The sequence below is a fragment of the Cordyceps fumosorosea genome (assembly GCF_001636725.1).
Source record: "Cordyceps fumosorosea ARSEF 2679 chromosome Unknown scaffold_9, whole genome shotgun sequence".
Classification (NCBI taxonomy): Eukaryota; Fungi; Ascomycota; class Sordariomycetes; order Hypocreales; family Cordycipitaceae; genus Cordyceps; species Cordyceps fumosorosea.
In genome coordinates this window covers 45,604-108,037 of record NW_017387309.1, presented here as the reverse complement: position 1 = coordinate 108,037, position 62,434 = coordinate 45,604, and the positions used below count along the sequence as shown (strand labels likewise).

Genomic DNA, 62,434 nt, shown 5'->3' with positions numbered 1-62,434 from the left:
CCCCCCCCCCCCCAAAAAAAGACATCATAGTCAACATCACTCGGGTTGTTATCGTCATCACCATCATCATCGTTGTCATTATCGTAATCAACCGTTTCATTCGAAAGTAAAACCTATATAAGCTAGAGACTACACTCCTTACCCAATCTTACCTTACATACCAAGTACCTACCGAGTGAGATGTTGCTACCAGATTGATATACTCAGTCGTCTTGCTGCCTTTGAACCCCCATTGAGCCGCGCAGTGCTTTTGCTCCCTGCTCCATGGATCATCGGACTGGCCCGGTGGCCTAGATAGCTCTTAAGATCTTAGTTGCGGTGCCGTCAACGTTTTGGAAACCTAAACGGCCTCATTACGGTGGTGTCCAGCTCCAGTAGCTATAGCTCCAGCTTGCGCAGTACTAGGTAGTCTGCTTTCCTTTTCACAATACCAAGGTTGCCTAGTCTTGCCCTCGCCGTCAAAACACACTTGACAAGAGCGCCCCTTCTGAAGATGTACGAGCGGAAGCAGAACACTAGACATGCACGCATAGCAGGTGTTCGTCATATACATAGGTAAATTCGTCCATTTTGACACCCTTGTAAACTAAACGTCATCTATCTGACATGCCACATTGACGCCAGCCGAATTCCAAATGCAATCCTCGCTACTCCATCTAAGCCGTGAAGGCATCGGGGAAGCGACGCATGTTATCGGCCAGAGAGCCGTGGTTGCTGAGGAACTGGACGTAAGCACCGTCGTCCTTGACGCGGCCGGAAGCCTTGCGCTCGAGGTACTCCTCACGGCGCAGGGGAGTGAAGCCCCAGTTCTTGGAGACGATGATCTTCTGGCGACCGGGGAACTTGTACTGAGAACGGCGGAGAGCCTCGAGGGCAAGGGCGCGGTCTGTGGGTGATGGTTAGTAATTGGCACAGAGAATGGGTTTGCCAGACACTCCTAGGCTTCATGAAGGGCGACGTACTAGAGTCACGAGTGCGGACGCTCATGATGATCTGACCAATGTTGACACGGGCGACGGAGCCGTTGGGCTTGCCCCAGGCACCACGCATACCGGTCTGCAGTCTATCGGCACCGGCGCAAGACAACATCTTGTTGATACGGACGACGTGGAAGGGGTGGGCGCGGACACGCAGGTGGAAACCTTCCTTGCCGCTGTTCTTGACGAGGTACTTGTTGGCGCAGATACGGGCGGCCTCGAGGGCCTCGGAGCTCAGCTGCTCATACTCGTTGGAGACGAGGTGGATGCACAGAGGGAAGTCGTCGACGGCGGCACGCTTGCGGCCAAGGTCGAAGATGCGAATCTTGGGGTCGGGGACACCACGGTTGAAGCGCGACTTGGGATACGGCTAGCGGAAGAGGTGTTAGTATTTTGTCTTGCGCATTGCGATTCTCCATGTCGACGTGATCCTGCGTTCCGACTCCTCGCCCAGTGTGTTGCGCCGTGCGTCATCCATTCCCTGCAAATGGACCCTCATATCTCAAGTCTTGGGCGGTCGGTTCGGAGTCGGTTCGCAGGCGACGAAAATTTATTTTCAATTCTCACCTTGTTCTTGCAGTAGCGGTAGCAACGAGCGGGACGGCGAGCCATCTTGTCGGATTTTTTGCTGGGCTTTCCGTAAAGTGGTTGTTGGTGACAGGGGAAAGATGACTCCAACAGAGAGGAAGCCGAAACACTTTCTTTCGCAGTGCCACCAGGATTGATTTCAAAGCTTGCTTGGTAATCTGGATCGGTGGTGTTATCGCTTAAACGTCGGGCGTTTAGGGCTAACACTTAGTCGCTGTTGAGTCCTGATTGGCTCGCGTGGGTGCATGCAAATGCAGCCCTCGCCCCACTACGAAATTTTGGGCTACCCAAAAATCATGGCCCGAGAACAGCCATCCAATCTTTTGAGATTTTGTTCTGCATCAAAGACACGGTCAATTTCACAACACCGAAAACAACACCGTCGAGATGGCTCCCGTTAAGAAGAACAAGAAGGACTCTAACACCATCAACTCCAAGTTGGCGCTTGTTATGAAGTCTGGCAAGGGTTCGTTGTTGCCGCCGCCTGCCACATTGTCTCGGCCGGTATGCTAACATTCGCTCAGTCACTCTTGGATACAAGTCGACCCTCAAGAGCCTGCGATCTGGCAAGGCTAAGCTGATCATCATTGCTGGCAACACTCCCCCTCTTCGCAAGTCGGAGCTCGAGTACTACAGCATGTTGTCCAAGGCCCCCATCCACCACTTCTCCGGCAACAACGTAAGTGCCTTCCCCTGCGCAAATCCTTGCGGACTTCTTCGCCCAGACCAAACGTGATGCAACCTGTTTCGATTCGTAACAAGCAATCCGATCGTTTCTACGACGTCGCTTGACCGAGTGAGAGACCTGAGATTCCTCCAATGGAGGTCAGGTCTCCGTCGGGGTCTGCCCAGCGAAGAAGTCTTGCCTTGACTTTGGAGGGTTCACATTGGCTTACATGTATTCTTCTTCTCCCTACAGATTGAGCTCGGTACCGCCTGCGGTAAGCTCTTCCGCTGCTCCACCCTCGCCATCCTCGACGCTGGTGACTCCGACATCCTCAGCGACCAGGCTGCTTAAGAGATGGTCGATCGCCAAACAGTTCAAAAACCAAAAAGCGTTTCTTTCTGGCGTTGGGGGTATATCGGGTCACCGGCACGTACCAGTCGATGTAATGCGACATGAGGCAACGGGCTCCAGAGTTGAGGTGATGAAACCTTGTCGTTGAAATTTGCCCTGTGCACAAGTGTAATTACACTACCTTCTATGTATAGAAGTGCTGAAATAGACAACTCAATGAAGAAGCAAAGCTCAATACTGGTCTACTCCATTTGACGTGAATGTTGGTAGTTGGCGCTGGCGGCGTCCTTGATGTGGAGCCTCTCGCAACGATGTAATATCATGGATAGCCACACCTGCCGTTCTACATATGGGTAAATTCGTGGTAAGGTGGCGGTTCTCGTGTTCCAGATCTACAGAGTACAGTTCCCTAACCTGCGGTATCGTTTTCTATTTCTGCCTAATAATTCTGCTCTTTTGAGGGATTGCCCCCTGCTCTCTCCGTTGCCGTCCTGCATCTTGGCGGATCATCAGGCCTTGATCAACATGCCAAGATTAGTTGCGCAGAAGCATGGGACAGCGAGGTGCTCGAGCCTTTATGCCTCGCCATCATGCGGTGGATTTCCAGCAAAGGATAAAGGACCGGCTCTATCAATAACATAAGAAATGATATAGAGTTTCCCCGTAAATTATAGAAACCTGCGCGGGGCTCGTCCAGGAGCCCGGTCGTCACTAAATAGTCGCCTGTGCTACTTTCATTAGACACAATGCGTCATGTACATATGTACATAGGCCACGTTGCTGGCAGTGAGAGGTTTGCACTCCCTACGTCGTCTAGCCGATCTTTGCGAATATTATTGGCGCTTTATGCTGTTGCCTTTAGCCCCGGGAAGGGAACACGTCCGACTGTAGGCACCCGTCTCGGACACTAGTAGAGACGAATGGTAATTTGGACTGGGCCATGTCAGATCATGGCATGTGAGGACTGTCTATGCATCCAGCGGGCAGGATATAGAATCCCGTCTTTTTGCACGTGTAGAACAGTTTTTGCCAATGCTGCGAATCTGCCACGTCCGAGACATGGAGTCGTGTTTCGGTGTTCCTCTCTATGTGCCCATGGCAACACAAAGCCGCATTCCTAAGCTTGCTGGCGTAAAACTAGCACGACGTTTAGGCAGGGCGCGGAGGTACTAGCTACCGGCGGTGACTTGGGGGGTCCAGCGACAGAAAGCCTGAAACTGCTTGCTTTGCAGCGTACAAGGTACAAACCTTTCAACTATTGGGCGCAACCTACCTAATAATAAATCTGCTGCGAAACGCCAGGCTGAGCAGGGCCACTAACCCAGGCTGGTTGTCCCTGAATCACAGGCCAGTTGATTATATGTGGGGACATGGCACAGGGCGCTGTCAGTCGGAACCCCATGTTTTGTTGTGCACCTTCACTGTCTCCGTACTACTTACGTTGTCCTCCTATTTCATCCTTGACATTTCAACAACCCATCCTCAAGATATACGCTTCACAACTCCCGTGACTGCCTCTGCTGTCGCCTCAGAATTTTTACCGTGCGTCTAGTGCATTACTTCGCCGAGGCTCTCCTCGCCTACCGCTGCATTTAGCGACATCTTATACAACACCGCTAGTCGCTTCCTGTTCAGAGTTTCAAAAGTCGGCGCCATCATGTCTACTGTCGCCAAAAAACCACCTGGCGGTGTTGGCCGCATCTCCCACACCGAGACCACAACATCACCCAGTGCCTCGCCCTCGCGAACCGCCTCGCAACGTAACTCGACGTCGTCTCCCGTCGGCCACGCACGCACACGCTCAACTCGAATGGGAACACCAGTGTCCGCCCGGGCTGCTGCCGCCGCTCGCAAGAATAGCACCGCTGCAGAGGCAGACGCCCACGCCGAGGCTGCTGCCGCCGTTGAGGATCTCCAGCAGCGTCTAGAGAAGGAGGAGAAGCAATCAGAGTCCTATAGCAAGCAGATCGATGTCCTCCAGACCAAGTTCGACGATGCAGTCAAGGAGTCTGCCAAGCTCGAGGAAAAGGCCCACGAGTACGAAGAGCAGCTTGAAGCCCTCACCAACGACAAACGAGAGGCCACCCGCCAAATCCGCGAGATGGAAACCATTTACGAGGCGGAACGCAGTTCCATGCTCAAGGAAAAGGATGACATGGCCAACAAGGAAGAGGAGATGCAAACCATCATCCAAAGACTCAAAGACACCCTTGCCCAACGTAATCTTGGTGATGATGACTCGCGCCCCTCTCGGACAGGCAAGTACCCCAGCACATCTTCTAACACGCCGTTCCATCACATAATCACATAACCACTAACCTCGTTGCAGCCAACGCTTCGCCTTCGATCGACGGTAGCAGCTTTGCCCCACCATCCTCGCTTCAGAGAAGCGACTCCCGCAGCAGCTCAAAGCTCATCCTACAAAAGGATAAGCTCATCGAATCACTCCGACTAGAACTCGCCGAGGCTCAGATCAAGCTGGTCGAATCAGAAAACCAGGGCGGTGGCCGCCTCCAAGAAGTCGAGCGCCTGCTGATGGAGGCTCGCATGGCCAACGCCCGATTGATGGAAGACAACGAAAGCTACCAGCTTCTTCTTAAGGACAAGACACTTAAGGGTGACTTTGGCCAGAGTGACTTTAGCTACATGAGCTCCAACCAAGACGCCCTGGCTGCTCTTGAAGGCAAAGTCCCCACCGCCTCTTCGCTTGCCGACGAGCTCTCCGATGCCACCGAGGCTGAAGGAGACGCTGACCGTCGCCTCGAAGCCGAGCTCAAGTCCATGAAAGAGCAGAACAAGGCTCTGACTCTATATATTAACAAAATCATCGAGCGCCTTTTGCAGCATCAGGATTTCGAGTCCATCCTCGACCAGTCAAGCGATAGCAAGGGCAATGTCAACAAGGAGTTACCTGCCCCTCCTAACGGCGCGTCCCTTTTGCAGCGTGCCAAAAATATGGCCATGGGCCCCCCCAACGGCAACATCAAGTCGAAGCCGCGCCCAATGTCTGTGGTACAGAACAGCACTGCCAACTCTGCGCATACGGATCCGGAGCGGGCGCCCAGCATTCCTATTGGAAATCTTGGTCGCTCCACTAGTGTTCGACGATCCCGGCCGCAGAGCGAGCAGTTTGCCGGTGCCGCCAGCCTGGTGAGCCAGATGTACAAGGGCCCCGATGGTCCCCTCTCGCCTCCCCTCGGTAACCCTCGAAACTCGGCAGGCTTCTATTCGGGGACCAGTGCTACTGGCAGTGGCGCACCACGCATACCCAGCGGCAGCAGCCAGGCGCCATCTTCGTCGGGCAACTTTCCGGGCATGCGCAGCGAGACATCAAGCATAAGCGGCGAGTCCGCTGATCTCACCACACCGCCGTCCCAGTCGCCTCCGCGCTCTTTGCACGACAAGAAAACCACCTTTGTGGGCGGCACGCCTCGCCCTCTGCGCCTCGTGCAGGAGAATGCCGAGGCTGTCAAGGACAAGGAGAACAAACGCGCGAGCTGGTACACCGGCTGGGGAGGCTGGGCCAAGAAGGATGACACGGCCGCGGTACAGCCAGCGGCTAGCCAACCTATCCCTGAGTAGTAACGTGGAATGACCCGGATTGTCGTCGCATGGCCTTCCTTTCTATAACCCACCTCTCGTCTTTCTCATATTATTCCCCCTCAATTTTGACGACGGAAACATGCAAACAGGTTTTGCTTCCTTACGCTTGGTTTAGTTTCCTGCTGTGCCGGTCTCGGCAACATGCATGATTTTCTTACTTTATTCTCTTTTTCCTTCTCTCTGAGACGAGGTGATCTGGGCATTTGGCGTCTGTTGGTTTTTACATTTTACGCGAAGAAATGTTATTTTTTAACGGGGTTACGTGAATGGGATTATACTGCATGTATCATACGCAAAGAGAGGAGTTGCCAGGCCCGGCCGGCCTGCTCTCTCTGGTGGTCAAGTCATTACCTGCTTATGGAATTTTACGTTTTGTTATGGCATCAACAAGGAGGATGTTGGATAAAGCAAACCCTTGTATAAACAAAAACCAAGAAGAAAGAGGTGGCGCGAATTGGGAGGATACTATTGATTGGATTTTCTTGCTTTTGTGTTGTGTTGTGTTTGTTGTTGTGTCCTTTTTTCAACCCTTGTGCATAATGACAAACAAAGATACCACGCCCGACACTGCTTTTCACCTGGCGTGTGCTTGACACGGCAAGCTGCGCTTCTCTTACGATGATTATTGGCGGCATATCGAAGCCTTTTATATATACATAGATGTAGAGTAGACGAAAGACACCACATGCGGTTCCGTCACGATTCGTGTGCAAAAGAGTTGTGAAACTGTGACCTGCGAGAAAATTCTACAAACTCACCCGCAGCTTACGCAGCGAGCTTCTCGACCTCGAGCGAAGCCAGCACAAACGCGGCCGACCCGAGCAGCCCGTTGGGCACCAGCGGCCGCGACGTGTAATACTCAAACGTCGCCGTCGAGTTGAGGCTGCACACGGCGACGGTCCCGTTGAACCCGACCGTGCCGTTGCCCGCATCCGTAACGAAGTTGGCCCGCGCGTAGTCGTACGCCCGCAGCGCCGCCCGCCGGATGCGGTCGGCACCACCGCAGCCCTCACCGCAGCAGCCGCTGACAGCCTCAAGAAGGCCGAGCCGGCGCGCCTTGAGCAGCGCGAAGACGAACAGGGCCGTGCTGGAGCTCTCGAGGAAGTTGCCGGGCCGGCCGCCGAGGGTGGGCAGCTGCCACCAGGCGCCGGTCTCCGCGTCCGCGAGGGCGACGAGGCGCGGGGCGGCGTCGACGACAGCCTCCCTCATCTCGGCGCAGGGCGCGTCCCCCTCGCCGCGGCGGTCGTGGCAGTCGAGGCGCTCCCAGGCCTGCACCAGCCCCGCGAGAAACCACCCGAGCGAGCGGCCCCAGACGAGCGGGCTCGCGCCGGTGACGGGGTCGGCCCAGACGGCGGTGCGCGACCAGTCGTAGCCGTGGACGTACAGCCCGGAGTCGGCGTGGCGGCAGCGCCGCGCGAGCAGGCGCACCTGCAGCGCCATGTCCGCGTAGTCGACGGCGGGCCTGGCAGCTGCCATGAAGGGGAGCAGCGAGTACATGCCGTCGAGGTAGCTCCAGTCCGGGTAGACGTAGTACCAGAAGCCGCCGTCCGGGTTGCGCGGCTGCAGGGCCAGGGAGGCGTTGACTGCGAGGTACGCGGCGTCCACGGCCGCGACGGCAGGGATCGGGGCGGCGGCGGCGGCGCGGGCGGCGTCGATGCCGGTGGCAATGGAGAAGCGGTCGAGCGGCACGGCGGCGGCGTCGTGCGCGGCGTCCCCGAGCGCGGGGCTGGCGACGGAGATGACTTGCCCGAGGTAGTCGGCGTATCGGGGGAAGGAGGGGGAGGAGGGGTACTGTGTGATGGCGGCGGCGAGGGCGGCGGCGAGGAGCCCGCTCTCGAGGGTGCTGGTGACGGCGCCGGAGGAGGAGACGGTGCCCTGGCCGCGCGACATGATGCTGTCGAGCATGTGCAGCGAGCTCGGGATGGTGGCGGCGGCGACGCCGGACAATGCGACCAAGGGAGGTGGAAGTCGCATTGTGGAAATGTCTTGACAAATTTTATCTGAGAGAATGGGTGAAGGAGGGCAGGACGCCGGGCTTTAGCTACATAGAGATCGGCAAAATGAGGTCAATGCAAGGGTTGATACATTATTAGTCAAGTCGCAACGCTACCTCGTGTATGTCGGCTAAATTGCCGCCAGACATGGCTCAATGTACCGAATCACCATGTACTGCGAATGCTGCAATTCTATCAGACATACATCGTAATTGTTTTGGTGACTGTCTGTTGAACAAGTTCGGTGCAACTTCGACGCCGGGCAACGTGTCTCTGCTTCAGAATACTCGTCAACATGACGCCGTCGATTCATCTCGGGTTGGCAGACTGGCGATAATGTACATTTCAGGTACGTTCTGACGCCTCTTGATAGTAACAAGTCAATAAATACAAATTGATATGCCACATCAGTCATTCTTTGGGTGTTTTGCTTCATTGTTCGGCTGATGTATCAAGTTACTATGCAATTCTGGTCGACTGCTCCCCATCACGATGGGTGCCTGATAATCATCAAATCAGACAGACTTCTTAAGTGATTGCGTCTTTGAATCAGCTCCTTCCCAAACCTGACAGCTTGTCTCCGTCGCTGCCACACTTACTTTGTGTGACCAAAGCAAAGGCAGCTGCAGCGCACTACTTGTTGCCCGGCCTCCTCAGACGCTGGGCGACCAGGTTTGCCTTTTCTCGTTTCTCATCGCCTTACATTCATTCTTTGTTTATTATGCAGCAAAAGTGATTCCACGCGATGGTTCCAACGCCTCCCCCGTACACCTTGGCTAACCGGTTGATAGTTACTCTAACCAAGCGCACATCAACAATGCGACCCTTCGTCCGATTCCGCCGCAGCCGCCGCCACCTCAGCCGCTTGAGCCGAGGGTGAGGACGCAGCAACAGCTGCCGTATCGTTCTATTTATCAGCAAATGCAATACCAACAGCGTCTGCAACAGCAGCAGCAGCAACTACCATGCCGCATGAGCCTGCGGCCGCCACAGATACCTCCGCAACCACCGGCGGCCGTGATGCGGCACGATGTTCTCAGGCGGCGCCCTGCGCCCGGGGGCGGGTCCTTTCCACCGGTCTCTGCCCCGTCCCTGTCGTTTCTGCTCTCATCGGCGTGCAACTCCTGCCGGGACCTGGGCATAGTGTGGCGGGAGTGGCAGGCGAAGCGCACCAAGACGTGCGCGCTCTGCGCCGGCGTCGGGGTGATCAGGGAGACGTGGGCGAACGCGGAGGGGCCCTGCTGGCACTGCTACGGTGAGGGGGAGACGCACTACATGGACTTGAAGGGTGACTATTTCCCGTGTTACTGTAAACTGCGACAACAGCAGCAGCGGCCGCCGCCACCATCGCTACCAGCTATAGGCCCAAGATTATTGTAGCGTATTGCGCAGAAGGCTGCGTCACTGGTACGCCCGTAGCTCTTTGTTGTACTTTTGTCTGTTAGTGTTATGTATTCAGCTTTGTTTTACCAAGAATTCCGGATATGTGAATGCGAATGCTCGATGCTCGCTCAGTGAATCGTGGTAGCGCGCGCATGAAGGTACTACTTAGCCACGTTGCACAGTCTCTTTCAAGATGAATCACGTTGACGGCCGTCATGCAAGCAGCCTTGTGTACTCCTTCTAAGAATTCTTTGATGCCTCTGCGATGATTCATCCGCCGCTGTGCCAAGCCTCTTCCTACACCAAACACCATAAACGTGAGCTTCGTCAACGTTGGCTGGCTTGTTTTCGGTATCCTTTCGTGGTCAAAGTCATCTACTATTCAGGAGGATATGCCTCGTCCATCTTTCTACGGCAAAAATGTCTGTCAGTAGTGGCGACGATACCAGCGTGGAGAAGGATGTCAGTTGGGAGGGTGAAGAAATTGGCCGTCGAGAGAAACTGAGCTTCGAGCAGTATCTGTCAACCTTCGTCCAAGACATTGAGCCGCGGCAAAGTTTTGCTTCGAATGTATGCCAAGCAGTCAGATCTGGAAGGCCGCTGTCCTTGATGTAAGTTGACAGTTATGCGACGACATGGTCGGTGCAGGCTCTAACCGTGCAAACCAGTACCGATCGCATATCGCCGTTCGACAAGCCGAATGCCTGGGTCAACAAGAAGATAGAGGACGCGTCTCCGGCCATCCGCAAGATCAAGGAAGAAGGTCGAGCGCGCGCGTTGGCGAGGGCTGAGAGCAGGCAGGAAGAAGTGCATCGCAGGGTGGACGAGGCAGCCGGAAGGATCTTGATTGCGCTGGACAAGGGGCACTCGCCTGTGTCTGTGGACGACATGGCGTATATGCGAATGCAGCCACGTGCATTCGGGTTCGTCCGATACGTTGTGAAGGACGAAGCAAAGTGGGCGAGGTTCGTAAGGCAGGCTAATGCATGCAGGGGTGTTCTTGACAAGAAACTAGACGAGGAGACTCAGCATTGGAAGCTGTGGTCGATCTCGGACTTACCCTATACTTGGATACAATATGGCATTTACTCCATGTTTGGTGGGCTTTTATGAGATTTGGTAACTGGGTACGTAGGGTAATTTCATAGGCTCCGGTTTATTTGCAAGTCTTTTTTTAGACGTGTATACTTCCTTGGTGGGAGTGATTGTCAGGTCATTGAATGCATAGCCGACAAGGTGATCACAACGAGTAGCCGCGCGTTCTTATACGCACCTACAGCAGGACTGTAAACACGGACTTGGTATCCGTACTTGTCAGTCATTCACTGATTTCGTTTCATTGACAAGCGCAGCTAGCCCGCAACAGACTTTTTTGTTTTGACAATAATAAATAAACACAAGCGAGTTTTACACGGCTCAACACATGTTGCAATCGACCAGTCTCACTGTGAGTAATATACGCGACACTGTCCTGTCTTCGATCAAGACATGCGACCTGAATGCATATGGTTCGCAAAAAGACTGCCTGCCCTATCAGGCTGCGTGGGTTTGAGTCGAGGAGCTGGTTCCTTATTAGCGCGCTGAGAGGCTGACGAACTAGCCAAAGCATGTGGCCTAGAACGGAAGCACGGAGAGCGACATGTCTCCGAGAACTGGGTAAACGAACTACGAATCGACAAGTAGGTATGTATGTACATGTACATCCCACATGCATAGGGCGCGCTTGATCGCTGTCATCTGCCGGCAGGAAAGATTGCAGAGGCAGCCTTTATGGTACGCGCAATAAACTGACGAGTCGTCGATGCTGGTTTCATGACGACCGTCGTGGAAGTTGACGAGTTGGACACGTGTGTGTCTCTTCGCTCTCCTTGCGTGTCCTGCCGTCGGAGGAATTCGAATTCGTAAGCAGGCTTGCAGCAGCCTTTCCTACTGGGCGGGTTTGAAACCCCCGTCCCGCGTCGGCCACACCTGGGTGATGTGGGGTTGGTAGTCGAAACGAAAAACTCATTTACGAGTGCCTCGTGAAAAAAAGGCCAAATTGCTGCACGGGCGGGCGGGTAAAGTCGCGCAGCACTTATGCTTTGGTGAGCGGATCGGCAGATGGCTACTAGTCGTAGACTCGGGTGTACAAAGGTAGTAGAGGAGGCAGAGCCTAAGCGCATTGGCTCGTTAAAGAGGCAACAAAAGCAGCACTCGTACGTGGTCAGTCTTGAGGCCATCGACGATGTAGCCGGTCGGGAATCAAAGACGATGCCTCGAGATGCGCCTTGCGGATATTCGTGCTGCATGCAATCCCATGCCATGCCATGCCATGCCATGCCATGCTATGCTGGTGCAGCAGCCAGGAGGGAGGGCATTGGCGTTCTCATGGGCCGGGCTGGGGCTGTGCCGCTGCCGGTCCCAGGGCAAGGGCGCGGCGGGCGCAGGCTGAGGTTACGGCCAGGCCTAAACGGGACTGGCTCCATTTCCGTGTGACTCATTCTTCGACTCCACCCTCGGCCCTGGAGGAGGTACATACACCTAAAGTAGTTCCTTAGCAGTATTTGCTATGAACCCTATACTATCTCGTTACTGCCCTATCGTGCTCCTTCTCAGCCACAGGTACCTCCCGCCGGAGTGGCCTCGTCTCCGAGAGTTGGTGCCTGAGAGATACATAACCTCCCCATGATTTTCTTCACCCACATTTTCTCTTTTTCTCTTCTCCTTACCCCCAAACGCACCTTATACCTACACATTACAAGATACACAGCGCCTCAGGCCGCCTTCAAGATGCGATAAATTACCTCTTTTCCGAGAGCTCCCCTTCTGAACCCGTCAAAATTCAGTCTCACGACATCAACAACATTTACTCCACTCAATCTTCCTCTCCCCGTTCAGCTCACCTTTTGGTCGACCTGAACTTTAGCCCTGCTCTGAATAGCATCAGCTCCAGTTCCCTTACAACCGCAAACATTTCATCCCAAGACTTCCCAGTCTTCACCACGGATTCCCAACCACCATGGCTTCCCCAATCAGCTTCCGCCCTGCCGGCACCACCCGAGCATACACCACATCTGAGCCCAGCACAGAGCCCCCAGCAGGACTTCGTCTTGTTCGACAATCCTCCGCCTCGCAACGCTAATCGGTCTTCGGTTTCGCTGTCCAGTCAGCGTCGTCACTCATCCTACAATAATCGTTTAGAGAAGTCTCCCGCTACCGGACTTCAAAATCCGCGTGTCGTACAGCTCCTCCAATCGTTTGGAAATCCTTCATATCCTGTCAACGCCAATCGTGTCTCCAACAACAATCAGTTTTACGCCTCCTCGGCCCCGTCCTCAACTGTTTCCCTGAAGCAACGGTCTTCAAGCGCCCGTCCCCCCGTTCCCCTCTTCAACCAGAACGTCGGTGACGTAGAGCAACCCGGCACGATGATGAACGCTGCAGATGTCGTCCTGGACGACCTTCCCATCTTCGATGGCGAAGTCGTCAACTCTGCATTCTCTTCGCCCGCGATCCCCTCGTCCTTTGATTTCAGTGGCAGCATCTCTAGCTCCACCTCAAACTTGGGAACTGTCTCGCCCCATGACCTCTTGGTCCAGGAGCCTTTCATGTCTGCCCCCAACTCGGCTGCCCTTACTGCATTGACCTCGCCGTCAATATACAATGAGTCCCCCGACTTTGATGGCTACGACGTCTCTCCCAACTTTGAGACTGCCGACTTTGGTAACCCAAGCGACTCTTGGTACCCCCTGTTCCCTCAGGAGTCTAGCGCTCCCGAGGCGGGCAACCCTGAGGACTCCCCCAACCAGGCATCCGATTCTGATTCTGCTGGCCAGGCTTCTGGCAACAGCAGACGCAAGCCTAGCGGCTCGCCCACAAGCGGTGGCCGCCATGCTGCGGCTGCTGGCGTCAACGCGCGCAAGCGTGACAAGCCTCTGCCTCCCATCGTTGTCGATGACCCGAATGACGTTGTCGCCATGAAGCGAGCTCGCAATACCCTCGCTGCTCGAAAGTCGCGTGAGCGCAAGGCTCTGCGCTTCGACGAGCTCGAGGATAAGATTGCGAAGCTCGAAGCTGAGCGCGACCACTGGAAGAAGATTGCTCTGTCTCAATCTGGTGCCCGATAAAAAGGGTGCTCTTCCTGGTGTCAAAAGTTTTTGTTTCGATCTTTTCTTTTTTTGATTTCGATGGTCAACCTATGTTATTACTACTTCTCCTACGGTCTCTTACTTGCTCTTTCTTTCTTGTTCTACGCTGGTTAGCCATGGTGGCTGGGAGACCCGATGGATGCTTCCGCCCTTTTCAGTTCTTAGTAGGCTACTCAGCCTGTTTTTAGTGTGCAATAATTGAGTTGTCTCTTGTACCAAACTGTCTTGACTACCTCGCATGGTCGTGTGGAACATTACAAGTGAAGCTTCTGTAAACGTTTATCGTTAACGGGATGAATCCGGTGTGGTGGAAGCATATCGTTTTACAACATGCATGGATATACTATGTATGTGTGTGTACATAAATAAATATTTGGAACATGTACTGTGAATTTGACCTTGTATGTACGGTTGATTGTTCCAGTTCCTCGCTATATACGTCCCGGCAGACGTTCGCGTGCTGACGGTATCATAATCTTTTTGTGAACAGAAACAACACCAAAACCAGCGATAAATCCTGCCTAGAATTCCCCCAGCCCGGGTCCAAAGTATTCGCCCGGGGCCAGCTTCATGAGAGGACACGAGACGCCATCGTCACAGCCAGAGCCGACGACGCTGTTCCCCCACCAGTTAAACTCGATGTTGTTGTACGCCAGCCCAAAGAACTGAATTAGGCCGGAGATGGCGATACCGGCAGAAAAGGCAGCTGAAAGCACAAAGTTGTACTACGGATTTCAACGTTAGCAATGGATTTCTCGTTACGATTGATAGGGAATCGAGAGAGACATACCTTAGACCAGAAGCCGAGGAAGCGCTTACGGACATAGAGCCAAGAAAAGGCAGCGACTGGAACGGCTGGCCACATGTAGGAGAGGTTGTAGGGCGCCCAGTGCAGACCACCTGTCATTATCACAACAGGGTGGATGTTGCGGATGAAGGCACTCTTAGGCCACTTCCTGCCGGCCACCCAGAATGCCAGCACAATAGCAACGCCAAGAGGGAAGCCGAGCAGGGTGACAGTGTAAGTGCCACCAACACCCCAGAGACGCTTGGGACCAACAGTACCCCACATCACAGCGGCGGTAAAGAAGGTGTTGATGCCAGGACAGGTGAAGCGGAAGGGAGCGTTGGCGGTGCAGACGTCTTTGAGGTTGACTTGGAATTGAACAATGCCAACGTAGACAAAAGTGGTGATGAGGCTAGGCACCATTTGCGCGAAGAAAGTGAAGCGAGGGGGGATCTTGACGTAATGAGCCATCTTCAAGTCATTGCTGAAAGCCAAGGCGTGGGCGCAGGTGACGTAGCCGTACGTCTTGAAGAAGCACATGGCTAGAGCGTTGCCCTCGACGAAGGAGCCACCGATAAACTGAGCGAGGACGTTGAGGGTGACTTCGACGCCTGTCATAGCGTAGACAATGCCGACAGGGACGACAAAGATGAGGCACAGGAGGACGCCGTAGAACACGACGCCAACCGAGGTATGCGTAGGATACACAGCGATGGCAGTGCAACCAATGGCCACGGCAAAGACGAGAGTGCAAAAGTACCACCATTCAGGAACCTCCTTGTATGCCTTCATTAGGCGGTTATGGACATCAAGCACTCGACCCTCCTCGATCTCCTGCTTCTTCGAGGGGCGGAAGCTGTTGATGAGGTCGCGGAAGCCCATCATGATCTCGATGCGGTGGAAGAGGATGGCGTAGGTGACGACGGCGCTATAGGCGCCAAAGAACATCATGTAGATGAGCGTGTTGGCAGATGAGAGATACGGCGGCGAGTAAGCCTTGTACTTTTCGATATCCATAATACCACGGTCGTCAAGGATACGAGTAACATTGTAGCGCTTGGCGAAGCGATCGTAGGGTTTGTTTGAGTTGATGGGCAGATACGCGCCGCCCCAGGCATTACCATAATACATGGCGGCGACGACAGGCAATGTGATGGCCATGCCCGCGAAGTTGTTGGCGGCGCTGAAAAAGGGTAGCATGAGCGGATCCGTCATGAATGTGACGATGTTCCAGTCAAAGGTTGGCAGAGGGTTGAGGCCTAGGCCACTGGCGCCGGTGATGACGGCCAACTTGGCGTTATTGGGCGCGATCCAGGCCATCCAGGTAAAGAGCGCGAGACCCTGGAAGATGTAATTGGGGAACCAAAACCACACGAACATGGCGGCGAAGGCAAACACGAAGAACTTGAGGCGGCTCATGCGCCAAAATGTCCCGAACGGTCCCGGCACGGCCGGGTTCGTGTCCGCGTGGAAGGCCGAGTTAAGCGCGATGGTGACGAGGGACTGCGGCCAGACGCAATAAGAAGGATACACAAGGAACCGCCGGCAGATGCCCGCTAGACTATAGCCGATGAAGTTGGTGGATAGAGCGATGAGGATCTGGTAGCCAAAGCTAAGGGCCCAGCTCTGGTTGAAGAAGTTTGGTAGGTACTGAATAAAGATGACGTAGTTTGTGTAGGGCGAGGACTTGGAGATGGCGGCCATGATGGTAATGAGCATATGCTCCTTGCGATTGAACGGGCCAGGGTTCAGGCTGTGTCGGACGCCAAAAAGTGTGAAGCCGACGTCTGGGAGGACCTTCTCCCACAGCTTGCCTACTGGGTATGCGAGAAGCTGGGGCACGTTGGCAGTGACGTAAATGGCCGGTTGGCGAATCTCAAAGAAGCCGTTGATGAAGGCAATGGCGATGGAGAAGAAGATTCCAATGACCCAGGCGCGAATCGTCGAGCATGGCATGGTAGGGTCGTCGCGGTTGCTTACGACAGCGCGCACCTCGGCATACGGCGAGTTATTAGTAATGAGTGCCGCCTCAATCTTCATCTCGGCAATCAGCTGCTCGTGCTTCTCAGGGTTGTCAAACACGTTGTCATTTTCTAGGCGCGCAGGACGCAGACACGGTTAGCTGGGGGAGGAGGAGGAGGAGGAGGAGGGAAAAGAGTGAGAGGAGGAATAATCAAGGACAAAGACGAGGAAGAAAAAGAAGCAGGAAGTGGCTTACGCAGAAACTCTTCGATTCGCTCCAGGATAGTTTGAGGAAAGTTGGGGTCACGGCGGTGGAGCTTGTACACCTGGGTCATGAGCTGTGCAGTAAAGTTAGATGAGAGTCATGATAATCATGGTCGTTTTGATTGCCCTCACATCGCGGGTGCCCTCAAGAGAAAACGTGGCAGCGAGCTCCTTGGCCTCGAGCAAGTCGTCCTCGGTGACATTGAGGTCATGCTCGGCACGCTCATCATCAGCTGCAGCAACGGCAGCATCGACCTGAATAGAATCTCTCAGACCCTTTCAAGGGCTGGTCAGCTTTATGCTTTGCAAAGTGCTTCAAAACATCACCGCATACCTCTTTCTCACCGATGATGCCGCCGCGAGGCTCCTCATGGACATTCGCGATGTCGCTGCGCTTCTCACCGTGTTCGGCCATGGTCAACGACAAGTCAACACGGGGCGGTGGTAACTCGCACAAGTTTGTTACCAAACTTTACCGGAGGCGAAGTATAGACGGGCCAAGAGTCAGTATTGTTCAGTGAAGCGGGAGCTTGGACTCTTTATATGTTCGGCTGCGTGGCTCTGTGACGCCTACTCATCATCCCTTCTAAGCTGGCGGAGAAGTCGCTGATGTAAAAGGGCAATGTTCGAAAGAGACCAGAACGCAATGGACCGCCAGTAACGGGAAACAACCACCACTGTGGCGCTTCCTGGGCATACCAGCCTCGTTGGCCGACCTTCTATAAAGGGACAAGGCTGCGCTGCGGCAATCATGGCCATTGCCTCCTCCAACTCTCTCCGCGTAGCTGATCGAGGGGGTTTGGTGCCCAATGCTGACTGGCCTCTCCGTGTTGAGGGTGAGCACTGGGGGCGACAAGCAAATTAGCGTCGCAACGGTACCCGGTCAAATTAAGCTTGGCAGATAAGGTTGTGTGTTAGTATGCGCCAATCACTCTTCTCCTCTCTTCTCTGGAGGTGGCGTCTGGTGAGCGGTTCCAGTGGCGTACTACTCAGGGACTTTGCTGGGTACGAGGAGCAAGCTATTCTGTTGACTCGGGATTGCTGCGCGCCCTTCTGCGGGCTAGAGGAATCGAATCCCACGCCCGTCGTTTCCCTCCCACACCATTTCCTACCAGGAGGAGGCAACCGACGAGCGATGAATGAAAAGGCCGTCAGCTGAGGCGCATCGGCTAATTGCCCTTCTCATTCGTTGACGTTGACCAAAGTACCACGGCGAACAGAGCTTTCGAAGAGGCTGTGTGGCCGCCCTGACCCGCAAAGAAGCTAATCGACGACGCATCCGTCTCGTTTCAAGGCACCTAATTTGCCCAAGTTCGTTCTCGCCATCGATGCTTGCCATCCGAGACTCGATATTCAATCGCCCTAGCCAAGCGGTGCAACCGGGCTCAACATCCCAACATCGCATGCCGGATGTGTCCGGCTTGCATTGTGCCGGCTTGTCTATTGCATGGCGATTCGGCGTATTGGTAGTGTCCTTGGCTCGAGCCGTGGCCGCTGCCCAAGCTGCCCCTCACGAGGAACTTCCTGGTTGCCCGCGGCGGCGATGCCTGCACCGAGGACGGGGCTGCAGTCCTGCCAAGCTCAAGGACAAGATAACAGCACGCCCCGCACAAGCGCCTAATAAACAACTATGTATGTAGCCGGTCTCGTTTTTCGCGGAAAGACTGCCAATTGTGCGGGCTGTGCTGGTCATATCTGGGCGCCAAGAGCGGTGGCCTCCGCCAAGAAGAAAAATGACACACAGAAAAGGGTGAAGCTGGCTGCGTATGTTGTAAGGACCGAGGTTATCAAGAGATTGAGAGTAAAGTTCACCAAGGAACAAGTAAGTACGGATAAACTTTCGTGGTTTGGTACAGTGCAATTGTGTTGGTGATGCATGAGGCTAGGAAGGTCAGCTTGACGTGAAAGAGGCAAAGAGGCGAGGAGGCGAGGGAGGCAGGGTGCAGGTTGCCACACGTGATTCGACATTGTGACCACGAAACATTTGAACATTGACTACTCCGTAATCCGAACCCGTTTTGCATTGCAAATGCAATGTTGTAACAATTATCTCACGCCACGTCCGTCTGAAGGTATGAGGGAGGGACGAGTTACTAAACTTCCCCGGGCACCACCACCGACTGCCAAGCGCCATGCTGTTCGGGCTTGTAAGACGAGCCCAGGACATTCGGTCTCGTTTCCCGCGATATTTAAACCAGATGCGGAAATCAGCCGCAAGCCGACAGGACATGAATAGATTGCATGCACATGCAGCCCCGAGAAAACGGCACCCTTCTCCAGATTGGCTGCTACCCTCCGCGTCGTACCAGCTGCGCGTGCAGCCGAATTACAGTACAACGGTAGTACAAGGCGAACGAAGCTGAAAGCTCGAGGCATCGACCAAGTCGTGGCACGCCCTCCGCTCACCGTTCAAGCGCATGAAGCGGGAAGCTAGGATTCCCACTTCATAGCCTACACAAGTCAATCAGCAAACAAAGGGAATGGTTCTTTTGTATCTTCGAGACCGTGTAGCCGCTTGGCTTGGAGCACGAACCGCAGGCTAAAAGGTAGCCATGTGTCTTGGCAGCGAGCGTTTGGCTTCCGCCCCGTTCCTCAGAGGAGACAAGGCTCCATACGGCGCCACGGGATTCTGTAGATATACTATTACGAATCAAGAGGCGGTTCAAAAGTTCCTCTTGGCCAGACTTGTAGAGGTGTTGGTGGTGTCACGATGTACAGAACCGGAGCCGTTGTTCTGCGGAGAGATACGTGAAAAAAGGGGAAGTCGGTGGCACGAGGCGCAGAATGCCCAAATTGGGAGGCTTTTAGGCTCGATTATTGATATCGAAGCCGTAGACAGCCGAGCATAAATCATAGCTAGAGTGTTAGACGGTATTATTGCGGCGCCCTTCTCCCATGCCTCACGCGGTTTCCCTCCCGAAAGAGCAACGCGCGTGGATCAGGCAGTGCCGCGCTGTCTGGGGTAATCTGCTCCTCCCCCGTTTTTGTTTGGGGACAGAAGTTGATTCGAATTACGTTACCAAGGAAAGCTTGAATCATATTCGGTATTCGAGTTTGATGGTCAATTTTTCACCGCTGGAGCCAGCCAACAGTGCAGACAGACTACTTGACCAAAGCGCCCGCGACCTGGTGCATGTCATGCAACAACGTTGACTAACCCCTCTGCAGTATGGGTTGAGCTTCCAATGTAGATAATTCATCAACTTCACGAATTTGAACACAAATCGTTGTGAATCATAGAGTCTCGTCTAATGCGCACCGAGCGTACACATGTTCCACGGCAGCTTCTTTGGTCTGCGCCAACTCCCTTCTCAAGCTCTGCGGGTGTATGTAAGTCTGTCAAATGAAGAAGACTGTGAATTAAAACTACACAAGATATGGACTAACTTTTTACTTTACCAGTTCGAGAGAAGTGTAAAACTTCAGAGTAACCGACTGATGCTATGGCCTTGTTGGACCAGATCTTAGAAGCAATGGAAGCACCATAAGAGTCTGACGGCACAATCACCGATACAGATACACCTAATTTCCACGCTAAAAGACCCAACTATTGAACATCATCTCAGGTAAATGGTGCTTTCCCCAGTAGCATCATTACCGTCTCTAAATGGTTCTTCGCAGGGCATTGTGAAAGCAGTGTCAACTGGCTGCGAGCCATCGGCCCTTGCCGACCGCACATATCTACAGTTTAACCTCTCACTGAATACAATTGTTCTTCTTTTCAGCTGCTGAATACTTTTTAGGCATCATCCTCCCTACTGCTAGCAGTCCAGCCCATGGTGCGGTCGACCACAGCCAGTGACAGTGGCACACCGAAGGCCACTTACACCGTCGCTCACGCCCACTCCGATATTGCTGTCATGGCCGCTGTCCAACATTCCTCTCTCCAGAGAATTGGCTCCCTGAAAGCCTTACTGGTAGGCCGACGAATATTTACACTTCCAAGCTGGCTGCCTATTTTATGGCGGCCGGCCGGCCAACTGCACGGCAGCCTGACACAGAAATGCTAGTTTTTGCTCGCCCGGCCATATATCCAGACCTGCTTTTTGGTCACCAGACCGCAGCAGATGCAAGTGAATTTCACATGCAAGAGTGACGACTGCTGTGAAACTGGAAAAAAGGCAATACTTCCAAGCATCACCTACGTATTCCCACTCTGGTACATTGCAAACACTTGATTCCACCAGGAGCCCGCCCTATCATGCGGCCGTTACGCTTCAGAATTCTGCCTGGAGGCGTCTTGTAGCATATCATGTAGGCTGTCGTACGGAGCAGCAATTGAGTCATAGCGATTTCACTGCGCGATTCTGCTTAGATGGCGTGAAAATGTACTCGCAATGGGGTACCAATGGGGCACATATCGGTCAATACCCGCGCAGCCTCCCACCTCGTTTTTCAAGTCATTCCACCAATCTACCATACAGAGAGTCTAGGCAGCAGCCGGTTTATTTCTACGATTTCATACACACATAGCGTGGCTTGCGTAGGCGACGCCGACCGATGCTTGTGTATGACCTCGAATGCGCTCTCACGGACGCTTATATCTGGGTTGTTATCAAATATGCGGTGTCTTTGTCCTTTTCCTTGCTAAATTTCCAAAACTCGTGTTTCAATTGAAAAAGAAATGTAAAATAAACGCAGTTCCTGCTTACCTTTCTCTGTTTGGCATGTGAGGCTTTCTCGAAAGGGACAACCTTTACTTCGCATCTGCTGCATGTACTCTTGTGATGGGAGGGGGAAACATGAGTTGGGCGATTGCTGACATTGAAACTTGACCGTAGGACGAAAGCTCCATGTCAAGTTAATGAGTGTAGGCGGTGAGAGATTCTGCCACCTGGAGCTGTGGTGGGGTGGACAGGTACCTTGTTACATACCTCCGTACCGCGCCACAGGAACCCGTTGATTGACAGCATACGTGTTTGATAAAGGACCATCCAACCGCAAACACCGCATCGTCGCCATCTGTCATTCCTGATTTTCTCGTTATTGCGCAACTTCCACATGAATGACAGCTTCTAAGCCTGTGCTCGTCCTAGAGCAGATTGTGGGACTGGAGGAAAGATGACGACACAGTTGCTCGCGACTGAGCTAGCTAATCTCATTCAGGAGAGCAAGCGAAAGCACAACGACTTGCGACAGGTACACGCTCTTGTTTCTTTCTGTATCGAAATCTATAATTGACCACTTGTAAGATAGGCCGCTGAAAAGTCTCTTGAAGAGCTGAAACAACTTGGGCCCCTCTCTGAGAGCGCAGTCTCCGATCGTGAGCCCGCCTCCCGCACCACTCCGTTTGCTGCATTCTAAACCCTGCCACCAGAGCTGTCGCAAAAGACCAATTTCGTCAACCCATTCATTATTGCTTGCGGAACCAAAAATGCAAAGTTTACTAGCATTGCCATTGTGTGCCTGCAGAGGCTCATTGTTGCCAGTGCCTTGCCACGGTCAAAGCTCAACCAGGTTCTCGAAGCCTTGATGCAAGCATCTTCCGCAGCTTTGGATGTCCAGCTCAAAATTTTGCAAGCCTTGCCGTCGCTTCTGCAAAATTACGCTGCCGAACTTCAAGGAGAGCTTCTCGTTACCACACTCAATATCTGCTTCATCCTGCAGAGCAGTAAAAATGCAATTGTCAATAACACATCCGCGGCCACGCTGCAGCAGCTTGTAGTAGCCGTCTTTGACAAGGTTGTTACCGAAGATAGTACGTTTCCCTAGAAATTTTCCTGTGAAACTCGCTAATATCTCTAGAAAACGGTTCCAGTGAGCCGTTTGTCGGCGAGGCTGCTACCTCCAATGGCAAGGTCCAACTACGTGCTGCAGCCCTCGATGCCTACAGAGTGAGCCGCATTCGCCCCTAAACAAAAGCCTGCGCTCACTCACATATAATAGATATTTAATGATTTGTGTCTTCTCACTGAGAACCAAAGACCAGAATACATGCGCTTTGCCGGCCTTCCTCAAACCTTTGGGCTGGAGCTCATTGAATCTGTCATCACGAACCATGGCAACTTATTGGCCACACACCCTGAACAGGTTCAAGTACTGAGAGCACGTGTTATGCCTCTTCTCATGAGCGCTCTTAAAGGAAAACCTACTTTCTCGACATCGGTCAGACTGGTTCGTATCTTGTACACTCTGCTGCGTCGCCACATTAGTCTGCTTCCAGCAGAGTGCGGCGAGGCGCTTGACATATTGACCCATTTGATGGATCACGACTCGCTGCTCTGGAAGAGAGCTCTTTGCATGGAGGTGTTCCGTGGTTTATTTGCCGAGCACGCTCTGATACGAGAAATATACTCCCTATATGACGCCAAGAAAGGCCAAAAAGACGTCTTCAAGGCACTTGTTGCCATCTTTGTTCGACTTGGCACTGAGAAACCCGCCGTCATAGGGCTTAGTCACCAGTCTACCATTCCCGCTTTTGATAATCGCGACGGCCAAGATGCCTCTGATCAAGCCGTTCTAGAGGCTAGTGGTGTTGGTGGTATTATGAGTGGCACACCCGGCAACGAATTATCACACGTCGGCATCAGTTCCAAATGGAGCACCGTTCGCATTCCCTACATCGACCAGCTGGATAAAACCGAACCACCTCCGATTCCGGAAACATATGTATACAGCTTGATCTTAGCGTGCATCTCATCGCTTTCAGATGGCCTTGCCAAGTTCATTCTCCCCCTTACTGTCTCCAATGACAGCAAGGGCCGCCGCAAGGTCTCTCCACAAGAATCGGACAGGGACTTGCCAAAGTTGCAACAGCTGGAAGCCGAAAGCGCAACAATTCGAACCAGACCAGAACGGTCGTCGTCCTTTAAGAAGAATCCGATCCCTGTTAATCCGCTCACACTTGAGAGCCATCCCCTTCACGCAGAGGTTAAGATATGTTCGTCCATTGTGGATGAGTGCTGGCCTGCCATCCTGGCAACTTGTTCCAATTTCCTCTACGCGTCGCTAGATTCAGAGTACTACCACGGACTTGTGCGAGCCTTCCAACGCTTTGCCCATGTCGCTGGATTGTTGCAGCTTGCAACTCCGCGGGACGCTTTTCTCACAACACTCGGAAAGTCGGCTGTGCCACCCTATGTATTGACCGCTTGCCTCAATGCCGGACAATCACGTTCGGTCACAACTGGCTCTACCGCCGAAACCCCCGCTTCTACAATTCTGAGCAACGCAAGGGGTCTTTTAAGTGTCGAGACACTCCAAAGCCCCCAATTAGCCGAAAAACAACGCCAAATGAGCGCAGATATGACCAACGCATCGTTAAATACCCGAAATCTACTCTGCCTGCGAGCTCTCCTGAATCTCGGAATTGCTCTCGGACCGACTCTTGGCACGTCATGGAGTATCATCCTCGAAACATTGCAACAGGCTGACTTGGTCCTCTTCTCCACGAGCAAGGGCTCGACAAGGTCCCCATCGATCAGCAGGGCCCCCGATCAGGGAGGCGATTTTGATCAGAACTCTTTGATGGCGAACTTCAGCAACGAAGTTCGCTCCGTTGAAACTGCTGCATCCCGACTCTTTGAGAGTACAATTGACTTCCCTGACGAGCAGTTCGCCCAGGTAATTCAAGCCATTTGTGGACTCTTGACCGTACAGAATTCTTCAGAGAGCCCCTCGGTGCAGCCGCAAGCAAAAGTGCCACTGAAGCCTGGCCAAGGTCATCACCGAAGGGTACTTAGTTTCTCCAATCAAACAGTCACGGATACCAACCAAGAACTTCTATTCGCTTTAGCGAAACTTGGTGAAATTGCATCTATCAATTCAGAAAGGCTATTGACGAGCGACCCGGATAAGTCTGGCTGGGATTTACTTGTTGCTCAACTTGGCGCCACCCTGGACTCGACTACGATGAGTACCCCCGTCCGTATCAGAGCAGCGGAAGTTTTAGCGAGATTCATGCTTGAATCTGGCAGTATTGCAGCTGGTCTTTCAGAGGATCTACGTGGCTCCATCCAACTGCGTCTTCTTGAGGGGTTGCGTGATTCGCTCACAGCACTGCGAGGTAAGAAACGAGAGGACTCTGTTGCTGGTAATGCGACGGATCTGGAGATCCATCGGGTCATTCTCGAAGGCCTTCGCCAAATTCTGGAGAATTATGGTGAGAGCTTGGTAGAAGGCTGGGATGTTGCCTTTGATATCATTGGCAGTGTGTTTGTGACCACAGATACAATCCCGGAGGATAAGAGAGACTCGAGCAAAGCAGTTGGAACGCGTTCATCGAAGCTCGTCCGCTCTGCATTCGGCTCACTGCAACTGATATGCTCTGACTTTTTGGCGTCGCTTCCTAATGGGTGCTTCTTGATCCTCGTCGATGCTCTGTACAATTTCAGTTCGCAAGATGACGATTTAAATATTGCTTTGACGGTAAGATGGCCTGTGAAATGGTCGTGTGACCGTGCGCTGACCGCAACATAGACTGTTACTTTCTTCTGGATGCTTTCCGACTTTTTATCCGGTCGTTCGAAGTCGCTAGAAATCACCGAGGAGCTGATGAAAGGTGTTGGTTCTACGAGCTTAGTAAATCTGGCCGAGAACAGTGAGGACAAAAACTCTTCTGCGGCGCTGTGGCTGTTGTTGCTACAGCGTCTCACCGCCGTAAGCTCTGATACCAGGCTCGAGCTTCGCAACAGCGCCATACAGACACTACTTCGCATATTCGACGCATATGGGGACCGCCTTACACCAGAGGCATGGTCTATGTGTACCAAATCTGTCTTGTTTAGACTTCTGTCATCACTTCAGGAGGAACTAGAGTCCGCAAACGAGGACGGAACTGACGACTCTCGCCATGAATGGCATGACACCTCAGTTGTTATTCTCAATGGTATATCCGCTCTATTAGCCAACTATCTCGATGTCCTGACAACGCATTCATCTTTCAACGAGTTGTGGAAAGAGTTGCTCGGGCATTTCGCACAGCTGCTCGACTTCGAAGTTCTTGCCCTTAATACCGCAGTTTTCAAGGCACTAGCTCATATCCTATCACAAGCAAATGGAGAACGCAAGGCAAAACTCAACAAAGATGCGGTTGACTTGGCCTGGGAGTTGTGGGCGCGCGGCGTACCCGCTGCTCAGTCAAGTGAGGCACAGGGCAAAGACAATCAAGGCTGTCTGCTCGCATATGTCGGTGCCTTGACGGAGCTATATAAACTGATTCAAGAGAAACTTTCAGTCAAGAGGGTTGAGAAGATTCTGACTCTGCTTCATGCATCGGCACAAGAGGCTTCGTCTGACTCACCTGCATCGGATCTGGACAACCTGACGCAGCTTCAATCCAAAATTATAGAAGCTGTAAAGATGATACGAACTGACGTAGATGGGGTTCCGTCTGCGATGTTGTCACATGCGTCGAAACTCGCCACACTGGCATTCGAGCAAGACCTGAGTCAGGACAAGAAGCCTAAGCGCACATTTATTGCACTTTCCAGAGCAAGCATATCCTTCTTGGAAGCGGTGGCGTTGAAGCATGCAGCGGAAAGAGATATCTATACCAGTGGATCGCTAGCGACAGCCCTTGCAGCCCTTTGCAAACCGGTCACTTTGAAATACAGCTTCCCGCTGACTACCAAAGCAGCGCAACCGTGGAGAGTGGCAACTATGTCTTCTCTGGCTGTTTTGGGAGCTGCTTTGCCGCAACTGAAGGAGTTGAAGATCCCAAAAGAGACGGCGCAGCATATTTGGTCAAATATTGCAATCCTTGGTGACAGCATTCTTTGTGCCGACTGTGACGATGCAGTCGGCGGAACGGATTTTTCTGCCGACGAGGAGTTTGACATTGAGTCGTTCAAGCAACTACGCAACTTGATAATCCCTGACCTCGGCGCGGAGGATGTTCCCGACACGGCTAGAAAATCCCTTGCTTCTAGCCTGTTCAAGACATCGATCATCCATGCACCCACGGATATCGACTATCAAATTATCAACGGGGAGAGCGAGAACGGACTCTCTGCGCTCTACGAGACACGAACTGGCCAAACTGTATTTGTACCGCCAACACGCCGAACAAAGATAGCCTACGTCGCATTTGAGGAGCTCTTTACTCTGGTGACCCAAGAAGAGGCCGTTGCGCCCTCCAAATCAAAGCAAAAGAAGAAGGGCGAGAAGAAGGAAGCTATTTCGCCATCGTCCATGAGGGCACGCATTGCTTCATCCGTGGCGCCATTGTTTGTCCTGCGGTGCGCGCTCCCCTTGCGGGCGTACGTGGCCGACCAGCCGCTGCGAGGCCAGATGCCACAGCCTCTGAGCCAGAGGAACGAGTTGCTGTGGATGCTGGAGAAGCTTGTTGACTTGCACAGCGAGTCTGAGGCTATTCCAGCCCTTAAGGGAGCGCAAAGTACGAGTAGGAAGCACCTGCTGCGGCTGTACCCGCTTCTGGTCAAGGGATTGGTGGCGGGAGGCGATGAGAAGGTGCTGGAGCTCCTGAGGGAAGCGTTGGACGTAATAGGAGGGGAATTAGGCATTGTTTAGAACATAACAGGCGGGAAGGAACATATTATGTACGCTATCACGACGCATGGCGAGAATTGTATTTGATCCTTGACTTGGAAGGGGAAATAGGCTGTTAACACCCTTTGATTTCGTGATCTACTTTAACATGCGGGAATGGAACCTTTCAGGCCAGGTCTATCTCAGCCGCGCTGCTGTGTACATGAGTTAAATGGAACTGACGAATCTCTAGTTATGGCCAGTGGCTGAAGCGAAGAGGTGCTGCCGACGGCTGCAGACACTTTGAAAGTAGAGGGGCCACTGGGCCACTAGCACGGAAGGACCTGGAAACTTTGCTTGAGAATAAGACAAGTCTGAGAGGATGAAAGCCTTTGCCTCTGGGTAATAGAACAAATTTCGTTCTTGTAATAACATTAACCCAATATCTCTCTTATACCGATTTGCCCACTGTTAGCCGTTGCGTCACTGACGTGGGGTCAGCCCATCGCGGGGCATTTTCCAACATGGAAGAAAAAAAAAATCATCCTCCACCTCCGACCACGACAAAACAGCTTCCAACCCCCTTCCACAACCCCCAAACACCACTACACACAACGCCCACGAGCGGCGCAAGACGAGACGGCCACGATGGGCAAATCGTCCAAGGACAAGCGCGACGCCTACTACCGGCTGGCCAAGGAGCAAGGCTGGCGCGCCCCCCCCCCCGTCCCCGGTCGCCAATTGAGAGACTTGCAGCCTCGCTAACCTCGTTCCTGCTTCTCCCCTACAGAATTCGACCTGTTTAGCAACGTCTCCCGCGTCGTCGACCTCTGCGCCGCGCCCGGCTCCTGGTCGCAGGTCCTCTCGCGCGTGCTCATCCAGGGCGAGAAGTTTGGCCGCGCCGCGTGGCAGGACCGCGAAGCCCGTCTGCGCCAGCAAATGCTCAACGTCCTGCCCCCGGCCGCCGCCGACGACGACCAAGCTGCGACGGACAAGCCCCTCCACCGGGATCATCAGCCCGCCGCCGCCGCCCGCCGCGACGACGTCAAGATCGTCTCCATCGACCTGCAGCCCATCGCGCCCCTCGCCGGCATCACCACCCTCCGCGCCGACATCACCCACCCGGCCACCGTCCCTCTCCTCCTTTCCGCCCTCGACTCCACCGCGGACCGCCACCCGGTCGACCTGGTGCTCAGCGACGGCGCGCCGGACGTCACCGGCCTGCACGACCTCGACATCTACGTGCAGTCGCAGCTGCTCTTCGCCGCGCTCAACCTCGCGCTGTGCGTGCTGCGGCCCGGCGGCGCCTTCGTGGCCAAGATCTTCCGCGGCCGCAACGTCGACGTGCTGTACGCCCAGCTCAAGCTCTTCTTCGAGACAGTGGTGGTGGCCAAGCCGCGCAGCAGCCGCGCGAGCAGCGTGGAGGCGTTCATCGTGTGCAGGGGGTTCCGACCGCCGCCGGGGTTCCGCGCGAGCCTGGAGGCGCCGCTGGGCGTCGGCGCGCGGCTCGGGGACATGGTGGCGGACAGGAGGCGGCGGATGCCGCTGCGGGCGACGGGCAGGATGCAGGACCCCACGCGCGGCACGTGGGATGCTGCTGTGGGAGGTGGCGACGATGATGATGAGTACGGGCACAGGTTGGGTTATGACGAGGTGGAGGAGGGACAGGTATACGATGGTGATGAAGACGAGGCGGACACAGCACGGACGGCGACGACGGATCCGAGCAAGAGATGGATCGCTCCTTTTATTGCGTGCGGTGACCTGTCCGCGTTCGACTCGGACGCCTCCTACACGCTGCCCGAGGACTACGTCTCGCTGGACCCGGTGCAGCCGCCGATTGCGCCGCCATACAAGCGAGCGATCGAGATGCGCGCTGCCCTATCCAAGAGCCGCTAAATACATGAGAGACGAGACATACAAGGACGTTTTGATGCCTTAAAATATAGAATTCCCAAAATAATACCCAGGATTATACCTCTGCTATTTTTTTCTTTTGCGTTATCCCTAGCAGAGATGTTTTGAAGTCAAACGATCCTTGGATACAACACAACAAAACCACCAGAACTTGTAACAACGAAAACAGGGATAAATAAAGAAGAGAATTTTCCCCAAGTCTAACAAGACCGAATGAGGCGCAAGCTAAAAAAGATATAAATGTAAAATAAAGTGCATATGTGCTTGGTCAAGACCGAATCTGAGGTACGCTACCATGTTCGAGGACCGGTGGTGTAGGCCATGCTGTGTAGCCAGACGTAGATGAAACAATCTGCCACGTGGAGATTGTTTTGATATAGGAGGGTGAAAGTTGGACATGGACTCGTGAATTGCCGTAAATGATTTATACTCGACGCCTTTTGCTCGAGGGTTGTTTTAGTGGTCCTCGGGCACGTCCTTGACACCGTTGCCAGGCATTTCGAGGACGACGAGGCCGGCAGAGGGGCCCTCGTCAAAGCCGAGGGCGCCGAGCTCACGCTGGTACATGCGGGCGGCGGCCGAGTCGTGGGTCATGAGGACGAGGCCGCGGAGGTTGGGCCAGCCGTCGACGACTTCCTTGAGAGCGCGCATCATCCAGGAGGCGAGGCCGCGGCGCTGGTAGTCCTCGAGGATGAAGACGTCGGTCAGGTAGGCAAAGGTAACGTAGTCGGTGACAACGCGGCAGAGGCCGGCAAGTCTGCAGTTGGGGCCGGATGTTTCGCGAGGGAGGCCACCATTGCCTGGAAGGTGGCATTGTTAGTCGAGGGCTTGTCTAGGAGAGAATGGAATGCCAACTAGACACGAGGAGGCGACTTACTCTTCATCTCGGCCGCCGTGTCGGGCACAGAGTAGATGGCAAGGGTCATGCAGTTGGATAGCATCTTGCGCATCTGGTCAATGTCGAGGGGGTCGTTCCACCACATGAGGTCCGTGTCAAAGATGTCGTTGACGACAAAGGGATCGAGGAAGGTCTTGTCGGTGGTGAGGAAGAAGCCGTCGCGGGCCCAGTAGCGGGCAGGGCCTTCTTGCTGGAGGGGAGCCGACTTGGCCGGACCGGCCTCTGTGTGGGAGGATGCTGTGCCAGTGGTCATGGTGAGATGTGCGAGATAATTAGGCGTGACAGTGTGAGAGAGGAGGAAGAAGGAGGGAGACAGAGAGGAAGAGAGCGTCGATGTGTGGGTGTGTGAGAGAGGTAGTGTGTTGGTGTGTATGGGAGTCTATGTGTTTATGATCCGCTGTGCAAAGTAAGGCTGGAGACGAAGCCAGCAATTGATTGAAGAGAGGCAGGCAGAGGAAGACAAAAAGTAAGTTTGTGTAGAAGAGGCAAACGGCAAAAGGTAAAGTTGGGATGGAGGTGAGGAAGGAGTGTACTTGTACTAAGCGGGCGGACGGTGCACAGGCTGGGGTACTTTTTCCAGCACTTGCCTACATGGGACATACAGCCAGACCTACAGTACAGGAGCAGTACGCTGTGGTACGGAAGCCGAGGGGACCCGCTGACCTGTAAGAGAGCGGATCAAGGGGGCCCCATCGAAAATCATTCCGGAGATGCAGTTGTATTTTGATTATTTTACGTTGTTTTTTTCTTTGAAACTAGGCTATGATTGCGGGTAGTAACGGGCGGTAGGAGGGGGGCGCGTGGTTGAGGAACTCGTGGCCTTGATCGTTGGCTGATAAGGGCTTGTACCTACATGGGATAAGCCATTGGCTGGGGGAAATGGCGATGTTGCAAAGGACGATGGGGGGAAAGGAGCGAAAAGACGGGGAACAAGATTGAAACTAACAAGGCTCGGCGACCTCGGCGGAGGAGGAATCTGGGCGCCCTAATTAGCTGGTACTGCAATTCTGCGATGCTGTGAATACTGTACATAATACACGAAAGCGCCCCCCGGTGGCCGGACCGCGGAGGCGCCGTTGGTGAGTGCGAGCCCGGGACACGCACTGTGAGAGCGGAAGGCTCTGTTTTCGAGACAGGGAATTTTTATTACACGTTGAGAAAAATGCCAAAATGATCCTTCTATTCCAATCAATGCACTTCTAAATAGAATCATATTTTTTCTCGCTCAACTGACCGCGGCAACAGCCACCCCGGTCCGGGCACGGCCGTGTCCCGCCACCACTACTCCGGCACAGTCCCCGCTGTAAACACACTGTGTACCTGTCTACTCCGGCCCTGCCACGCCGACGGACGGACGCAGCTCCATCACCAAACCATCTCATCCCCCCTCCATCCACAAGATCCCACCTCCCTCGACATCACGAAAATTGGCTGCGACCAACCCGACATCCAACAACCCACGCCACCTTTATTCCGTCGAACGGCGGCTGTTTTCGGTGCTTGGAATCTTAAAGTGAATGCGAAACTCGATTGCCAAAGATAGGCTACTTTTCGTCTATTTCTATGGTACAGTTTTTCCCTTTCGCTGGTCAAGACGATATACGCGGTCTGATGGTGGGCAATTGTCCTTTTCTCCTTGTCTTGTCATGGATCATGACTGAATGACCTTGGTGTTTTTTTTTTTGGCTTCGGTTCCAGAAGTTATCCGCCTTCTCCACAACTGATGATGGTGGGGCACCGCCATGGTTTTGTTCCTCTTTTTTTTTAGCCTGGTTGCTGTGCATTTCTCAGCCCGCCCCCTCCAGACAAGACGCTGCCGTCGAGCGAATGGAGACAAACGAAAACGTTGCAAAATTGTCCAGTATGCTTGAGAATTCAATCGAGAGAAGGGGCAGGAAGAAAACGAAAACCCGCCTGCTACAAGTCCAAGCGCCAAACAGCTGACCATACGGCCTCGAGCAGAGAACCAGCATCTGCCTTCCCCGGAATCCAGACCGCATCTCAGATAAACCAGATCCTGGGCCAAGTCACACAGCCGAGACCACCTCGCACACTACTAACATGAACCGGGTCTAGGCACCGGTCATGCACCAGCCATCGCAGCACAAACTATTACAAGGAACGGAGTGCATGCATACGAAGTACACACACATACCATATCAGACGCCCGCAGCTACCCGTACCCTTTGCGTCAGTGGTGGCCTAGCAGGCCCCGGTCGATGGCTGACCTGCATCAACAACCTTTTTGCGTTGCCTGCCCTTGGCCGACAAAGACGTGCCAGTAGACGTCAAAGGCTTGTCACGCGCCGGGGGCCAGAACCGGAACCTTTGTTACAGGTTTGCAACCACAACAACACACGAACCAGACGCCAGCCTCAGCCACTCGCACACACACCTGTCTGCCTCTCTGCTTTTTCTTGACGCCCAGCCCGGATACCTGGTTGGCTGGCTTACCACATATGCTGGCGACCACATGACACACCCTCCTCGTAAGTTGTAAAGCACAGCTACTGTTGCAGGCCAATTATCCCCGATGACGGAGCGGATAAAGTACATGCATGGCCGAGAAAGGTATCCGTAAATTAATCCAGGCTGCATCGAGGCCGGTTGACGTACCGTGATGTAACTCGCCCTGTGCGTCTGATGCCATCTGACCAAGTTTGTAGCTAACTCATTTTGCATCGCGAGTAGGAATCACGCTCAAAATCGATCAAAGTTGATGAAGTGCATGAACAAGAAAAATAAGAATAATAGAGAAACCGCCAACACTGGTGCTGCGTTCCTCGCACCTCACCTGCATTGGTATAGGTTACGGTATGGGGACATTATGAAACGCCCGTCACGCGACAACGCGGCACGAAGCAACACAGTATTTTCGCACATTTCGAAACGTTATTTTTGATCCAAATCGGCCGCGAGGCCGCTCAAACCGCTCACATAAATCCTCCGACATGACCGCATGCCCCAATCGCATACGCTTCTTGCATATCTATATATATAATCATACTTCGTCTAAGTAACCATGCAAAAGGACGCTTGTCCTCGAAAATGAATTGTATCTCCGCGAAACAAAAAAAAAAACAATAACAAAGGCAGAAAGAATGATACGAATAATACGCTTCTAGCCTGTATCTGCCGTACCACACATCCACCACAGAAAAGAAAAGAGAGAACAGATATGCAAGCGAGATTAGAACAAGACTACCCCGTCCTTGCCGCGCATCTCCTTCACTCGCTGCTGCCGCTTCATTATGCTGCGCTGTCAATCCTTTTTTTGGGAGGTTACATCCAGAATCCAGATGCAGTTCTTGAAAGGTGATGTAGCTGAAGTGTAACCGCTGTTGTATGAGTGAAAAATTGGCAAGGAAAAAAAAGGAAAAAAGATAATAGAAAACCCTAGCTGTAGAGTTAGAGCTTGCCTCAAGGGCCGAACCACACGACAGGTCGACACTTACCATCAACTCCGAGTGTAACGCAAAAAACAGGCTAGCCAAGTGTCTAGACGGGGGCGTTGTTGAACAGGAACGAGACGGACTCGCCGTTGTGAGTTCGGCGGATGGCCTGCACAGTTTAGCTATTGACCTCCGATTTCCAAATCGAGCAGCTTACCTCGGCAAGGGTACCAGAAACGTCAATCACCTTGAGCTTCGGGCAGCGTTCAGCCTTGTCACCAACTAGGAAATGTTAATATGAGGGCGCACGGGTGTACGACTTTGTTTCTTTGACATACGTGGAACAGCTACGGCAGGTTAGCACGTGATAGTAAGATATTTCAATCATAAGGTAAACTCACTGTTGGTCACCACTACACCAGCAAGGCACGACTGGTTGATGATCTCGATGGCCTTGCCGCTCAGGATGCCATGGGTGACGATGGCGAAGACCTCCTTGGCACCGTTCTCGTTGAGGGTGGCAGCAGCCTTGGCAAGCTACACACGAAGGCATTAGCACACATACGGCAGCCATCACGAGGCGGCTTCGGAAAGACGTACCGTGCCGCAGGTGTCGGCCATGTCGTCGACGAGAATGGCCGTCTTGTCCTGGACGTCGCCGACGAGGACCATGCGGCCCACGACGTTGGGACGCGGGCGCTCCTTGTGGATGAGCGCAAAGGCCGTGTTAAGACGGTCAGCAATCGAAGTGGCGCGCTTGGCGCCGCCCGCGTCGGGCGACACAATGACGCAGTTGTCGACCCGCAGGTTCTCGCGGATCCAACGCAGCACCGAGGGCTCGGCATACAAGTTGTCCACGGGGACGTTGAAGAAGCCCTGGATCTGCGAGGCGTGGAGGTCCATGGTGATGACGTGGTTCTACCAGGACGGAGGTTTGGTCCCTGCGTTAGCCATGTTGCTACTTTTGTACTAGATGGAAGCGAGAAGGCAAGAAAAAGAGAAACGGAAAAAATGACTTACGCAGCCAGACACCTGCAGCATGTTGGCAATCAGCTTGGCGCTGATGGGCGCGCGAGACTTATCCTTCTTGTCCTGGCGCGCGTAGGGAAAGTTGGGGATGACGGCCGTGATGCGGCGCGCCGAGGCGGTGCGGCAGGCGTGGATCATGATGAGAAGCTCCATAAGCCCATCATTGACGTCTCCGGGGGCCGTCGATTGCAGGATGAAGACGTCCTCGTCTCGCACCGACTCGCCAATGGAGATGCTTGTTTCTTGGTTGGAGAAGTTGAGGCTCATAGTGTTGGCAATATCAATGCCCAGACTGCAAGGGTAAAACAGCAACATCAGCCATCTGGTCTTATTCTGGCCTGAAGCTGTCCGCGCGCGCGTACGCGTGTAAGAGGCGGGCGCTTTCCTGATGGGTGAAGAGGTCCAGCGAGCTCCAAAATGAGCTCAGCTCATCCCATCGTCACAAAGGCGCGCGCCCGGCGGTCGGCGAGAGGACGGACGACAAGAGACGTACCGGTAAGCCACCTTGGCGCTCAGCTCCGGATGGGAGCTACCCGAAATGAGCTTGATCTCGTTGGCCATTTGATCCAGCATGGTTGTTGACGTTGAGACCGGCTATCTCCTTCTCGTTGCTCGGTGTGGCGGGGCAGGGATATTTTTTTTTCTCTCACGTTACGGGCTCGGTAACGTAACTGGACTGAGACGGCGTGGGCTAATGCAGCCGGGTAACAACTATTGGTGCGGGTTGAGCGAGCTCGGTATGAGAAAAGGAAAAAGGTAGATGCACCGTTGCTTGATAAGCCCTGTCAGATTGGAATTGAAGCGGTGCGAGGCTGTGTTGGCGATGATTTTATATCCAAAGAGTTGGTGGACAGAAGGTGCAGTCAGAGTTTTGCACATTTGATGCGTGGATCCAAAACCGGAAGCACCCGCTGGAAGTTGTCTGGGACAGTGACTCAACAGTGACACTACAGGCTTGACAGCCCGTGTTCCAGGCCTGCTGCAGAGTTCAGCGGCTGTTTTAGCGGCTACCTCTATCGCAATCGTTACTGTAAGGTCACGTGCCGCCACTGCATTTGGGCCGCCTCTGTGCTGCCGTCTTGTACTTGTAAGTACTTGTTTAACTTATTATGCTCAATATGGCCGGATGGACCAAAGTATAACATCTCGAGTATGACCTTCTCAGGCCAAGCTGTGTCATTGCAGATGGCGCTACTGCAGAGGTGGCTGCCTCGTAAACACAAGCCCCAAGCCTCCGCGCCCATGTCGCACAAAGTTTGATATGAGGGTAAGGCAGGTCGAGCGACACACTCCAATCCAATCCGATATTGCCCCAGACACATCTCCCCATGTCGTCGTCGCCGGCACACGCAAAAAACGCAGGACTTGTCCTCGACTATAGATTCGGCTTGTCATCGAAATGTGAGGGCTATATCTGCATGTCTCAGATGCCCATCGCCAATATCTGGTCAAGCCCTCTCGCCATCACCGCCACGAGCGGGTCGCTAAACTAAACCCTCATTTACTCATTCGCTCTGCTACTCGGCAAGCATAATGAGCATCATGGAAGCAGAACCAGCTTGGCCGATACAGGAACCGCCCCTTCATTCCCGCTGCGTTCTGTTCGACGAGCTGGCCGTGCCCCCCAAGCTACGCCTGCTCATCGTCGCCACCGGCCCACGCGACACCTCGTGGGCGCATGCCCTCATTGTCCGCTTGTCCAAGAACCCCGATATCGAAATGCGCGCCATTGTCGACGATGTTGTGCCCAGAATGACCCAGACCATCATGGCTATGCAAAATATGAGCTTCGCTGTTGGCCGGCCGGACCGACAGGACGACGTCGAATTCTTTCGACATCAGGCATTCGACCTCGTCGAGTGGGCTCATGTTCTCGTCTGCTTGCCACTGGATGCTGATGGCATTGCCAAGATGCTCGCAGGCATTTCGGATACTCTGATCGGCGATGTATTGAGAAGTTGGAACTCTCAAAAGAGCATCGTTCTGGTGCCAGGCATGAGCAAGCCCATGTGGTCCAGTACCACCACCAAGCAGCATCTCAACAAACTTCGCCAGTCTGGCAAATTGGTGCAGATCATGGAACCTATACTATGGCACTACGAAAAGGGCTCTAATACAAGACGAGTGCCAAGCTGGAACTCCTTCCACCAGGTGCTCCATATCATACAAAGCCGTGCAACTCTGATGGGTCTCGGCCGTGATATCAGCATCATAACGCCAAGCATATCGATGCGCTTCAAAGAAGGAGCGCAGTGTCCGCAGCTGCCACCCGAAATTTGGAGCCTGATCCTGGAACATGCCAACGATTGGGAGTTGGCGGAGGCGCTCGGCATTTACACCTCACTGCCGATACCGCCGATCTGGACACTTTCTCCCAAGGATGAGCTAGTTCATCTTAGAGTCTACGACCACGAGCTCGAAAAGACTGCTTTGACTGGTACCAGCTCAGAAATATGCAAGAAGCTGTCCCAAGCGCCAAGCGAATACAGTCACCTATCAGCCCTATTTATCAAAATGCTCTTTCGATTCAGGCACGTAGCAGTGCTCGAGTATATTGAGTCCAATAGACCCGAGCTGTTCGTAGCCCTCGAGGGAACTACCATCCCCACGAAAGTCTCATCGTTCTTCCCGAGTACCAAGCTGCTCCAGTATTGGAAACACAGCCAGTGGTTTGCCGACAGACATGTGTATGATGCCGAAGCTGTCGATGGAGCCTCGAGATATGGTCATGTGGAAATACTGGACTGGTGGTGGCGACAGTCTGGGATGCCCCTGCGGTACACCGAAACCTCGCTGGAGCAGGCCAGCGCCAACGGACACATTGCCGTTCTCGAGTGGTGGCAAGATGCGGCCTTGCAGGACGACGACGTGGTATTACGGCCTGGCCGGGCTCTTCTATGGGCCGCGCAGCTTGGGCGGGCAGACGTGCTGCGATGGTGGCATTCGTCCAAGATAGCCGTTGCCTACGAGAACGACGTGGTCAGCACGGCCTGCCAAAATGGACACGTTGGGGTGCTCGAGGTCTGGCGCATGGCCAAGGGGGATGGGAAGATCTACGTGGATGATGTGGACGTCATCTCGGCAACGTCATACTGCCACGAGGCGGTCCTTGATTGGCTATACTCGTTTTCCAACGCTCTGCTGCCGGGGATGAACGGTTGCGGCCGGCCAATTGAATTTCGCGTGTGTGACATTCAGGCGAGCCTGCATCGAAACTCGAGAGAGCAGAGGAAAGTCAGAGCATGGTGGGCCAAACACGGCATACGACCTGCCGCCACGGCAAATGAACGATCGAGAGATATTGCGCGGCTTTGATCTCTGATTGGAATCATATCAAGGGTCAGATCACGGAACGGCGGAACTGACAAGGTCTGGGCCTCCATGCGTGGCTTATATTACACAAGCCATAGTCCACATGACCAGGCGCTCTCTTCGCCTATCAACCCCTGGCTGTCGAGTCTGGGCAGTTTTAATTCCCACGAGGTATAGGTGGAGGGCGCCGTATCCCACTCCGCCATGCACGGAATAGAGACAAACTCGTACAAGCTCAGATGCAGATATAATGAAATACGGAGCCTCGAGGATTCATGCTGGTGAGCTGACTCGACGGTGTGTTTCGGCGGGGACGGGACCCTGGGAAACTTAAGGGTTGCCAAGAAATAGGCACAGAGTTCTAGATGCCTTCCTATTTGACTTTCGCTCCAAATGCCGCGCCGGCCAGCTCCACAAGGCAGGGGCATTTTATATCAGGGATCTCACCGGGGGCAAAGATGGCTTTACTGGTAATTCGCACGGGCGCGGCGGACAAGATGACAAGGCTTCTCGATTGCCCGATGGCTGGTTGGCGAAAAAAGGGGCGGAGCCCAGCAAAAGAGAAAAACCGAGTCAATCTAGGATGAATATTCGTTGTCTTGTGCTGTTCGGCAATACTAATAGTAATAAGCGAACGAACCTTGTTTTGTGCCCCTGGTGCAACTTGTTGTCTCTTGTCTCTTGGGTACGAATTATGCTACGCACGAATACGCACGAATACGCACGAAGACGCGCAAGAAGAACCATCTTGGCTGGACAGGGATGCTAGGAAAGGTCTACTTGGTACGAATTAGTCTTCGCGCAAAGTTAGTTGCAGAATCTTTTACAAGTTCAATTTTTGTTTCTTCTGGGGCGTCGCGATCCTTGAAACGTGGTTTGACAGGCAATCTTTGTCAATATTGGTAGCGAGGGCGGCCTCCACAACCGTTCATTTCATCGTTTATGCTGGCATTTCTTGGTATAACAGCGGTATTCATGGCAGGGATTGTAGGTTCAAATACCGACCAGGATCTTTATGCATTTTGCTTCGATTGAACAAGGACGTTGTGCATCTGGCTGCGCGCGGCAGATGCTGCCCGGAGCATGGGAAGGAGTCTGGCACGGCTGATCAGAACCAAGGGGCCGTCTGTTCGTATGGCAGTTGCGCAAACGACGACGTGAGGGGCCTTATGAGACACAGGGTGGTAAACATGCCAATTGCCTTTGTTCACGGCAGACGTCCCTGGCCTGCTCCCGGATGCCGAGGCCCTTGCGACATCTGTCGAGTGCCGATGGCAGGGTCACTAGGGAATAAGACAACGGCTGGTGGAGCGATTGACTTGAGCGATGAAGGGATGATGGCGTGGCAAAGCTGTACATAGAAATTTGTGCACGCAGACGGAGTAGGTTCGTTAGAGTTGATGGTATTGGCTTCCCACCATTCTACCGACCTTCTTGGTGAAGCAGACAGAAGCCATTCCTGGCGCTGTTGCATGACCGGCCGAAGGGTGTCTGAATGCGTAACGTGTAGAATCGCTCGTCGGAGGAGGCAGTGCTGCCGGTAGATGACACTTTGCTTTTTGTTGATCTTGAAGAAAACCCCTGTCTTGGACATTTCCGCACCCCCAGGTTGCATGAGGCCCCCAAGTCTCACAGCCCTGTTTGACACCTGACACCTTGCAAGGTCGCGTTTGACGGTTGACGGGGTTGACGGGCCGCCAAACCAAAAGCCTCGTCGAGCCTTGACAAACGCGAATGCCGACCCCCTTTTCCCTCCCTTACATGACACTTTTTCCTTCTCTGTTGTCGTGATGGCCTCAATCTGGCCCCCCCTTTTCACTACTTTCTGCTGCACGCGCCAGATTCAGACTTTTGCCGACATGCAACTTTCCAGGATGCCCCTGGCTCGCTCCAAAAAAGACCCGACGAAATATCCTTTGTCCCTGATTCTTTTTGGCGATGGGGCCAATCCGGAGCCAAGAACAAGCTAAGGCCACCGCCGCCCACGAAGAAAGCTCGCTAGCCCACTCCCGAACGCCGTCATTTGCTGCTTCTCTTCCCTCTCCCTACTTCTCTTCGGCGGCCCCTAGACTACCTTGAACCCCAAGAAACGGCTCGACCCGGTTTTCATCCCATCCTGTGGTGCCAGACGCCGGCCACAATTGTTCGACGCGGGAAGAGAATGGCGTGTGCGTGTGCGCTGCGCTGCGGGTGGGCGGTTTGGTTTGTTTGAGTGGGTGCTTCTCGTGTGCCTCATTTCTCTAGACGGCATTGTTTTCCCGTCAGGGAAACAAGATCGAAGAGGATATCCATGCTGGAAAGGCCAGCACTTGCCTCGATTGGTTTGGGCGCGCATGGCGATTCATGCGTCGCGCGCTCTTTGGAACGGCCAGTCCGCGCGCGCTCGCAGATCCGTGGCCCACATGCCAAATTCGCAAAACTCCGGACGATTGGATAGTGTCCTCGAGTGCTCGACTAGGGCCACGGCCGCCAAAAAGGGACGAGCAAAAGGACCTGGACCTGCACTGGGCTGATGATGGCTTGCTAACTAGCTGCCTTCATCTGTTCTTCCTTTTTCGGCTGTCCATGCTCCGCGCGCACAGTCGCTGTGGCTGGACCTCCACGACTTGTTGCTGTTCACACATTCAAAGACAGGCGCCTCGGCGCACAAATGCGATAGCCCACGCACGTCACCAGGCACCCAAAGGACCCCAAAGACGGACCCCAACGTTCCGCTGACTCCCGACTATTATTTGCTCCCAGTCTGGCATGGCAGACCCGCTTGATCGGCTGGCCGCATATACAACTCTGAGTCCTAAATTGCCTGTGGGGATTATTCTTTCTTGTTGTCGACCTTGCTGCTAACTACCCTTTTTGAATTTCGCTTACATCTGCCCTGTCACTCCTTTGTCCTTTTCTTGCCATTCCCGCTCGCCCTCATAACTGGCTGGGTCCCGCTGTCCGTGTGCGCCTTTGCAGTCCGTGCCGCCGCTGCAGACATCATCGGCTCACCATAGCGCCAACTTTAGACAAACGTTGGCGTGCGACTACGAACCTGCATGTGCGCCACTCACCCAGACGGCTTGCAGCATTCAGCCTTGACCCCTCCCCTCCCCCAGACCGACTACTCATTCACGCTCGCGACTCGTCAACAACGACGTAAATCTCAACCGCAAAACCTACCGCTTATGTTCTGAAACCTGCGTTCGATACGCGCGGTGCTTACCAGCCTGTCGGCGCAGACCAACTTTTGCCGGCCGTGGCTACCTTGGCTCCAAAGTTGCTCTCACCGTCGACAAGATGGCTCGGTTTCCTTTTGTAAAGGGCCGCAAGAAGTCACCGCCTCCACTGGTTCTCACGGAGCACATGAGCAAAGCTCACAAGATCCTTGGCTCGACCCCGATCAACATTGATTCTCCCAAACCCTGGGATGACGCCTTTTCGGCATTCAGCGGTGGCACCGGTAACAGCACTGCATCTAGCTATGCCAGCTCAGACAATGACGACTCCGATCATCATGTAGCCATCGCATCCTCAGAAGGCGACGAATGGATCCACGACTCAGGGATCCGGCCAGCTGTTCCCGAATCGAGCGGCTTCGACAATGCAAATGGCCATGGAATGAGAGATACAGCCCACAGTCTAAGAAAGACGCAGTCCTCGTCCACCATCAGATCTTCGTACGACAGATCTAAACAGCTATTGTCAGTTTCTCAGCAGACCTCGTCTCCCTCCATGATCCAAGGAGTGCCGTCCAAGGTCCACAAGATGCTCGACCTGGAAAGCAACCTCGCCACGAAATCGAAAAGGAAGCCACCGATGCTTGACTTTTCTAATCTGCGTGCCGTCTCTCGTCTATCGCGCAAGGCCTCACATGCTCCGCTACGCACAGATGGCACTGTTTCTACCGCTTTCGAAAGCACCGCTACCTTGTCTCCTACACCTCTGGCACCGCCAACCAGCAAGCCGCGAAAGATTCAAAAACGAATCACAAAGGGTAGCCTGGCTTCACCAGCCCTTGAACGGCATGTTCCAAGAATAGCAGGCGACAGACCTCCTGGAAGCCCAATGAAGGAAGCACCATCTCTATATGATCACTACGAGCAGATGACTTTACGCCAACTGATGCAAGAGGCAGAGTCCCTGGAGGGCGAGCAGCAAGCGATGGGGTTAAATATGGAGGACGATGAGGAAGTCGACACAGAGAATGATGAAGAGCCCTGGACAGCGTATGACTCACCATGGCTCCAGGACATTCTACCACCAACTCCCCAAACAGCATTCATGACGGGTCTAAAGCCTGCAGCATCTCACCACAGAACCACCAGTACAACCAGCAAAATGACCTCAAGCACCAAGCGATCAAAGACCCTCGACCGTTCTGATCTGCAAGAGACAAGTATGCTGATGCTATCCGACTCAGAAGAAGATGAAGAGCCTACGTTGCCACGGTCTCAGACGACCACCCCGAGCCACTACTCACCAGCTGCCACTGTGTCCCGCGCACAATCATCCAGAGCCTCATCGCAAGCCTCAAACTATAAGCCAATGCGTAACTCAAAGAAAACCAGCTTTGCACCTGTCGACACATACATCACCCTACCCCAGAGCAGTAGACTCAGCACCGATACTGCGACCCCGCCGAAAGTTGATTCACGATCAAGCACACCTTGTACCGGCACGGCTTCGAGACGCACTTCATTAACATCTGAAGTCTCCAGCGCTTCGGCTCTGCCTCCGGGCTCCAATTATATCCAAGAAGCACGTGCCGTGACCATGTTGGCTGGCCGACGACCTTCTCGAGTGGATAATGGCGAGGAGAATAGCCCAGACGGAGTATCATTCATGACTAGCCTGTCCCCTGCCGCTAGAAGAGCCCTCAATTTGGCCCAGACACCACCGGAAGAACTCACGCCACCACTTAGTCCCACCTCTGTGGACTTCTTCATCCGCTCTGCCCGATCCTCAATTGATGGTTCTGGAAGTCAGAATCGCTACATGGCTTTCACTCTAGAGGAGCAAATTCTGTTCTCCTCCCTGAGAAACAAGAAACAGTACGGCAAAGAGCAGTCTGCTGAGATCGCACAAGGGTCGAAGAGAAACACATTCGCAAAGGAAAGCATAGAAGAGGAGAATGAAGAAGACGATGAGCTTTTTTCGGGAATGGGAACCATCGCGGGCGAAGCCATGCTTCATTTCGGGTTCCCTGTTCCGCCCTCTGCTCGCAGACGGTCATGCTTTGAGGATGCCCTTGACACATCTGCCAGCATGAGTAGCCGTGCGTCCACGGCGACATCCGATAAACTTTCACAGTCAAGCATGGGAGAGACTGAAGACACACATCGGCGACATCAATCTTCTCTGAGACCTTCGATCACAAGGGTTCCCTCTCGTGGTATCCTGAAAGCTCCCGGCTTCCAACGCCAAGAGCCAGAGCGGCAGGAGACGATGATGGACCTAGACGAGGCTGAATCAACCCTGGACATTTCAGACCTTGCAGAGTTTGGATACCTTGCTATGCCATCTTTGCAGACGGAAAATTTTGAATCCTCAGCAAAATTGGGCTCGTCTGGAGGCGACACGATGCTAACACAATCACTTTTATCGCTCGATTCAGATGCTAAAGGCATGGATCGTGCCCATCGTTTGCCGGGTGCAATGGCACCTGTGCCCGAGGATAGCGAGTTGGAGTATGAAGGCAAGGACATTCCGCGCCCGGATAGCCCCATCTCCCCCGACGCCTTCCCGGCAGTACCTCAAATAAGAACAACACTGAGCAGCATGGCGCGACTGAGTGCTGTTGGCTCAACCTCAATGATGACCCAGCCCGGGTGGTGGGGAGACGACGACTAAGCAAATCAGTATTGATATTTATTGTTTACGATACCGGTACATATTCCACGACGATACGACATTCACGATGGCTTCGAACATAGATCTCACCGGGACTCTTTTCTGGACCTCTGTACCCATACCTTTTGTCTTTATGATCATCTAGGATGATGACCCTGCAAATTCGCCATATCGATCATGTTTTTATTTTTTTTATTTTACTTGCTCAAAAAGCGAAACTCACGACAGTTTGAAGGGAGGGGTCTGGAAGCCCTGCTCCTTCAGCCCCAATATACCCGCTCTGATAAGCGCCAGTTATTTTATTATGATTCCATTTTACTATTGATATCCATCTAATATTATTATTTCTTAATTTACTAATTAATCTACTTCCGCGCCCAGGCCTTTTCCTGAACTGGGACCAATTGAAGCTCGGGTAGTAATAATACCAGTTGGCTGAGACTCGTCGCACAGAGCTGGTGGGGCTACTAGGCTCGCAAACCCGGCAGCGGCGCGCGGAGATCACGTCTCAACTCTGCGCATCAAACCCGAGAAAAGAGTAAGAAATTATGGCAAAAGACATAGACCTGACGTGACGCCAAGCTCAGCCACCCTAAAAAAGTCGCTCACGGAAAGATGACCAAGGCGGCGCCCATGGAGGAGGACTGGGCGCGCGACAGCTCCGACGACGATGGCGACCCGTCGATGCCCGCGTTCCGGCTCCACGCGGTGACCGAGGCGCTCCTGGCGGACCTCGACCCCACGGCCACGGCGACGCAGGAGGACGGACGCTCCGTCGACCGGCGGAGGCGGGAGTTTGGGCGTCGGCGCGGAAAGCTTCCGCAAGAGGGCCCGGCGGCCGCGACCGGTAGCACACCGCTCGTTGGAGGCGACTCGGTCGCGTTGGGGCCCGGGTTTGCGGCGATGGCGAGGCCGCCGAGGAGGCCGCGGGGACGAGTCAGCCTCGACGTGCAGGATTATTTGGACCAGAGGGAGCAGGATGAAGAGAATCGCGGTGAGAATGAGAGGCCGCGCCTTGAGCTCGAGGTGGAGGCAATTCCGCGCGCTCACAACGACGGTGAGCACAACAATGGCATGAGGTCGCTTGAATGCGGCGGTGGCCAACAGAGACCCGCAGGAGAACTGGGCTCCTTGAATACATCTATACCGGAGCGACCAATGCGCAGAGTTGTCATCTCGCGCTCAAGGCGGGCTGGGGGGTCGCCCAAAACCTCATCAACACCCCCTCAGTCGCAGCGGCCCGGCACGGTGGCGGCCGTGGTGACGACACCCGAGAAGCAGCCGGTCCCGGCAACCACCACCAGACACCGACGGATTATTATCCGCGGCGTCTCGTACCGGATCCTGCGCAAGCTGGGCCGGGGCGGCAGCGGGCGCGTCTACGAGGTCATGGCGCCGGATACGCGGACGTGGGCGTTCAAGGCAATCCCGCTGGCCGCGCTGGACGACGTCGCGAAGCGCCAGATCCAGAACGAGGTGGCGCTGCTTCAGAGTCTGCGATCGACGGACAGGGTGGCCGCTCTTCACGACTGGTGCGTGGACGAGGCCAAGAATGCCGTTCACATAGTACGTCCGTCCGCCTCCGTGTCCCGACTCGTGTGATGATGATGACTATGATCTAACAGAAATTTAAAACAGATCATGGAATTAGGCCAGATTGACCTGGAACACGTCATCAGGGACCACCTCGAGCGCGAGCCGCGGCTCGACCCCGTCTTTGTCGGGCACTACTGGCGCGAGACGCTGCGGTGCGTGGCGGCGCTGCACGCGCACGGCATCGTGCACGCGGACATCAAGCCGGCCAACTTTGTGTCGATGGGCGGGGTCCTCAAGATCGTCGACTTTGGCGTGGCGCACGGCCTGCCGGACGACACGGCGCACCTGTACCTGGAGAACCCGGCGGGCACGCCCAGCTACATGGCGCCGGAGACGCTGCGGGCCCTGCGCGAGCAGCGGCAGCAAGCCTCCCCCACCCGGCAAAGATGCGACCGCGTGGTGCGCTTCGGGACGCCGGCCGACGTGTGGAGCCTGGGCTGCGTGCTGCACCTGATGGTCTACGGGGCGTCGCCGTTCGCGCACGTGCGAGGCCTGGCGGCGCGGGTGCTGGCGATCGCGGACGACGGCGGGGTGCCGGTGGAGGCAGGGGGGCAAGGGCTCGGCGGGGTGCCGGTGCCGGAGGCGCTGAGGCGGACGGTAGAGGCGTGCTTAGACAGGGACCCGGGGCGGAGGCCGACGGCGGCGGGGCTGCTGGCGGGCCGCGCGGACGGGATGGTAGCAACGGAGGCGGCCGCGCGTAGTGACGACGATGGTGGTAGCGTGATGGGGAGGGATAGGGTGAATGTGGTGGGCAGGGCGATTGGCGACGTGCTGGAGGGTATGGCGACGAGGCCGGTGCCGAGGACGGTGCTGGACACGTGGGTGAGGGAGGCGCTGGACGAGGTTGGGCTGTCTTGAAGAAGCGAGGTTGGGCTACGCGCGGTGATTGATTGATACGATGACGACTAATGATGATGCATTTTCTCTCACCTCTGCTGTGAATTCAGGTTTCTTGGTGATGACAGGGCAGCAGCGACATGATGCTGAGCCGACTTCACATGCCAAAACCGGGGAGAAGCTGGGAACCACTAGTAAGGTCGGCTGCATATGTCTTGTGAAACGGAGGTTGATTCGATACGTATAGCCGTACTCAATTGGGGGGGGGTTTGGCTTATACGGCGAACGGCGTGGACGCTCGCTTCTCAACAGTTTTTGGGCCACGCGGCGCGCTGTCACATGCAAAAGTTGGTCAATCATGAGAAGGAAATGGTTTGAGGATGGGATGCTGGCTTCCGGGGAATGTCGTCCGGCCGGCCCGGTCGGACGACGCGCATGTTGCGCAGCACGCCCGGGGCCGGAGGCGGAGCTTGAGTACGTGCCGATGTTGCAGACCCATGGCTCGGGATTAAATGCGAGGAAGGCGACGCAAGGCTTGTTACTAAAGCTTAGGTATCGATGGATGATGGGCGCGTGCCTGGACAAAAGCAAGCAGCAAAGCGGATTCCAGGTTTGGCCCGGCCATCCGTGGGTTAATGAATGTGACGATGGGATGACGGCTTTGGAGGGACGCATGGCCCGGATCGGCAGTTGTGTACTGGGATGCAGGCTGTAGTTAGGCTGCGGGTGTCTCTGCAAGGTGTCAGAGCGGGTGCTTCTCAACCCTTGTAGTACTGCAACGTGGCGGGTTATACATTTGATCTGCGCTATTGCAGTCCTTGCTGGGCATGGCTGTCATTATTTCTCTCAGGGACTCACATGGTCCAAGTATTATTAGCATCCCTGCATCTGCAGATGTGGGCGCAACTGTCAACTCCACAGAGGCTTGTTGCAGACTCCAGAAAGAGGGGCAACCGCTGCATGTAGGGGAATCATGGGTATGGTGAAGTCGGGGAAGTCCAATGTCAGTGCTGTCATTTGTTTATTGTTGAAACGGTCGGGATTGCCCATGCCGATGGAGTTGCACAGCAAATATGCTGGTTGGTGTAGAAGAAGTCTCAACAGCGCCCACAACTCAGCCCTCAAAGGATTACAAGACAAAATCCTGCAGCAGACCGGAGAGACATGTCTCGACACAGCAGGTACACCACGGAGAGACATTGCATCGTTGACTACCTACGGATAGCTATGTATGTACTGTAGCTAGCTTCCAACTAGGCAGCAACCTTACCAGCTCAATCCCCCTCCCTACCAGCAACTAGACAGAGCTTTGACACGGCTTGATGGCCAAGTTCCCAATTAATTGCTTGTCTGATCGGCTGACCGTCCGCCAACCTTCCATTGGCTCTACTGGTTGTGGTCAAGCCCACCCGCCACCGCGCCATCCGAGTCCGGGGCCCCAGAAACCTGTCGACTTTTTTACTGGGTTGGTGGGCCAGCCTACTACTTCACATGCTTGTTGAAGGATCAGCTAAACTTGGGCTACTAGGGTTTAAACTACCAGTTAGTTATTCGGTGGGCTGACTCTATCACTGCGGTTCATCATGCTCATCAAGCTCATTGGGGCGTGAGGGGTTCCGGGGGGAAATGAGGCGTGGCAGGGCAAGGGCAAAGAAGACGTTTGAGCCTCACTGGAGTTGACTTTTTTTTATTTTCAGGTTGGCTTGCTCTCGAGACGATGGCGAGGGGCGCCACGTTTCCCCGGTTTAATAGGCAATAAAGCTCGAGTTGGTGGTGTCTAAGCTTGAAACAGCTGCTGGACTGGCCCGAGCTGGAGCTTGTTCGTCCGGGACCACCGGTTTTAACTCCCAGTATCCGTACATACAGTACGTACAGTAGCTATTAAAAAGGCCCCTCTCGCCCAGAGCTGTGGAGGGAGGAGGCTCTCTTTTACCTTGATGAATACATGACAGCCGTTTGCACATCACCAAGTATTCGCATCTTTCAAAAATGCTCATCGAGGCTGTCAATATCAAGACGGTGGCCTTGGCCATCCCCGCTTGCCTGCTATTGTTCTTCATCATCAACTGGCTCACCATCGCGTACAAGGTCGCCAAGTCGCCAGGCATCCGGGCTCCTTCGATTGGAGACAATCCCTTCTCTGGTGAGCACCGCCCTTGCTTTACTCCATTCATTCTCATCTGTCAAAAGATACTAATGCCGCCCAGCCCTCAGCACCGCCTTGACCGCAGTCCACTACCAGAACCAGAACCGCCTCTACGAATTCTTCCTGCGCATGTTCTCCGCCGCCACCCCCGCCTCGCCCAACGCCGTCGAGATCCTCTTCTTCGGCCGCCGCATCATCTTCACCCAGGAGCCCGAGCACATCAAGACCGTCCTGACCGCCAAGTTTGCCGACTATGGCAAGGGACCCAAGTTCCACGAGGTCTGGGCGCCCTTCCTCGGCGACAGCATCTTCACCACCGACGGCGCCCAGTGGCACGACAGCCGCACCCTCATCCGCCCAATGTTCGTCAAGGACCGCGTCCGCGACATGGACATCTTTGCGCGCTGGTCCGACAAGCTCCTGGAGAAGATGCCGCCGGCCGGCGAGACGGTCGACATGTGCGATCTGTTCTACCGCATGACGCTGGACCTCACCACCGACTTCTTGCTCGGCCATGGCGTGGGTAGCCTCGACAAGTGCGTCAAGTCTTTGCTTCTAAATCCGAAACTGCTATTTACTGCCTTACTTGCTGACATACTATTAGCCCCAATAGCGAATTCTCCAACGCCTTTACCGTCGTTCAGCGACTCCAAATGATTTTGACAATTCTCTTGTACGTAGTCAATCTTGCCTGCCCACTGTTTATCACCACATTCCTCTCCTACTGACAACCGTACAGCCCATTCCGCCACTTTGTTCCCCAAAAGGCATACCGTGACGGAGTCAAGACCCTGGAAAAGTTCATGACCCCGTATATCCAGCAGACCCTGTCTCTCACGCAAGACGAGCTCGAGAAGCTGTCCAAGTCGGACAAGGGCTTCACCTTCCTCCACAACATCGCCCTCTTCTCCCGCGACCCCAAGGTCATCCGCGACCAGATCATGGCCGTCCTCCTCGCCGGCCGCGACACCACCGCCGCGACGCTTTCCTGGACCATCTACGAGCTGGCCAACTACCCTGAAGTCTGGACCAAGCTTCGCGAGGCTGTTCTGGAAAAGGTCGGGCCGACACGCAACCCGACCTATGAAGACATCAAGGGCATGACTTACTTGACTCATGCCATTAATGAGACACTACGCCTGTACCCGGCCGTACCTTACAACATCCGCTCCTGTCGTATGTTACTCTCACGTTCCCGGATTTACACGATTTGACGGCTAATGTCGACTTTTTAGTGCAAGATTCTACACTTACCGGCGCACCTGGAAAGCCCGACATTGCGTGCTTTAAGGGCAACCACGTCATCTACAGCACCTACGCCATGCAGCGCCGCCGCGACCTCTATCCCCCCGTGTCCGAGACGTTCGCGGACCCGGACGTCTACAGCCCGGACCGCTGGGACCACTGGACGCCGCGGCCCTGGCAGTACGTGCCCTTTAATGGCGGGCCGCGCATCTGCATCGGCCAAAACTTTGCCGTCACCGAGATTGGCTACGTCTGTAAGTGAAGTTCATCCAGCACGAAGCACCGTCACGGAAGAGGAAGCACCGATTACTGACTTTATGACGTAGTGGTAAAATTACTGCAGAAATACGAGAGACTTGAGTATCGCGACGATTGGAAGGCGCAGTTTCACAAGGCAGAGATTGTCGGCTGTCCGGGACGCGGCGTGCCCGTGGCGTTTTTCGAGCCGGAATCGAAGAATTGAGGATATATTCCCAGGAACAAAATTGTACGAATTTATGGTTTCTTTATATTAACTATTAATAATGAGGTTGAATTGTACGTACCGACTGTGAACATCGCCAATGCCGTGTAAGACAGGGGGCGGCCAAAAAAGGGGTAAAGAAACGGCTGGCTGATGAAGCGAATTGAATCAATATTTAGTCAACAGAACACTGCAAACAGAACACTGCAAAGAGAACACTTCAAAGAGAACACTGCAAACAGAACACTTCAAACAGAACACTGCAAACAGAACACTGCAAAGAAACGAGGAAACGTTAGGAAAGAACCCGTCCTGCGTTCTGCCTTTTGTGTGTGTGGGTGTGTTTTCTTTCACAGCCCACAGGCGCAGGCATAACAAACGGCCATCTGAAGCTTGGGTGGAGCTCTCTCTCTCAACTTTGACATCCATCAGCTTCACATTCATTCATTCATTCATTCTTCATTCACTGGCCCAGGCCTTGCGACCGGAAATATCATCTATTCAGCATACGCCAATTCCTATGGCATTACTTTAGCTCTTAGCCTTCTCTTTCTCTCTCTTTTTCTACAATCGCTACCACCAAGCTCTCTACTCCCCCGATCCTTTACCACCACGCGTGGATAACACATCATGCCTGACTTCCTGGAAGCAAACGGCGACGCCGCCGCCGACGAGTATGCCCGCCACATGCGGCTGCTCCCTGGCAACGACGGCGAGACAAAGCTCGATCTCGCCAACACGCCCATCTTCAATGCCACAGTCAGGGACCAAGCAAGCCGTCTCTCCGGATCATCTGCCTACCGCGCCTTCACGCAGTACGGCCTGCTCGGCGGTATCTCATATGGCCGCCGTGGAGAGGTCGGCGTCGACGCCGGGCAGCATGCCGCGTCTGATCCTCGCCTCTTCTACAACGTCGCTACTCCCTCTAGCGTATTTATCTGCGGAAGCCAGGGCTCGGGTAAGAGCCATTCACTGAGCTGCCTCCTGGAGAACTGCCTGTTGCCGTCCGACGCCAACAAGCTGCCGCGGCCGCTCACCGGAATAGTGTTCCACTATGACACCTTCAACTCGGACACGGGCGGCTCTCCTTCCGAAGCAGCCTATCTGTCATCGAATCCCAATGTTCAGGTGCGAGTTTTATGCGCACCCACGAACCGTGTCAACATCCAGGTGAGAACCGTCCCATGCTCCACTGCGCACGAGAATCACTCGTACCTAATCAGACCTCCTGGGAACATAACAGAGAATATACAGCTGCCTCCCCAATGTCGTAGTGAGTGATTTTCGAATCCACGAGTCACAACTCAACACCGGACGCATGCTCGACCTCATGGCCATGGGGTCCGTAGCCGGCGATTCCTGGCCGCTCTACATGCATTCGGTGACGCGTATCCTGCGTGAAATGCGCCTCGAGCAGCAATCTCACGGCGTAGATGGTGGCTTTGATTACGGCGACTTTAAGCGCCGTCTTACGGACGAGGCGCTGATCGGCACGCAGCTTGGCCCGCTCCAACAGCGCCTTGACGCGCTTGAGAGCTTTATGGTGCCTGGGGAAGCGACTCAGACCCGACTGCGCTCCGGCCAGGGCAAGTATGCCGAGGTCGGTAGGTTCGCCCAGCGCGCCGGTCCCAGCGCGGATAGGACGTGGGTTCCCAAGGTGTGTTCGGAGCCTGTCTGCCATCATGGGTAATAGACTAACGGATTCACCGCAGGCCGGACAACTGACCATTGTAGACCTGTCATGCCCTTGCATCACCGACGTGACTGCATGCTCGCTCTTCACCATTTGCTTGAGCTTGTTCCTTGAGCAACAATCCGCCGTCGGCCGCGTCGTCGCCCTCGACGAGGCACACAAGTACATGACGGGCTCCATCGAGTGCGACACGCTCACGGAAAGGCTGCTCTCGGCGATCCGTCTCCAGCGCCACCTGGCAACTCGCGTCTTCATCTCCACGCAGGAACCCACCATCTCCCCCAAGCTGCTTGACTTGTGCTCTGCCACCATTGTGCACCGCTTCAGCTCGCCCGAGTGGCTAACCACCCTCAAGGGCCATCTCGCCGGCGCCTCCTCGCTCGCCGGCGCCACAACCCACGATTCGAGCCGAGACGACAAGGCCAACAACCATGTTGCGCTCGTCAGTCCGACCTTGCGCAGCGGGACGGACTCCACCTCCTCCGATCAGCTACTATCCGACATTTTCCAGCAGATAGTGTCGCTACGGACTGGAGAGGCGCTGCTGTTTGCGCCAAACGCCGCCATTGGCGTGCGCATGGAGCGAGCCGGCCTGGACAGTGAGGATGAGGGGGACGCAGAGAGCGCGTCATCTGAGTCCTACAGCTCTGACGACTCGGGAAGTAGCGCGGATAGTGCGCACAGCGCTGATGAATCCGTGTTATTTAACAGGGACACAGCGAATGCCCCATCAGCGCGAAATGCTGTGCGCTCCGCCGCTGTGACGGACTGGCGTCCTACGGAGGCGATTCGTCTCGGAAGCGGGGTGATGAAGATTTTGATTCGGCAACGTGTGACCCAAGACGGTGGACAGTCGATCATGTCGACCTGAAGCAGGGATATCATGGACCTTGGAGGATACCAGGGCTGCCATTACGCGGTCTTTTTGAGGTCGTTGTAGCTGAGTGGTTAAGAGGGCGACGGGCCTCGACACCTTTGCAATATATGTAAAAATAACGACAGACTTGCTGTGATGAACGCGGCATAGACAGCGATAGATAGATCTGAAGTGATACATGAAAAGCGGTATGTTGATAAGATGAATACACAAAATTATCATCTAAGTGACCGGAGCGAGTGGAGTGATCCTACCGAGTGATGGTGACGACAGCAGCCTTGTAACTTTTGTATTCTCGGATGCACTAGATGCAATTGGACAGCATGCCATCTTGGAGACGCGTCCGCATCCCTGATGCGATGATGCCCTATGTAAATGTGACCGTCAACAACTTGCGGCTTGATCCAGGGTAGGTATCCCTTGTCATGACCAGCACAGCTTCACAGCGTCACGGCAGCAGTGACGTCATGTCGGTGAGTTTCTGGACTGAATATTGACTGGCGCAGCAAGAAATGGTATGAGACGGTATCCGCGTACTCGTTCGGATGCAGTGGCAGACGAAGGGCTGCGTGATGAGACCAAAAAATGAGACCAAAAAATGTGTGAAGCGAGGATGACGGGGGGTGCCACTGTATGCTGCACGTCAATACCATGTCAACATGCTTGCGTAAACGCCTCATCGCCTCATTGAATGGGGAGACAGCGCCCATGTGCGGCGCAAAGTTGGAATATTGGGTACCGATTCCAGTCTAGCCATACGAGTTGCACGTTGTGACTCTACTGATGCAGTTGATATTTGTCAAGGAGCGCGGTGCATGGCGAGGATCCGAGCACAGCAAATAGCGCCGAAGTAGCTGTACCAGAAACATGCGATTCAAGCCCCGCCATCATCTGTGATGTGCATTGCTGTTTTAACTTTGTCCAATATTTTGCTAATACAAGTAGACCTGTACGAATGCAACTCGAGGCAAGCCATAAACCTCAAGGGTTGGGACCAGCAGCTGAAGGGGCTAGGGCGCGGACACCCCAACTGATACAAGGGCGGGCTTGATGAAGCACCGTGCGTGCGCCCGCAGATGGCGGGTAAAATCGAACCATTTCAATTTTCTCTTCTGGGAAGTCGCCGAGTTTAAAGTCGACTTGTTCTAGATGGAAGACGGGCATATGATGGGGCAGCTGTGTAAGCCCCAACGCCGTGCTGGTGCAGCACGGCAGGAAAGTTGCCCTGCATCATGCACTGCCCATGCCGGCATGATGGATGCCTTGCGTCAAGCAACCTAGAAGGGAAGAAGAAGATGAAGCAGGAGGGTGCTACCGAGGGAACGTGTCTCGCCTCGTGCAGATGCTCGGTGCAACGTGACAAGGGACGACGGGTGGCGAGTGACAGCTTTGACAAGTCAAGAACGACGAGATCGACGATGAGCTTGCGTTTGTTTGCCCAGTACCGACTTGAAGCAGAAGGGCTTGCGAAGAAGAGGGCACATGATGAGCCAGTCTAGACCCTGGCCTCTTTTTTTTCCCTTCTCGACCTTTGATGGAGTGACAAGACGGAGGCATATGTTGCTGCTCTTGCTGCCACTGCATGCAGCCCTTTTACGAGCTGAGCGGTGAATACGGACATCGGAAACTTTTTCTTCATCGTTGTTTGCGCAGCTGTGACTTGATGTCAGCAGCGGCATTATTATGCGTTGGCTGGCTGTGTGGGGTTTGCCTCGCTCTCGGGAAGGGAACGTGCAGGATTGGACCAGAAGTTGACTGGTATGCATGTACATGGGATTGATTATAGTTACGTGAGGCTGCTTCTCCGGTGAACGGTAACTTTTGCCGGGGATAATTTTAGAAACTTGTCTTTGACGCATGACGATGGGGGCCATCATTCACTCCCCAGAGGAAAGATTTTAATACGAGGTTGTCGGGCCGCCGATCGCGCCGATCTATTCTTGGAAGACAAGGGTCGTGGTGGAATGAATGTGGGTTTTGGGTGCGCGCGCGCGCTGAGACAGGCGGAATGGAAATGAGTTTGCTTCACTTTTGTATGACAAACAATTATGGTTAATTCTTTCCATCGTCTTTTTGTTTCGGGCGGAACCATTCCATCGATGGATGGATCTTGTCTAAGCGAGCTGAGAGGAGCGGCTGGCTGGGCTGGCAACGGGCTGAAGGCAGCGGCGGGCAGCGGCGGGCGGCGGCGGCAAGTGGGCGGTGTTGAAGCCCGTGTTCCCGAATGTCCCGTGTGGTGGCGGCTCAGCATTCTTCATTGTCTTTGCCTGACAGGGCTGGCAGCTTACCGTCTATGTATGTATGTATGTGTATGTATGTATGTATGTGCATACATAGCTGCCCAGCATTCGATAACTTGACCAGTAAAACCGACGAGGACCCTGCGTTTTCATGGTCGATTTTGGCGTTGGCTAGCTTGTGGCTGGCCAAGTGGCATCCCCAAAATACGAAGCCGTGCTACGTCATATCCTTGGCCAAATGTTACCTTGGGCCGAGCGTAATCTCGACAAGGGTACGATTTTCTTTGAACATGATGTTTTTTCTTCTCTCTCTCCCTCTCTGAGTGTGCATGAGCAATGTCTCGAACGGGATCCTCCAACGACCGTGGCACCGTGCCACTCTCCATTGTTGCCGGCCGTTTGGCATCTCGGTCGCCACTGAGACATACTTATATAAACACCCACGCCCGTGCACCTTGCTGTTCTTCTTTTCTTTGATCAAGCCCTCTCCTCACACAAATAGCATCAAGACACCTACCTACCTTCTTCTCCTTAATTGCAGTACGAGTTTTCCAACACCCCGGTACCCCTACCAAAAACACCTGCTTCCTCTCCACATACCCGCATCCAAACGCGTCCTCGTCCTCGCAATGTACGGCCTCACCACCGTCGCCACCACCGCGCTCCTTGCCGCCTCGGCCCTTGCCGCGCCTGCCGCCACCATCGACGGCACCGAGTCCTGCACCAGGACCTCAACCCGCGTCACCACCTTCAACGTCAAGGACTTTGACTTCCACGCCAGCTGGACCTTCAGCACGCCCGCGCACCAGATCGCCGGCGGCTACGTCAACTTCACCCTCGGCAACGCCGCCCTCCCCTACGTCTACACGTGCAGCGCCGCCTCCACTCAGCTCGAGGACTTTTACTACGGCAACTTCATCTACAACTGCACCGACCCGACCGGCCGCCAGACCCGCGAGGGCACCTTCACCTACTCTCGCCCGACCACCACGCTGGCGATCAACCAGACCTGGGAGTGCCCCGAGGGCAGCCGCTTCTGGGCCGAGGGCGCGGCCAAGCTCGACCTGCACTGCAACGAGACCAAGTGGCAGAACCCCAACTGGCAGCCCGGCCAAATCTACTCGTCGCGCAGCGTCACCTGCGACAAGCTGACACAGCCCGTGCCCATCACCAACATGCGCGCCGCCGCGTAGGCACTCTGCGATCCTGCTGACGCGACGAGAAGAAAATACGATGGAAAAGAAAGATTATACGGCTCAGCGTTGGTTTATTGTTATCTGACCGACCACGCCATTTTTTTTTTGGCTGGTCTACGACTCTCCTTACGACTCTTTTCACGGCACATGGGACATATTAGACGGGCGCGCGCGGATTGGCATTACAAAAACAAGTTGCAATTTTACATGGGGGACTCGGTTAGTCGCACGGAGCGCTGCCTCGGCAAGGCAAATAGTAGTCATAATATAATTCGGAATTCCCAACACGGCGCATCATGTGGTGATATCCTGTGCGACGAGCGACTGCCAAGAGTCGATTTATTTCATGCACCGGTCCCCGTCTTTTCCCAAGATGATGGGTGACACTGAGACGCGACTTGCTGGGCCCTGACAGGAAACGGGCGCGCGGCGAGGAGGGATTTCTGCATTGGGCAGGTGGCGTCTGTCATGCGAAATCACGCAACGGGCGCCGTCCCTTGTGTCTTGCAAAAATATGATGCGCGGACAAACACTTTGCACAAGGTTAGAAACGGCTCGGCTGGGAAGCGGGATGGGGATGGTCGCCTCAGCTGGCGGGCAGCAACGGGATACCACCATCGAACTCGGGCTAGGCGACGATCACGCCCGATGAGCTTGCGATGGCAAGTTTGGTTCTCATCGCTTCACGGGCGCCCTGGTGGTGGCTGCACGTGGTTCGGAGGCGGGAGGCCGGACGGCGGCGGCGGTGGCGGCGGGCGTTGTGCGTTCCCCCCCCTGCGCGAGCGGAAAGCTTTGCGTTGGTACCTAGACAGCTAGACAGGTCAATCAATCAGGAATGAATTCCACGCCCCGTCAGACAGAGAGCCCACTAAACAGGCATTTCCGAACCGTGCAAGCCACGAAAGCGGCGGCGCGCGCGCGCCTTGAAGGAGAAACAAGAGCAGGGCCCGAAACTCTTATTCGTGATGCTTTAAGGGGATCCACGGCTAGGCGGAGCTCGCCCAGCTAAATTTGCTGAGGCGGGCGCTGTGATTGGCCGTGATGGGTCCAGCCACGATCGCGTCATCGTCCATGCTAGTAATGGAGGCTTGTGAGGCTTGCCCGTCAAAAGTCGATGTTGAATTTTTCTGTACTCCCGTATCAATGTTACTAGGTGATGTGCCTGTCGCGATGAATCGTTGCTTTTTCCGGCCATGTGTAGATTACATAGAATTCCCGGGTAAAAAAACTCCCCAAAAGAAAGACGGCATTAGGTAGCTATATTGATACAAAGCTGACTGGAGATGGCCTCAACTCTCCAGCCCCATCCCCCCCATCCACCCGTCTTCTAGAAGCCGCAGTGTGCCCGTCATACAACTTCAGGGTGCGATGGCACAATCACGCAAGCGGATCCAGCCCGGTCCATTTGCCTAGCTGAGGGCCTTGGCTATAAGCATCCGTCTCGGCTGCCCATGGTGCAATACCATGATGGATTCCTCAGACGGAGCCACCGAGTCGTGCCTCCCTCTCCCACTACCAAAGCCGTTTTCCGTTTAAATTCTCCCCGATTCCCCCTTTCCCCTCCTCCGTCTCGGTTCATCTTCATACCTGATTCCCCATACTTTTCTCCTCTCGTTGAAGTATCTTTTTCCCTTCTCCATTGTGGGGTGTGTGAGTGTTTGCCAGCTGCAGCCGCTCGCAAACGACCATGGCTTCTCGCAAGGACGACACGCCTTCGGGCGCGCAGACGCCCCTCAAGGCCGCTAGCGACACCGAGATTGGCGTCGTTGGTAACATTAGCGACATCGAGAGCTGTGAGTTCCTTTCCCTCTTTCCGTCCAATGGTCTCAAAGGGCTACCACAACGCCAAACGGAAGAACCTTGACTGACCGTGCCACAACAGCCCGCTACCAAATCGCCCGCGACAACAAGCGTCAGCTCGGCGTCCCCTCGGCCGCCCTCCTCATCTTCAACCGCATCATCGGCACCGGCATCTTCGCCACGCCCGCCACCATCCTCGCCCTCTGCGGCTCCGTCGGCCTCACCCTCTTCATCTGGGTTGTCGGCATGCTCATCGCCGCCGCCGGCACCGCCGTCTACATGGAGTTCGGCACCGGCATGCCGCGCAACGGCGGCGAGAAGAACTACCTCGAGTTCGTCTACCGCCGCCCGCGCTTCCTCACCACCTGCCTCTACGCCGGCTACGTCGTCCTGCTCGGCTGGGCCGCCGGCAACTCGGTCATCTTTGGCGAGTACATCCTGCACGCCGCCCGCGTCGAGGTCACCCGCTGGAACCAGCGCGGCATCGCCCTCGCCTGCCTCACCGCCGCCTTCCTCGTCCACGGCTGCGCGCTGAAATGGGGCGTGCGCCTGCAGAACACGCTCGGCATCATCAAGATCCTCGTCATCGTGCTCATCATCGTCGCGCCGCTCGCCAACCTCAAGAAGGTGCGGGAGAACGACAGCTTCCGCGACGCCTTCAAGGGCACCAACTCGAGCGCCTACGGCATCGTCACCGCCCTCTACAACGTCATCTGGAGCTACGTCGGCTACAGCAACGCAAACTACGCCCTCAGCGAGACCAAGGACCCGACGCGCACGCTCAAGCGCGCCGCGCCCCTCGCCATCGGCACCATCTCCATCCTCTACATGCTCGCCAACGTCTCCTACTTCGCCGCCGTCTCCCGCGAGGAGATGCTCGAGTCCAAGCGCCTCGTCGCCGCCTCGCTCTTCCGCAACATGTACGGCGAGTCCGCCGAGCGCGCCCTCTCCGTCTTCGTCGCCCTCTCCGCCTTTGGCAATGTCCTCAGCGTCATCTTCTCCCAGGGCCGCCTCGTCCAGGAGCTCGGCCGCGAGGGCGTCCTTCCCTTCTCCCGCTTCTGGGCCAGCAACCGGCCCTTCAACGCCCCGCTCGCCGGCCTCTTCGAGCACTGGGCCATCACCACCATCACCATGCTCGCCCCGCCCTCCGGCGACGCCTACAACTTCGTCCTCAACCTCATCTCCTACCCGCTCGCCATCATCAACGCCTTTGTCGGCGCCGGCCTCGTCTACCTCTACCGCAACAAGGAGAAGCGCAACTGGCACCCGCCCTTCAAGGCCACCCTGCCCGTCGCCGCCTTCTTCTGCCTCAGCAACATCTACCTCGTCGTCGCCCCGTTCGTGCCGCCGTCGGAGGGGCAGAACGTGTACGAGAACCTGCCCTACTGGATCCACTGCGTCGTCGGTTTCGGCGTCATTGGTGCGGGTGGCGTGTACTGGGCCATTTGGACCAAACTTCTGCCCAAGATTGGTCATTACCAGCTCGTGCAGGAGACGTACATTGATGATATCGATGGTTGGGAACGTACACGCTTTACCAAGAAGCCGCTGGGCAGCCACGTTGAACCAATTGATTCAGATCGTCGCACTTGAAGTTGCATAGCGTTGGTTTTCTTACTCTTTTTGTACACATTCTATGATAATACAATATTAGCGACCCAATTGTGGTTCCATTCTCGTAAATAAAAAGCCATGCGAGGTCCCAAAGTACTGTGTTTGTGCCGTCCTGGGCATCCTAACCTGATAAACCAAGAGTCAGGAAACAAGAAACAGATCCAAATTTCCCAGAAGATGTCCTCGTTGCCAAGTCCAAAACGCAAATCCCAAAAAAATAACGCACAAGGGTGAAAAAAAGGAAGAACAAAAACCCCGACTTGCTTGCCCTTGTTCTCGCCCACCATCATATATTCATTCCTCCTCCTTCTTCTGCATGCTTGTTGCCTCCCGCAGACGCTCGTTCTTGCGGCGGTTGACCTTCATGTTGTTCACCTTGTGGGTGAACTCGCCCTTCGGATTGTTTGCGATGCGCTTGCACCAGCCATTGCCGGCGCTGAGCAGTGACTTGACGAGCTGCTTGGAGGCGCGCAGGCTGTCGCAGATGGCGGCCACGCGGTCCCGAAACGTCGCGTAGGACTCCTATGCCCCATCCGCGCCGGACCAGTAGTCGACGATGGCGATGCCCTGCTGGGCGGCCCGAGCGTATTTCTGCCCCAGGTGTGTCTTGTCAGCATCTTTTTCTTCGTCCGTGATCCTACTGGTGTAGAGTGAGGAGCTCTACTTACAAGCAAACGCCAGCAAATCTCTTCTACGATGTAGTCGGATAGTACCCGGCTTAGGACCTTCTTCTGTTGCTCCTTGCGCGACGGCACCTGTTGGAGCAGTTGCGCTCTGTGCAGGTCTCCCTCCGGCAGTGCCATGGCCTCGCGCCACGCGGCCATGCTGGCCACACCTAGTGTCTTGCTCATCTCGCCGTAGTCAGACCAGTCCCAGACAGCGTTGTACATGTCGCGGATGTACATCTGCTCTTGCTCGGTACACACGGGGAAGGTGTCGTCCGTGGACGGGTCGGTGCAAACGGCGGGCTCCTTGGCATACATGCGCATCAGCTCAGCGTGGTTGGCGGCGCCGATCTCCGCCGAGGGTATGTGCTGGTGGAAGATACCAGTACCTTCGGCGTCGATGAGCTGACGGAGGGTTTCCTGTTGGGCAGTCATTGGCGCCTTACTGCGGTTGGGCTGCTGCTTGATCATGCGTTTCTTGGGCTTGGAAATGCCGCCTCCACGACCGGAGACGGTGGAATTGTTGTCATCTATGGTGTGAGTGGACGTTGGGGAGGGGATGGACGCAGATGAGTTGGATGAGGACGATCGCCGTTTGCGCCTGAAAGGCGAGGTCGGCGATGGCGGAGCGACCAGCTGACCAGGGACCTGCCCAACCGCAGCGCTGGTGAAGCTGCCAAGTGGTGTTGGGGGGCCGTACTGAGGCATGGTGATGCTATGATGTGTGGTATAGCTGTAGTCGTGCTGTGCGGACGGCCGTGTCGGTGAGTTCTCCTGTTTGAAAACTCTCTGTGGCGTTTGTCGAGCTTGTGAAGGCGTGATCTGAGTAGTGAAGCGAGTATCTAGAGTCTGCTGGAGCGATGCAACTTGGTTCCTACGATAGGTATGTTGGTGAATGTTTGTTCCTTGAGTGAGAGTACCTGCTTACGTCTGAGGCTGACCAAAGAATTCTTCAAGCTCGTTGCCGACTTGGCTGCCAGAGGGCGTATTCCAGAAGCCCTCTTCCCAGCTGCTGGCACTCCCCCGGACGTCGACGTCATTGCGATAGCCCGCCTCGGGATCAGCCAGTTCAAGGTCCGCGGAAGCTTCAGTGGCCGGGAACGGGTTGTAAAGGCCGAAAGGGAGGTTGCCACCGCCGCTGAAGTTGGGAAAGTAGCCTGAAGCTTGGCTCCAGGAGGAGCTCACGAGGTCAGTACTCCCTCCAAGGAAATCGCGGTGTAGATAGAGTTCATCGAGGCCGTCGGGGCCATCGGCGCTTTCAGCCATGTTTTAAGTAAAGCAAGGATTCAGAAGAAGTGCGGCTTGCAAAAGAGAAAGTAGAATGAAGACGAAGTTGCAAAGTCAGATCAGGTGCAAATGCATAGAGAGGGAGGTAACGACAGATGAGTGAGCTCAGTTGTTCTTGTATTGCCAGCAAGTGCTTGGTTGGCAACGACAGTGTTAGAGGAGAGCCAAGGAATGAGAGCGAGTAGGAAGGGGGAGGGAAAAGGAGAAAGGGAGAGTAAAGAAACTCAAATAGAGAAGGGCAGATTCACTAATTTTTATGTTACTATTACTGAGTATCTAAAAAGCAGGTGAGCCGTGAAAGTAGGCAACTGGCAACATGTGGGTTTGTTTATGGCTTCTCGTTGTGGACTCTGTTGCGAGGTGCAAACGGCGCTTTGTAAGGTGGGGTTCCTTATTAAGGTGCAGCTTGTAATTGTAGTGTCGATTGGCGAAATGTAAGGGCGACGTGAATTAGCATTGTTTTTTATTTTTTCGGCTTTAATGCGAGCGTGCGTATGCAGGGACGGCCTGGACGAAGTTTGGGGCGGAAGGCTAGGTTAACGAGAAAGGTGTTTGTTTAGCTAAGCAGTGATAGACGTAGAATACAGCAGGCAGCGAAAACAGACCAACAGATTAAAGCTTTCTGTAGTACTGGAAAAGAAAAGAGCATGCTTGTCCCCGTAATAACTACTAGGTAGCAATCTCGTTCCTTGAGGTCATTGATACCTACGCGAATGTACGTATCATTGATCTGGTGCGACCGAGATCACTGGTCGGTGGCAACAGTCTGAATACAGTCATTTAAGGTTTCATCAACAGTACCGTATTCCATACTGAGATAAAAGAAATTCCACAAGGAGGATGAGAATCAGAAACAGAGGTTATATGCACCGATAGCGTCGATCTCGGGCTGCGACATGCATGTTGGCGGTGGGCGCTTCCTGTCGCGACGACGCAAAACGGCAAGGACCCGCGGTAGCCAAGGTGAGCTGCCGACGAAATAAGCATTTGAATACAATCAAGCAAGGAACGAGGCGAAAAGCCGTCAATGACGGAAACTGGCGGCTACGAGAGGCTCACGACGACCCTGGATCGCCACGTTGCGGCGGCCGGGATGCAAGACGCCAAGCCGTGGAGGAAATTGGCGACGATGTATGGCCGTGAAGTCATTGGTTGGGACATTGGCGTGACGGAGCAGCGCTGCGATTCTAGAACGCAAAAGTCAAGGCGCTGTCAGGTTTGGAGCGAAACGAGAGGGCGTTGCTGGGCATGGTTGTCGGAACAA

General features: G+C 54.5%; 20 protein-coding genes across 20 annotated transcripts; 14 read left to right on the top strand and 6 right to left on the bottom strand.

Annotated features, from left to right (window-relative positions):
* Window positions 1-656: 656 nt before the first annotated feature.
* On the bottom strand, window positions 657-1,589 carry ISF_04204 (60S ribosomal protein L10-A-like protein; the record flags this gene model as incomplete). The annotated part of the gene is made up of 3 exons (XM_018847810.1): window positions 657-886; window positions 963-1,347; window positions 1,545-1,589. 3 exons carry the CDS (start codon window positions 1,587-1,589, stop codon window positions 657-659), a joined length of 660 nt encoding a protein of 219 aa, XP_018704766.1.
* A 363-nt stretch (window positions 1,590-1,952) lies between these two features.
* ISF_04203 (ribosomal protein L30) lies at window positions 1,953-2,583 on the top strand (the record flags this gene model as incomplete). The annotated part of the gene is made up of 3 exons (XM_018847809.1): window positions 1,953-2,031; window positions 2,090-2,244; window positions 2,485-2,583. The coding sequence occupies 3 exons, from the start codon at window positions 1,953-1,955 to the stop codon at window positions 2,581-2,583; spliced, it is 333 nt and encodes a 110-aa protein (XP_018704765.1).
* Window positions 2,584-4,240: 1,657 nt separating this feature from the next.
* ISF_04202 (hypothetical protein) lies at window positions 4,241-6,165 on the top strand (the record flags this gene model as incomplete). Its single annotated transcript, XM_018847808.1, has 2 exons — window positions 4,241-4,802; window positions 4,913-6,165. The coding sequence occupies 2 exons, from the start codon at window positions 4,241-4,243 to the stop codon at window positions 6,163-6,165; spliced, it is 1,815 nt and encodes a 604-aa protein (XP_018704764.1).
* A 786-nt stretch (window positions 6,166-6,951) lies between these two features.
* On the bottom strand, window positions 6,952-8,160 carry ISF_04201 (glycosyl Hydrolase Family 88; the record flags this gene model as incomplete). Its single annotated transcript, XM_018847807.1, has 1 exon — window positions 6,952-8,160. One exon carries the CDS (start codon window positions 8,158-8,160, stop codon window positions 6,952-6,954), a length of 1,209 nt encoding a protein of 402 aa, XP_018704763.1.
* A 1,823-nt stretch (window positions 8,161-9,983) lies between these two features.
* On the top strand, window positions 9,984-13,669 carry ISF_04200 (cross-pathway control protein 1; the record flags this gene model as incomplete). The annotated part of the gene is made up of 6 exons (XM_018847806.1): window positions 9,984-10,174; window positions 10,232-10,528; window positions 10,579-10,690; window positions 11,280-11,336; window positions 11,697-12,032; window positions 12,305-13,669. The coding sequence occupies 6 exons, from the start codon at window positions 9,984-9,986 to the stop codon at window positions 13,667-13,669; spliced, it is 2,358 nt and encodes a 785-aa protein (XP_018704762.1).
* A 542-nt stretch (window positions 13,670-14,211) lies between these two features.
* ISF_04199 (Oligopeptide transporter OPT superfamily) lies at window positions 14,212-17,118 on the bottom strand (the record flags this gene model as incomplete). Its single annotated transcript, XM_018847805.1, has 5 exons — window positions 14,212-14,415; window positions 14,481-16,570; window positions 16,696-16,777; window positions 16,836-16,958; window positions 17,038-17,118. 5 exons carry the CDS (start codon window positions 17,116-17,118, stop codon window positions 14,212-14,214), a joined length of 2,580 nt encoding a protein of 859 aa, XP_018704761.1.
* Window positions 17,119-21,764: 4,646 nt separating this feature from the next.
* On the top strand, window positions 21,765-22,558 carry ISF_04198 (endosomal peripheral membrane protein; the record flags this gene model as incomplete). Its single annotated transcript, XM_018847804.1, has 4 exons — window positions 21,765-21,842; window positions 21,900-21,966; window positions 22,021-22,401; window positions 22,449-22,558. The coding sequence occupies 4 exons, from the start codon at window positions 21,765-21,767 to the stop codon at window positions 22,556-22,558; spliced, it is 636 nt and encodes a 211-aa protein (XP_018704760.1).
* Window positions 22,559-24,170: 1,612 nt separating this feature from the next.
* On the top strand, window positions 24,171-25,458 carry ISF_04197 (endosomal peripheral membrane protein; the record flags this gene model as incomplete). Its single annotated transcript, XM_018847803.1, has 3 exons — window positions 24,171-25,070; window positions 25,122-25,301; window positions 25,393-25,458. The coding sequence occupies 3 exons, from the start codon at window positions 24,171-24,173 to the stop codon at window positions 25,456-25,458; spliced, it is 1,146 nt and encodes a 381-aa protein (XP_018704759.1).
* An 845-nt stretch (window positions 25,459-26,303) lies between these two features.
* ISF_04196 (endosomal peripheral membrane protein) lies at window positions 26,304-27,173 on the top strand (the record flags this gene model as incomplete). The annotated part of the gene is made up of 1 exon (XM_018847802.1): window positions 26,304-27,173. The coding sequence occupies one exon, from the start codon at window positions 26,304-26,306 to the stop codon at window positions 27,171-27,173; it is 870 nt and encodes a 289-aa protein (XP_018704758.1).
* Window positions 27,174-27,779: 606 nt separating this feature from the next.
* Window positions 27,780-29,030, top strand: ISF_04195 (tRNA (uridine-2'-O-)-methyltransferase TRM7; the record flags this gene model as incomplete). The annotated part of the gene is made up of 2 exons (XM_018847801.1): window positions 27,780-27,864; window positions 27,922-29,030. The coding sequence occupies 2 exons, from the start codon at window positions 27,780-27,782 to the stop codon at window positions 29,028-29,030; spliced, it is 1,194 nt and encodes a 397-aa protein (XP_018704757.1).
* A 474-nt stretch (window positions 29,031-29,504) lies between these two features.
* Window positions 29,505-30,199, bottom strand: ISF_04194 (GNAT family N-acetyltransferase; the record flags this gene model as incomplete). The annotated part of the gene is made up of 2 exons (XM_018847800.1): window positions 29,505-29,848; window positions 29,926-30,199. The coding sequence occupies 2 exons, from the start codon at window positions 30,197-30,199 to the stop codon at window positions 29,505-29,507; spliced, it is 618 nt and encodes a 205-aa protein (XP_018704756.1).
* Window positions 30,200-33,444: 3,245 nt separating this feature from the next.
* On the bottom strand, window positions 33,445-34,940 carry ISF_04193 (ribose-phosphate pyrophosphokinase II; the record flags this gene model as incomplete). Its single annotated transcript, XM_018847799.1, has 7 exons — window positions 33,445-33,507; window positions 33,556-33,620; window positions 33,677-33,685; window positions 33,740-33,875; window positions 33,939-34,256; window positions 34,359-34,659; window positions 34,861-34,940. 7 exons carry the CDS (start codon window positions 34,938-34,940, stop codon window positions 33,445-33,447), a joined length of 972 nt encoding a protein of 323 aa, XP_018704755.1.
* A 969-nt stretch (window positions 34,941-35,909) lies between these two features.
* Window positions 35,910-37,682, top strand: ISF_04192 (Flavoprotein; the record flags this gene model as incomplete). Its single annotated transcript, XM_018847798.1, has 1 exon — window positions 35,910-37,682. The coding sequence occupies one exon, from the start codon at window positions 35,910-35,912 to the stop codon at window positions 37,680-37,682; it is 1,773 nt and encodes a 590-aa protein (XP_018704754.1).
* Window positions 37,683-40,958: 3,276 nt separating this feature from the next.
* Window positions 40,959-43,511, top strand: ISF_04191 (hypothetical protein; the record flags this gene model as incomplete). The annotated part of the gene is made up of 1 exon (XM_018847797.1): window positions 40,959-43,511. One exon carries the CDS (start codon window positions 40,959-40,961, stop codon window positions 43,509-43,511), a length of 2,553 nt encoding a protein of 850 aa, XP_018704753.1.
* Window positions 43,512-44,126: 615 nt separating this feature from the next.
* Window positions 44,127-45,965, top strand: ISF_04190 (checkpoint protein kinase; the record flags this gene model as incomplete). The annotated part of the gene is made up of 2 exons (XM_018847796.1): window positions 44,127-45,077; window positions 45,150-45,965. The coding sequence occupies 2 exons, from the start codon at window positions 44,127-44,129 to the stop codon at window positions 45,963-45,965; spliced, it is 1,767 nt and encodes a 588-aa protein (XP_018704752.1).
* Window positions 45,966-47,933: 1,968 nt separating this feature from the next.
* ISF_04189 (cytochrome P450 alkane hydroxylase) lies at window positions 47,934-49,798 on the top strand (the record flags this gene model as incomplete). Its single annotated transcript, XM_018847795.1, has 6 exons — window positions 47,934-48,087; window positions 48,152-48,626; window positions 48,695-48,763; window positions 48,830-49,266; window positions 49,326-49,589; window positions 49,662-49,798. The coding sequence occupies 6 exons, from the start codon at window positions 47,934-47,936 to the stop codon at window positions 49,796-49,798; spliced, it is 1,536 nt and encodes a 511-aa protein (XP_018704751.1).
* Window positions 49,799-50,428: 630 nt separating this feature from the next.
* On the top strand, window positions 50,429-52,362 carry ISF_04188 (hypothetical protein; the record flags this gene model as incomplete). The annotated part of the gene is made up of 3 exons (XM_018847794.1): window positions 50,429-50,968; window positions 51,042-51,455; window positions 51,511-52,362. 3 exons carry the CDS (start codon window positions 50,429-50,431, stop codon window positions 52,360-52,362), a joined length of 1,806 nt encoding a protein of 601 aa, XP_018704750.1.
* A 2,875-nt stretch (window positions 52,363-55,237) lies between these two features.
* ISF_04187 (hypothetical protein) lies at window positions 55,238-55,801 on the top strand (the record flags this gene model as incomplete). The annotated part of the gene is made up of 1 exon (XM_018847793.1): window positions 55,238-55,801. One exon carries the CDS (start codon window positions 55,238-55,240, stop codon window positions 55,799-55,801), a length of 564 nt encoding a protein of 187 aa, XP_018704749.1.
* Window positions 55,802-57,491: 1,690 nt separating this feature from the next.
* Window positions 57,492-59,197, top strand: ISF_04186 (high affinity methionine permease; the record flags this gene model as incomplete). Its single annotated transcript, XM_018847792.1, has 2 exons — window positions 57,492-57,597; window positions 57,687-59,197. 2 exons carry the CDS (start codon window positions 57,492-57,494, stop codon window positions 59,195-59,197), a joined length of 1,617 nt encoding a protein of 538 aa, XP_018704748.1.
* A 315-nt stretch (window positions 59,198-59,512) lies between these two features.
* ISF_04185 (hypothetical protein) lies at window positions 59,513-61,149 on the bottom strand (the record flags this gene model as incomplete). The annotated part of the gene is made up of 3 exons (XM_018847791.1): window positions 59,513-59,740; window positions 59,887-60,757; window positions 60,812-61,149. The coding sequence occupies 3 exons, from the start codon at window positions 61,147-61,149 to the stop codon at window positions 59,513-59,515; spliced, it is 1,437 nt and encodes a 478-aa protein (XP_018704747.1).
* Window positions 61,150-62,434: the final 1,285 nt, after the last annotated feature.